General features: G+C 48.1%; 2 protein-coding genes and 2 long non-coding RNA genes across 4 annotated transcripts; all 4 read right to left on the minus strand.

Moving 5' to 3' along the window:
- Positions 1–12,629: 12,629 nt before the first annotated feature.
- On the minus strand, positions 12,630–16,395 carry LOC120639716 (wall-associated receptor kinase 2-like). The gene is made up of 4 exons (XM_039915599.1): positions 15,608–16,395; positions 14,832–15,109; positions 14,180–14,371; positions 12,630–13,904 (listed from the first exon to the last, which is right to left on the minus strand). The coding sequence occupies exons 1-4, from the start codon at positions 16,318–16,320 to the stop codon at positions 12,847–12,849; spliced, it is 2,241 nt and encodes a 746-aa protein (XP_039771533.1). The 5' UTR covers positions 16,321–16,395; the 3' UTR covers positions 12,630–12,846.
- Positions 16,396–27,937: 11,542 nt separating this feature from the next.
- LOC120642864 lies at positions 27,938–30,107 on the minus strand. Its single transcript, XR_005662759.1, has 2 exons — positions 29,974–30,107; positions 27,938–28,564 (listed from the first exon to the last, which is right to left on the minus strand). It is a non-coding gene; the product is annotated as an uncharacterized LOC120642864 (long non-coding RNA).
- A 2,700-nt stretch (positions 30,108–32,807) lies between these two features.
- LOC120639717 lies at positions 32,808–37,995 on the minus strand. Its single transcript, XR_005661626.1, has 2 exons — positions 34,844–37,995; positions 32,808–33,434 (listed from the first exon to the last, which is right to left on the minus strand). It is a non-coding gene; the product is annotated as an uncharacterized LOC120639717 (long non-coding RNA).
- A 14,267-nt stretch (positions 37,996–52,262) lies between these two features.
- Positions 52,263–53,387, minus strand: LOC120639887 (the record flags this gene model as incomplete). Its single annotated transcript, XM_039915812.1, has 1 exon — positions 52,263–53,387. A coding segment is annotated over one exon (1,125 nt), but the record flags the coding sequence as incomplete, so codon positions are not given.
- Positions 53,388–72,089: the final 18,702 nt, after the last annotated feature.

A 72,089-nucleotide genomic window follows, 5' to 3' on the forward strand; every position in this document is an offset into this window, starting at 1 on the left:
TTCCGTGCATGAAGATATTTCAGAAATGTTACGGGCACGAAGAGCTCTAGCTTTTATGTTCACACTTTATTTTTTCTAACAGCCCCACATCCTTCTTGATGACAGGTTGCTTATCTTTGACCTTTCCAACTATGAGATGAGGTAGACTTTTGACACTAGCCTCGGTAGGCATGTCAGCATAACATGAATCTTTGTTTTCTGGGTGATAACCACAATATATTGTACCATGCCTTACTTCTACCCCCTGGCTGACAAGGGTCTGACCATTGTGAGTAAAAGATTCAGGTTGGAAAATGCCAGAGGTGTCTGCAGACTTGCACGGACCATATGATGCCACTCCATTCCAATCAGGAGGGTGATCAGTAGGAGGATGCCAGTAATCAATACATGGAGGAGGCATACATATATCAGGAGCTTGTACAGCATGTAGTTGAGCCTGTTATGATTCCTTGGTGAAGTTTGAGGTAGTAACATGATAACCCACTGCCACAAAAATATAACATATCAGAATATCAGATCATATGTCCTTGACAAATGAAACATATCCCATCATATGGAAAAGAGAGTATTGACACTAATTTGTGCCCACACACTCGAATGCGCTAGAACGCGCAGCAAGATCGTCAAAACGATCAACACCAGCAGCCTCCCTGCGCCGACCGGCTAGACCGGTATAGCGGACCGGTCAGACCGGTACTCCAGGAAGACGGCGAAGACCTTGAACCAAGAGCTCGGGAGGGACCCCGTCGGAGCTCGTGGATCTAGGGTTGCTCTGAGGTCGGCAGGCCACTCAGAACACCATCGAATGCCGTGGAGACGAGCGAAGAACAGCAGATGGGGTTGAAAAAGTTAGGGTTTAGAGGTAAAAGGTAAAGGATAAATGTGTGAATCGATTGGGATTAATTCCCTCAATCGGCCTTAGCCTTTATATTTATAGGCCGGGGAAGACGTACCCCTTCACTAGTAGGATTACATGAGGACTCTTTACAAAAACCCAAATTCTACTCGGACTGTACAGACCAGACCGGTCTGACCAGTCGGCCCGACTGGTCAGACCGGTCAACCTCAGCAAGTGCCAAATTTGGCTGTCAACATATGCCCCCCCTGCTTTTTGGTGAGATTCACAAGCCAAAAAGCAAGAACTATCCTGATGTACATGTTTTACACAGAGCATACAAATCTAAAAATAAAACTAAGGGCGATATCCAATACCGGCCGTCTTCGTCTTCACGCACTTTGCCATACGCTAGGATAGAATTTCTTCAAGTGTCTCCCATTGATAGCTCTGGGTAGATGTTCACCTTGCACCGTCTCCACCATATACGAATTTCCGGAGATAACTTTGATAATCTTGTATGGACCCTCCCAACTTGGCGACCATTTGCCAAACTTATTGCTTTTCATCCCAAGAGGCAAAATTATCTTCCAAACCAGATCCCCAACCTGAAAAGATTTAAGTTTTACCTTTTTGTTGTAAGCTCTGGCCACCCAAAGCTTGTCTTTCTCAATCTCCTTCAAAGCCTTCAAACGCTTGTCGGTCACCTCATCAATATTAACCACCAGCGGAGAGGTCATTTTGCTTTGCCAACCTATATGCGTCTAGATTTACCTCAACGGGTAAAATGGCCTATTGACCATACACAAGCTCAAAAGGAGTAACCTTAGTAGCACCATGTCTAGATATACGATGAGCCCACAATGCTTCGGATAACCCTTCATGCCACCTCTTAAGATTTTCTTCTATCTTCTTCTTGACAAGTTTGATCAAAATCTTATTACTAGACTCGGCCTGCCCATTGGCCTGAGCATAATATGTAGACGAATTGAGCAACTTAATCTAATAAGATTCGGCAAAGGCACGCACCTCTTTTGATATAAATGAAGAACCTTGATCCATTGTCAAAGTTTGTGGAATGCCGAATCTATGAATAATATACTCAGTAATAAACTCAATTACCTCCCTATGTGTCATATTCTTCAAAGGAACTGTTTCGGTCCACTTAGTAAAATAATCTGTAGCAACTAACACGAAGCGATGCCCCTTTGAAGATGGAGGATTAATTTGTCCAATAAAATCCAACCCCAACCTCGGAACGGCCATGGTTTAATAATAGGATGCATCAACGCAGCAGCCACCAATTGCAAATCTCCAAATCGCTGACATTCTTCACACCCTTTATAGTATCTAAAACAATCGGATAGCATGGTGGGCCAATAGAAACCGGCTCTTCTAAGTAACCACTTCATCTTGGGAGCCGATTGATGAGTACCACAAATACCTTCATGAACCTCACCCATAGCAACCCGAGCCTGATCCGAGTCTAAACATTTGAGAAGCAAATCTTCGGCAGTTCGACGATAAAGCTCATCGTCAATTAAAACATACTTGAAAGGCAAAGGCCGAATATTTTTCTCCGCACCACGGCAAGGATCTCTCAAATATGACATAAGAAGGATCCTCCAATCCTGGGCTTCGGCCGATATAATTGAATCATCTTTTTTGGCCGAACCAAAATCATCAGTAGCATCACCGGACAGATCGGTCTCTGGACCGGTTTGACCGGTCTGGGCGGTCAGACCGGTTTCGCTGACCGGTTGGACCGGTGCGTCCAGAACCCGACACTCGGATTTCGTTTGCATCGGCTTGCGAATATTGAAATATTTTTCGTAACATTATAGCCAGATGCTTGTTGCGCCAGAGTATTTGCCTTTCCATTCTCCTCCCTCAGAATATGTTTGATAATAAATTCATCGAAAGAGGAAATAATATCGAGGCATTTATCAAGATATGCATTTAGAGAACCATTATAACACTGGCATACCTTAGATACTTGCTGCACCACCAGAAGAGAATCTCCAAAGGCTTCAACATGCTTCACGCCCATGGATTGCAAGAACTCCAAGCCAAATAGAAGAGCCTCATATTCAACTTGGTTATTTGTGCACTCTTCTTCCAATCGGTTTGAAAATTCAAAAACAGCACCATTCGGAGAAATAAGAACAGCACCAATCCCTTGACCATCATCACAAACCGATCCATCAAAGTACAACTTCCATGGTGTGCAAGTAATATAGCCGACTTCTTGTCTCTGCATCAATAAGTCGTCAGCTTATATAAGTGATGACATACTCCTTGTCTTCGGTTTCTTGAGTCAAACAGCCACAATGATCTTGTCTTCAGCAGCCACATAAAGCCTGAAAGGAACCCCTCTCCTAGGCGCCTTGAGCACAGGTGGAGAAGACAAATAAACCTTGATCTTTTCAAAGACCTCTTGCTATTCTGCCCCCCAAGTAAATTCGGTTTCATTCTTTAACCGAAGAATAGAAGTAAGAGCATCAATATGCCTTATTACAAATAGTTTGCTAATTTTTTAGCTCGAATTGAAAAACTTCTAATTCGGCTTTTATCTGCTGATGTTGCAATTTTCAACTAGCTCAAGACCTCAAATACATGATCAAAGTCTTGAGAGCCCCTTGCAAACTGATCTGTTGCATAAAAACTTCATGAGGTAAATTATCATTTGCCAATATTTTGCCCCCCGAGCACTTAAATGTTGTCGAGCTCCATATTGCTGCTCTCTTGGTGTAGCCTCATGATCCACTAGCTCCTCATTGCCTTGTACCGAGAATGTTAGCGGTGTTTCTCCATCGCAAGAAACCGAAATAGGCATTGCCAGTTCGGCTTTCTGTTCTGCTGCAACCTCAACCGGTCTGACCGGTTGCTCTGGGCGGTTAGACCGGTCGCTTGTACCGGTCAGACCGGTCTCCTGAGGCGGTTTGATCGGTCGTGCTAGCTGGTCAACTGCTTTTACCCTCCATACCTTGCCTTGAGGGACCATTGGTTTGTAGTGGCTGGATTGTTTGTCCTCAGCCTCTTGAACTCTTTTTCCTTCTTCTCCTGAGCACGTAGACGTTGCAGCTTCCTTCTTTGAGTACGAGTCAACCCTGAAGGACACCATCTTGGTTGAAAGTACTTTGATATCGAGTTACTGCTGCTGGCCTCATGATCATTGGCCATGATCGGCCTTTGGATAGAAGGATTGACCGATTTACCAAAAACCATCGGCCTTGTACCCGCATCATTGACAACCACTTTGATATTGCCGATTTGCACAACATCATCAGCTTTAGCTTTCTCTGGATCAATAGTGGGTTGTACCTCTTCTTTCTTCTCCTTGACACGGTAAACCTATCTCGGAGAATGAGCTTTGCCCGGCCTCTGATGAGACCGGTCTGACCGGTCAGTGGCGACCGATCTGATCGGTGCAGGCTGCCGCCTCTGACCTGATTGGTTGGATCTCAATCGGTCATGCACTGGTCGTGAAACATTGCTGAACATAGGCCTTCTGTGATCCTCCTCCCTGTGGTGAGATGGTGGGTATAGCATCGGATAACAATACATCCAAATTCCTTCATGCCCCCATGTAGGACAAGAAAAACCCGATGCCGGTGATGCCCATGACAAAGTAGCATACACCTTCTGAGGAGGAAACGCTGTAGTGTTATCATCCCTATGCTTGCTGGATTCTCCCCTAGGAGAAGAATGCTTGCCTTGACACGGAGGTGAACTTGGCTCATTTTTTAGTGGCCGATCTTTTGGAGCGGCCTTTTGTGTACTTGTTCAGTAACTGAGCGAAGGTGAGCTTCTGCTTTGTAAAACTCCCCTGCACCTTTGACTCATTAACCTTCTGAGTACCTCCTTCCGGCCGCTTAGGCTTGAAAGTTCTGGGCCGGCCTTTTGTCTGACCGGTCTGACCGGTTGAGGCGACCAGTCTGACCGGTCGTGCCTGAGTTGCAGGCCGACTCATCTTTTGAGAGGAACTTTCTTTCCCCCCGGGCCTTGAAGTTTTGATAGTGATCTTCAATGACTCCTTTCCATCAGGAGTTTTCTCCATCGTCACTTCCCTAGCCTGAATCTTGTCATTGATATTTTTCGGCCTTGGCTCACCAATGATAACATTTTTTTCCTTTTGCTCCTTCGGCTTGTTCCGGCCGAATGAGTACCTTGACATTATCCAAATCAATCGTATGGACAGGGAATGACGCCTTGTCATCTATTACCTCATGCATTACCAATCGTCCTTCATTAACGGCCGATTGGATTTTTCGACGAAAGATATTGCAATCATTAGTTGCATGAGAAAAAGTATTATGCCACTTGCAATATCCATGCCGCTTCAGCTCCTCAAGCGGCGGTATGACATGAGACAACTTGATGTTTCCGTTTCTAAGCAATTCATCAAATATACGATCACACTTAGAAACATCAAAAGTGAAACGAGCTTGTTCTTGCCGATTCTTTGGAATCGGCTTAAGCGATGAACAAGAACATGGCTTTGCATCTGATGGCCATATGAATTCAGCAACATAAGCTTCCTTTTTCTCATCGTCCGAATTAGATTTACAATCGACATGTATGGACCGATGAGTATTATGGGCATCTTTTGCGCTCTGGAGTCTAAATTCTAAACCCAAAACTTTCATGTGCAAATAATTAATAGTGTAGTACTCAAAGCCTTCGAGTTCTTTTTTCAAATAAGAACACAAACCATCAAAAGCCAAATCAGCCAATTCCTTTTCAGAAACTGTTAAATTGAAACATCAGTTCTTTATATCTTTAAACCTTCGGAAGTAATCCGAAGCAGGCTCATCTTGGCCTTGCCTAACCGATGCCAAATCCGACAGTTTAGCTTTATTGTGCCCATTATAAAAACGATCATGAAACTTACGTTCCAACTGATTCCAAGATTGAATAGAATTCGGGGCCAATGAAAAAAACCAAGAAAAAGCAGTTCCAGTCAAAGATAATGAAAATAAGCGAATGTGCAAAGCCTCATGAAAACCAGCTTTTCCCAGTTGTAAGATATATTGGTCAATGTGCTCCCAAGGTGCTTTATTACCATCACCACTAAATTTCACAAAATCAGGAACACACCAACCAGCAGGAAAAGAAACTAAATCAAATTCAGAAGGATATGGCTTTTGGTATAATGTAGAATTACCTATATCCACACCGAATTTAGTTTTCATCGCACTAGCCGGATCCTCTTTTAACCTAGCGGGATCGGCTTTGCATCTACCATTCGTGGATGCTCATGCTACAGAAGTAAGACGATGTTCTATAGGATTATCTTGTAGCATCGTCTGAACCGAACTTATCAGTGCATGCCCCGCAGAATTTTCATGTACATTAACAAAAATCGGTTCATGTGGAGAACCAGATTCTTGTGAAGGAGAAGGCTGCACACAATTTGTCATCTCATTAGTTTGACTAAGGATTGCCGAGCAAAGAGTAGACGTGTTCGATGTAGATGATACTGGGATGACCACCATCGAACCAGTCTGTTGGACCGGTCTAACTGGTCCAGCCGCATTCGGCTGTACCAGCTGCAATGGTGATGTTTGCCCTGCAGAATAGTTCGTCGGCATGCCATATAGTGGTTCTTGAACAGATGCTGGCGTAGCCGATGAATTAGTAGTTTGGAAAGCACAATTATCATCTACGGATTTGCCTTTATTCATGATATCTATTTGATCTTTTAAATCATTCATGGGCTTATATATATCAGCAATTTTCTTATCCATAATGGATGATAATTGGCTAAACAAGTCAGAAGATGAAGTGTTTACATCGCTTATTACCTCGACTTGCTTATTCTTGAGCGTGAAGGAGGGCATCACGAAGTCTTGAACCCTTGTGACCTGGCCTTGCTGATTTTTCTTGAATCCCTTCAAGAATTGTGCTTTGAAGTGCTCCCTGACCACCAAGTACTCTTGGCGCTCCTCCTCGCTGAGTTCCTCGATAGATGTGGAGATGTTGCATTCGTCGAGGTCGGTGATGACGCCCATCTTCTTTGAGAACTAGATTAGATCGGTTTAAAATACCAGATTAATCTGTCCCCAACGGAGTCGCCAAAAGGTATGTTGACACTAATTTGTGCCAACACACTCGAATGCGCTAGAACGCGCAGCAAGATCGTCAAAACGATCAACACCAGCAGCCTCCCTACGCCGACCGGTTAGACCGGTATAGCGGACCGGTCAGACCGGTACTCCAGGAAGACGGCGAAGACCTAGAACCAAGAACTCGGGAGGGACCCCATCAGAGCTCGTGGATCTAGGGTTGCTCTGAGGTCGGCAGGCCACTCAGAACGCCATCGAACGCCGTGGAGACGAGCGAAGAACAGCAGATGGGGTTGGAAAAGTTAGGGTTTAGAGGTAAAAGATAAAGGATAAATGTGTGAATCTATTGGGATTAATTCCCTCAATCGGCCTTAGCCTTTATATTTATAGGCCAGGGAAGACGTACCCCTTCACGAGTAGGATTACATGAGGACTCTTTACAAAAACCCTAATTCTACTCGGACTGTACAGACCAGACCGGTCTGACTGGTCGGCCCGACCGGTCAGACCGGTCGACCTCAGCAAGTGCCAAATTTGGCTGCCAACAGAGAGTAACATTTTTTGAAAAAAAAATGTCAAGTACCAAGTACGAAATAATGGGATAGAGAGCACTAGAGAATTAGGTGTATACCAGTTATTGGGATCTTTCTTTGTTCATCTCGTGCCGCCATAATAACAGAACTGAAATTTGGTCGCCCTTGAAAACTATGGCCTGCAAGTGAGAAAACACTTAGTGCAAAGAACATATGTTGTAGGTTTATTAAATAAATTGTATGGAATTGACAAAGGTTTTGGCACTACTAACATGACTTCAATTGAAAATACAGACTTATTGTAGTATTATCTATGTATCGTAGTTAGTACTTGTCATGCCGGGACAATCTCGACCCATCCATAGGATCGTACGGTGGGATCCTTTAGTCTTATCTAGGACCGGGTTAAAGGCGGAACCTTGGCCGCCAAGTTCGCTAGGGGTAACTTGGCTGCCAAGGTTGCACCATCCTATATATGTAACCGAACTTGCCCTTTGGGCCTTTGAAGAAAATCGAAAATTCACTTGGGCCAACAATTGGTATCAGAGCTAAGATTTCCTTCTAACCCCTACTCTCTCTCCTCTCTCACCTACTCAGCTCCCCACCCCTACTCTGCTTCACGGCAGCAGCGCAACCCGCGCCCCTCAAGGCCGGCGGCACCAGGCCCTCTCCACACGGATCTAGTGACCGGCGAGCAGCGGCCCTTCCCCAGCGCAGATCCGGCGAGGCGGCTCCACCCGCGGCGTCGCTCTTCCCGTCAGCGTAGATTCGGCAGACCATGAGCTCCCTCCCAGTGGTGCGAGCACCTGCTTGAGACGGCTCGACTCGTGCTCCACCACGTGGAGCGAGCTCTTCCCCGCAATGTGTACGTCTCATCTCTGGTGGTGCGGCTCCACCCGCGAGCTCCCACCCGGTGGCACGACTCCACCCATGAGGATGCTCTGACCCGGTGGTAGCAACCCGATGCAATGAGCAATGGCTCCTACCCGACAGGCAACGTTGGCTTCTACCAGGGTAACATTGGCTCCTTCCCCTCGTGCAGACCTCCTCCTCTCGTCGGCTTCTTCCACTACTACATTAATCTTTATAGAGTTGGGCAAAATTGATTTTCTGAGGCAGGCACAAGAAACGCCTTAGACCTAAGGTCACAGAAAATGAGCATTTTCTGAGGCAGTTTGGTGGACGCCTCAGTTAATCAAATAAAAACTTAAAAAAAAAATAAAAAACCGCAATAGGCCCGCCGAGCCCATCATGGGCCCGCTGAGCCCATCGCGGATTAGCGCGCCGCCCACCGCCGCCCTAGGCCTCCACGCACCCCTCCCCCCCCCCCCCCCCCGCCGGCCTGGCCCTCCAAGCGCCGCCCGCCGCCGGCCTGGGCCTCCGCACGCCGCCCGGTGCCGGCGTGGCCCTCCGCGCACCGCTGCCGGCCGCAGGCCTGGCCCTCCGCACGTCGCCGTCGCTCCGAGGCCTGGCCGGTCGTGGATCTGCCCGGGAGACGCGGTGATGGGCCGGATCCGCGCGCCGCTGGCGACATGGAGGGGCCTTCACCCCGCCGGCGCTCGGAGGCTCGGCCTCCGCGGCGCTCGACCGGTTCGGATCTGGCCTGTAGCCGCGGGGGAGGGGCGGATCTGGACTGTCCGTCGTGCAGGGAGGAGGTGCCGCCCCAGATCCACTCGGTCACCAGTGCATTGTAGTAGTGTTCCAAGACCAACGTCATGTTAGTGAGGTCACACGCCTCCTGCCACCGTTCGACTACGTCGAGTGCCCGACGGCCACCGAGTAGACGGCACACACCGTGGCACGCAAGTGGGTGGCGGTGGAGCGACGGATGGAGGCGGCGACGCAGGCCACCTGTCTTGCCCAGACGGAGGCCGTCTAGAAGGCGAAGGCGGCAGTGGCCACCTTGTTGCTAGAGGCGGGAGGAAGAGGAGGTGGAACGGTAGCCACAGCAGTAGGAGGACGAGGTGATGTTGGCCCGATGGGGGTCGGCCCATGAGAAGGATGAGGCGGCGGAGATTGCGTGCCGTCGCTGGCACGCTGCGGAGGTACGGCATCTGAGCCAGCAATGCCAAGACGTGGGTCGGAGGTGAACCAGCATTAGGACCATGACTGGTAGTTGCAGGTTGACCGTGACCGGAGCAGGGGTGACCAAACCCCTCCAAGGCATCGCTGTGCTTCACTTTCCCTGGAGTGACGCTATGGCCACCATGGCTGGCGTGGCTCTCCAGTCATACAAGCCGTCATCAGGGAGTCCGACAAAGGCACGCTATGGTCCATGCTCACGAAGACCAACTTTTTCGAGTGGAGCTTGGTGATGAAGGTGAAGCTACATGCGCAGCGGCTGTGGGACGCGGTGCGGTATGGCGACGCAGATCTCCATGAGAACCGGCGGGCACTGGAGGCTCTCCTCGTGGTGGCTCCGATGGAGATGGCGTCCACCATTGTGAACAAGGAGACCACCAAGGACACCTGGGATGCCATCGCCGTGGCACACGTCAGCAGCGACTGCGCCCGCAAGCACACCCTACAATGGCTACACCAAGAGTGGGAGCGCCTGGCTTTCAAGCGGGGCGAGGACGTCGATGACTTCGCTCTCCGTCTCTCCGGCCTAGTGCAGTAGATGGAGCGGTACGGTGCCGGCAACATCGATGAACAGAAGGTCACTACTACAATTCTTGATTTTGCGAGGCACTTAAAAAAGGCCTCTGAGGAGGGCATAAAAAATGACCACCTCTGTTAATGCCCAGCATTAACAGAGGCGGTCATTTTTCATTAACTGAGGCAGTTACGAAAACCGCCTCAGAAAATTGATTAACAGAGGCGGTCAAACATAACATGACTGCCTCAGTTAATGGACCGGCCCAATCGAAGCCTAATTGAGCCCGGTTGCTGAGAGAAGTATATAACAAACCCTAACTCCCTCTCTCTGGCAGCTGCACTCTCCCTCTCTCTCGCACGCATACGCTTCTCTCTCCCTTCTCCCCTCTCCCTCTCCCGACGCCACTCGCGCACAGATGCCGCGCTGCACCCGCCCCGACGCTGTCCCCTCCCCGCACCGCCCCCACCCCGATGTCGTCCACTCCCCATGCCGCCCCCGTCCTGATGTCGTCCCACCCCAATGCCGCCCTGCCCCAACGTGTCGTCCCTCTCTTGCTCAGCAGCGGCGGTGGCTCGGATCTGCCAAGCGGGGGCCGGATCCCATGAGCGGGGGTCGGATCCGGCCCTCCCCGGCGGAGGGCTACGCTCGGCGGCCACGAAGGGCGTGCGGCATCGAGCCCCCGTGGTGCGCGGAGGTGGCGGTCGCGGAAGGCGTGCTGCAGCAGGCGTCCTGCGGGGGCCCCCATGGGGCGCAGTGGAGGCAGCCGCGGATGGCATGCGACAGCGGGCCCTCGTGGCGGCACGGCGGCCGCGGCCGCGGATGGCGTGCTGCGGCGGGCCGCTGTGGCGGCGCGGACGCGCCGGCGGCGACCGCGGCACCCGATGGGCTCGGTGGGCCCAATGTTTTTTTTGTTTTTCCTAACCTATTAACAGAGGCGGGCGGAAAAATACCTCTGAAAATACGGCATTAACACTGAACCTAGTTCAGAGGCGTTTGGGTCTGCCCGCCTCTGAAAATAAAAAACAAACGCCTCTGAAAAGATTTCTGTAGTAGTGGGTTCACGAGAAGTACCTCCGCGTCGTCCCCAAGAAGTACAGGAAGGTGGCCTTGGCGATTGAGATACTGCCATCTAGGAGGTGACGGGGCACCTCAAGGCTGTCGACGACTACAACGAGCTTCCGCCTAGCCGGTCGGTCACCATCAGTGGCAGTCTCTACCTCACTGAGGAGCAGTGACTCGTTCGCCAGGAGGAGCGGAAGAAGGGGGTGGCCTCGGGTATGTTGATGACTGATCGTAAGCATCGACCGTGCAAGTAGCACAAGGCACCCAGGAGCGTGGAGGTGTCGATGGTGACATCGCTGATGAGCACAAGACCACCCGGGATGACATTTGCCTCAACTGTGACAAGATTGGCCATTGGGCCAAGGACTGCCGACAGCCAAGGCTTGGCAGCCATGCCCACATCGTGTAGACTGAGGAGGCAGATGAGCCAGCTCTGTTCCTGGCGCACGGGAACATTGAACAGGCCCATGTCGCGCAGGCTGAGGAGGAGGACGAGCCGACTATATTCCTAGCGCACAGGAGCATCGAGCTATGTCCAGTGGCACCGGCCGCCACGCTCTGCTCCACCTCGACAAGCCGCGCACCCACGTCTTCCTCGACAACAGTTCCAGCAATGACAAGATCGATGGCTGGTACCTCGACACCAGCGCCACGCACTACATGACTAGGTGGTGGGAGTTCTTCTCCGACCTAAACACCGATATGTGCGGCACTGTCAAGTTCGGGGACACCTCCACTGTGGAGATCAAGGGTGTTGGCTCCGTCGTCTTCACCACCAAGACCAGTGAGCACCGACTCCTCACCAGCATATACTACATCCCCGCACTGAGGAACTCCGTCATCAGCCTTAGCCAGCTAGATGACAACGGCTCGTGCGTGGAGATCGATCACGGGGTGCTTCGCATTTGGGATTGCCGTCACTACCTCCTCGCCAAGGTGGACAGAGGGAGAGATCGCCTCTACGTCCTCCATGTGAAGGTGGCGCAGCCCCCCTGTCTTGCAGCCCACCACCACCACGACAACGGCTCAACTTCGACAAACAACAACTTCACTGTCGACTACGTCTACTTCGAGGGAGCTGGGGGAGTTGGCAGCTTTTCTTCATCGAGCGTGCCTACCCTACTACCTGGGTCGCCACTGACACTGCCGGGCTCTCTATCAGTTCTGGTGGGGCGAGCTCGACAATGATGACGACGACAGCGGGAGCGGCGGCGGATCCAATAACAAGGCCAAGTTCTAGGAGCTTCGCACCAGAATCGGGACAGTCCTAAAGGCACCATACAAGATTTAGGGGGAATGATAGATTAAATCCTGTATGGTTGCCTATGTATCGTAGTTTGTACTTGTCACGCCGGGACAATCTTGACCCATACATGGGATCGTACGGTGGGTTCTTTTAGTCTTATCTAGAACCGGGTTAAAGGGGAACCTTGGCCGCCATGTTCGGTAAGGGTAACTTGGCTGCCAAGGTTGCACCACCCTATATATAACCCAACTTGCCTTTTGGGCCTTTGAAGGAAATCGAAAACTCATTTGTGCCAACACTAAGCCCATGTAATTCCAACAATTATATATGTTCCCATACAAACTGAAATACAGGAGAACACACACAACGTGCATTTCCCTCAAAAAAAAACACACACACACACACACAACGTGCATACGTAGTTCGTCATACAATCATCTTGACAATGATAATAAACAGACAACGTACGTGCTGATACTGGGTGCTAGTACCAAGTATCTAGCTTAGCTTGACGGCGTAGGTTTCACAACTTGCCTGACAACATATAGGCCTCCACAAGCGATTGACTTCACTTGATTGAGCTCCTCCACCACCTCTGCCATGGTGTGCCTCTCCTCCACATCATCCTTGAGACATCTGACCGCGATCTCCCCAACCATGTCAAGGCACTCCATGTAAACATCAGATCGACCATCGTCTTCACACAAGAAGATGTCTCTGTCATACATCCCTCGCCTCTTGGCTTGGTCCTTGCAGGCCATGACGAAGTCTATGGGGAGGCTCCGGCACCCGTCGTACTTGGCCGTCTTCCTGGTGATGAGCTCCAGCAGCACGACGCCGAAGCTGTATACATCGCTCTTCTCCGTGAACCGGCCCGTCTTGATGTACACCGGGTCGATGTAGTTCATGTCCCCGGCCACGGACCAGTTGCCGTTCATGGCGATGGACACGAGCTTGGAGGACCCGAAGTCGGACACCTTGGGCGCGAGGTCCTCGTCCAGGAGGATGTTGCCGGACTTGACGTCGCCGTGGACGTGGTTGTGGCCACCGTGCGAGTGCATGTAGGCAAGAGCCTCCGCGGAGCCGATGGCGATGTCCAGGCGCACCGGCAGCGGCAGGCGGCCGCACGGTTTGCCGTCGCCGGCGCCGTGGAGCACGTTGTGGAGGCTGCCGTTGGGGACGAACTCGAAGACCAGCATGGGGATGTCCGTCTCCAGGCAGCAGCCGACGAGGCGGACCAGGTTGGCGTGGCTGATCCGGAATTGCACGGTGATCTCGTTCACGAAGTCCTCCTGCCGCAGCGCCTCGCCTCTCGCGCAGGAGCGCTTGACGGCGACACGGTTAGCGGCGTCGATGACACCCAGGAAGACCTTGCCGAAGGCGCCCTCGCCGATGGGCGTGCTGTAGCGGTTTGTGATCTTCTTCAGCTGGCTCTCCGTGAAGATGTTGATGCCCATGCCCTGCAGTATTTTGCCACCGTTCTTGTCGAAAAACTTCTTCTGCCTCCGTCTCTTGATCTCCAAAATCACCAAAAATGCAAGGACACAAGCAGCAAATGTTCCTGCAAGCCTCACGAGATGGAAACTAGCTATCAAGTGCTTGCATTGGGAAAGATGAGCCCTATCGGATTTGTACAAGTTATTATCATATCGTGTAAGAATAACACAAATAAATAAACGCAAAAAAATAAAGAAACAAGCATTAAGTCGGCATGCATGCATGTGAGATCGATATTTCTACGACAATAACACAACTAAAATATCTTTATAGGAGAGCTAAACGGGATACCAGCTGAGGAGAACTTGGGAGATGACCGTTAATTGTTGAATTACTCACCAACTATCGCGATTGCATATTCTGGTACTATGAGCTGACATCCTTTGTTAACTTTACCATCTCCTCTGAAACCGAATTTGCACTTGCACATGTAATCACCCTCTGTGTCATGGCATATGCTACCGCTGTAACAAGGATATAGTTTTTCGTATTTCGCCGGATTTGATTTTCGAAGCTCACACTCGTTAATATCTGTGCAACAGATGTAGACATTCAAACGGTTAATTAGTTAGATTAAAGGTCCATCAAAAATCCTAAATTAAATATCGTGTGACATATATATGAAATGAATTTATTAAAGATCATGTGACATATATATGAAATGAATTTAGGGAGAACGTACGGTACGTTTTTTGTGTGTGCTTGCTCCCCTAGGCTGTATTATTCATGTACTGTAACAAAAGCAATTATGCTTGCATACTTCTACGTGGTTTCTGATTCAGAGATTTGTTATTCTTCCTAAGCTTAAATGGTACAGTATATATCTTGTGCAATCTATCACGCCACCGTCTCCTTGTTATAACGAAACACTGATCTGACTGTAGCTTCAATCACAAGAATATTTCCTCTCTCCAACTGAACACTTAAATGATGTAAAAATGACATGCATTTCAAAGAGAATATAAGCCACAAAATGGGTTAAGTCACTTACTTGTGCATCCACCAGTGACATAAGGGTTGCCCCTGTATCCTTTGGAGCACTGGCATAGGTATCCAGAACCCTGAGTGGCGTTGACACAGTAGCTGTGAGCACTCACACAGGCAGAAGCTACCGGTTTTGCTGACTCTCCACTGTCTTCCGGTTGGATACTGCAAGAACCATTGTTCCTGATGGCCCAGTCAAGCACGACAGGAATGGTTCTGTCTCCAACACGGTCAGTAAAGCTCTTGTTTGCGATGCGAGCGAGGTCTCTCCGTCTGAAATGGTACCTGAAATAATACATATATATATATACATATATATATACATATATATATATACATATATATATATATATTCCAAAGAGAAGTTTTCATTATATATCTTTAGGGGTTGTTTGATCAGTAGGATTGGGATATGATATATATCCCACGCAGAAATAAATTTTAGCTCTAAGGCCAAAGATTGGACTGCAAGAATTCATCTCAAAACCCCATCATCGAAACAAGCCCTAAGGAAAAGAATTGATATTTACTTGTTGTGGTAAAAACAATCAGCAGCTTTGCCAATTTCAGTCATGACGACCTGAATTTCTTTATAATACGCAATTACCTAAGAATACAATACCTAGCTAAAATTTTTATTATTATGTCAATTCTGGGACATCAATCCAAGACATCGATCCAAGGGTTCAAAGGTGAATGAAAAGTAACGAACCTAGCTACTTCCCAAAATGTGACTGTTAGTCTATACTAGCTGAAGCATGTGGGTCTCGGTTTGTTACATACCAGCCTTTCTCGGCGACAAAGGCATAGCTACAGGGGCTGTATCTCCATGCAGGATTGAAGCGGGTATACGTTTCGTTGTGCCCCCAAGAGACCTGAATCGTGCTGAGGTTGGTCGGGATGGGCATCTGGCAGCAGCCAAGACCCGTGCACTCCTCGCCATCTTGAGCCGCCTCATGCAAGCTCTTGCATGAGGTGATGCAGCCGGTGAAGTAGCTCCCTCCCTCTCCACCATCAAGAAAAGCCAGTGTGTTGCATCCAATGGCCGTAAAGGTGTTGCGCATCTGTGAGATCAAAAATGGTGGCACAGCAAAATCGAACCTCCAGCTGATGGACTCAAAATGGTTGGACGAGTTGTAGCAGATCTGCGAGGCGCCGGGGGAGAAGACGCGCAACTCGCAAGCCTCCAATGTTATGCTGATGATCTCGAAAGAGCCCTGGTAAGGTCTTGGAGGGCTAAAGCTATTGTTGCAAGTCACCGTAAAGCCGTTCTCCTCTGTACCTGGCCAAGAACAGTTGATGCCAATGCCGAATGGATAGGGAATGTGCACACCACCACACATGCTAGGGCATTCTGGTCGCGGAGCAGGCATGGGTGACAACATCATATCAGAGGAGGCAGCTGCCACCGTTGGTGGAGACAACGGCCCTAAATGGGAAAATGCTAGGGCTGCAGGGCTAAGGAGGAACCACAACACTCGTTGCATAGCTGACATGTCTTTCAAGCAGGGTTGTGAAAGAGCAGCTAGTAGTTAGCTGCACTCTAATGTGACCTGGCGGCATAAACATATATAGGACTCGTAGTGCATTTGTAAGATTTATTTATGGACTCTACCTCGCTCTGGTCCACAAATAGAGGAGAGAGATTTTCATTGAATGACTCACTACCGGAGCCGAGTGCTTTGCCGAGTGTTAGAAACACTCGGCAAAAGCCATTTTCCACTCGGCAAAGACTTTGCCGAGTGTAATACTCGGCAAAGGTAGTGACGGCGAAGACGACTTTGCTGAGTGCCTTTTTTCGGACACTGGCAAACTTTTCGAAACCGGATCTGAAAAACAGCATTTAAAAATACCAAAAAAATTATTTTTATCTGGTAATCACACCAGTCATCCACCATGATCAAGTTGGTTGCAAGTCGCGGTGTTATTTCGCATTAAATCGCCACTTCGCGGTTGCATGCTTCGAACTCGTGATCTTTTGCTTCGCGCGTAGCCTCCTCTACCACTCCACCCGTGCATCACATGTGTCTAAATACCATTTTGATTTCTCACATATTATACTAACCCGAGATTAAATTGCTTGTTTGAGGCTCTAAACGAATTCAAATAAAAAAATTTTGAATTACAAAATTTCATAACTTTTCGAGATCTACAACTTTGATGTTGTAAGTTTTTTGATCCGAGGTCATTTGCAAAATTTGAATTTCAAATTTGAGAAATTCAAACACATATTCGAGATCTTAAATGAATTCAAATAAAAAAATTGTGAACTACAAAATTTCTTTACTTTTCTAGATCTACAACTTTGATGTTGTGAGTTTCTTCATCCGAGGTCATTTGAAATACTCCAAAAATTCTAATTCAAAATTCGTCCTAGAGGCTTTGCCGAGTGTATTTTTATGGCACTCGGCAAAGAGAGGCTTTGCCGAGTGCCAATAAAATACACTCGGCAAAGAAATTAAGCAAAAAAAAATTAAAAATACCAAAATGGACCTGAAAAATCACAAAAATTTTACGTTAAGCAACCTATGTTGTCTATTGTTTATACAAAAAGTTTTGAACTCAAACAACAATTCGATCATCAATTTGACTCCAAATCTTATCGGATCCTATCAGACCCGGGGCAGCGGGACTGCTTATAGGCATAGAATGTTCTAGAGTAAGGCATAACTCATGGATGTACCTTACCTCTCTTGTAACTACCCGGATAGGCATAGAACTAGCCGCAGAACTAAGGAAACTACCCGATCGTGTTGAGGTAGGACTCCAACTGTACTCGGCTAGGACTCTCCATGTAAACCTGCTCCCCCCCCTGAATATATAAGGGCATGCAGGTACCCCCTCAAAATATATCAACACCTAAGGCAATACAAACCACCACACATGACGTATGGTATTACACAACTCGCGGTCTGAACCTGTCTAAATCTTTGTGTTCCTTGCACCATCGAGTTCCAGAGCAATCGATCCCTACCTATAAACTTTACTGCTAAGGGTATCTCTGAGCAGACTTGGCGGTAAACACCGACAGATCCTTCTCAACTCTTTGATTTTTCTTCCAAGATGTATCGATTTGTAAGCACGTACGTGACAAAGTGCACAAAATCTCCTCAATTTTTTCCCACAACTTACACATATGATATTATGACATCTTGCCAAATCTCATAATTTTTAGACCTTGTTTGCTATTTTTAAAATTTTAAAAAAATTCAAAAATGGGTTGTTTGCTGAGTGCCCACCTTTTGACACTCGGCAAACAACTCTTTGACGAGTGCCAACCCCTAGGCACTCGGCAAATAACCTTATTTGCCGAGTGCCCGTGGTTTGGCACTCGGCAAAGCGTCGAGCACTCGGCAAAGAGCCGGTTTTTGGTAGTGACTCCCACCTCTAGAATTGTGAAATGGACATGATCATATGTGCCACAAACATGCTACATGTGCTACCAGACATGGCTGTTGCTGATATAATTGCGATGAAGCTAGGAATTAGTGATGACCCACCCTCCAATATATATTGTATGGGAATATGGGATATAACCCATGAGGTTGGTGCTGGTGAGGTTAAGGACACACAGAAATAAGATATTACCGATTTGAGCAGTGAGCAATATAATACATATATGGAGGGGCACACTGAGCAGCTCCATGTAAGTAGGGCGCCAGAAACGTGAGACACCAATAATCCAGTGGTAAAAAGATGTGGCAATGGTTCAGTGGCCAATAAACTTGACAGGAAGAGGCACCAGTGCAACAAGATCATTATCGCCACAATTGCCCTAGTTCTGACCTGAAGACACAAACACAATGGAAGAGGCTGTCAACAACATGATTGGTATATGCATGAAAAAACAAGTGCCATGTCTGCGCAGCAATGCATTAGCAAGAATGGAGCATTACTTTATGAAAACGATTTGTGGACATAGGTCTTCATTATGCATTATCAAGAAAAGAGTGTTTGCCACTTCTATCCAGTGCATTCCAGACCCGGATTGCCCCTATAGTGTTCCAACTTGCCACACATGCTTTTCAACACTGAAGGTCATCCTGTGTTCAATGAACCTAGTGATAATCACAATCGTGCAGCAGTCAACATACAAGATCAGCCAAAGGATGCTAGCCCAGTTGGTTAGTCACTCCGGCGGCACCCCTCAGGTCCTGAGTTCGACTCCCTGTGGGAGCGAATTTCAGACTGAGGGAAAAAAATCCCCTCGCTGGCCCCGTGTGCCAAAGCACTGGTGTGAGACGGCCCAGGTCAGCCTGAGGGCCCTTACATGGCCCAGGCACAGTTCTTAGGGGTTACGTCTCCTAGTGTCAGGGCAGGGCCAGGGTTCGGGGATTTTCTCGGTCGGGGAAGCCGAGGCTTCTTCTTAAATTAATACCGGTGGGGCGGTCTTTCCCCACCCGGCCGAGTTTTTTTTTAACATACAAGATCAATCATGATGAAATAGTAATAGTAGTAAAATTTTGGGTATAAGCTACTAAACTAGGGAGTCAAGTCTGGTAAAAAATCATTATAGTATATATTGCAGCATTATCCACTACATGTTCTGGAAAAATGAAAGTTATTCTTAGGATCATTATGCACATCAATGTTAGGAAGTGGTGGTTACCTTTTAGAACCAACCAAAAAGGTACTTTAAGAAATTTATTAGACCCTTCCCCTACAAATCACACACAAATACTGATTAAAGGTGCAGCAAGCACACATGCACTAGGGCATTACTCTCTCCAGTCACAAAGAAAAATGTCTTTTCGGGGTTGTCCTAAGTCATAACCATTCAAAACTTTGGTTTAAAATTACTTTTTTATATGGGTTCACATTTGGATATGTAAAAATGATTAGTAGATTGCCTTGAAATATTGTTGGAATATAGTTTCATAAAAGTGCTAGCCAAAGTAATAATGTATTCTGTCAGTGCTGATACTTGGGACTGGAGGTAGGATATTGGAAACTCTAAACTGTGATGTGAAATTATTTTCAGGCATGAGTCGACCAGGATTCATTGGTTGAATGCCAGTGGACAAGTGACTGGCAGTACATAATATAATGCGCTTGTTTGATTATTACAATGTATAGTTTCTTGTGTGTGAACGAAATCTGGAAAGTAATTATTCCTCACAAAGTGGAGAGACAACTCTCTAGATATCTCATCTTTGCTTTCTCTTGTAGGTATCTTCTTGAAATGCACTAGATCTGGTTCTGGGGGCTACTACAAAAAGAGGAAGACAGACCCCGAATAAAAGCGTGGTGTCGTGTGCGCTTGAGCCGACTGTGATGGAGCTTTTTGCTAGTCATGGCTGGTGTTTCAGTGGGAGACTAACATCCGTTTGATTTTTTTTTGGCAGTGTCGGATTTGTTACTTAGTTCCTGTTCTGTATATATGGATGTTAAAGTCGGACGTAATGTTGAACATCTATATGTATTGATTGATACAGAGGCTGGAATATTAATATATATTTCCATTTCTAAAAAAATCTTCTTGAAATGGACCATTTTAATGTAGACATTATGAACGTAGCCCATGTCCGCCATCACGCACCAGTTGGCATGCCTGTGATGGAAACATGCTTGGATGACCCATGGCCTGAGACCCTGGGGCTAAAGTTGTCACAGGAGGATGAAGCCGGACTTGACCTCATGCGAGTGCATGTAGGCTGAGGACACGATGTGAGTGTATGTAGGCAAGAGCCTTCATCGAGCCTATATGTGACAATAATGTCCAAGCATGCATACAGCAGGAGAGCATGGGTTTTGTTAGACGAACGACGGTGGAGGTTGACTGGCTGCAAACGTTGTAAAGGCTCCCATTGGAGGTTCATGTGCATCCAGTGCACCAAAGAGGAGGAGGAAGAGAAGGACGTTTGCAAGGCATGCTAGCATGGAGCTCGCATGGTTCAGTTGGGCAAGCAAAAGAGGGTGGCTGCTATGACATAGGACCAACGCGAGCTTGCTGGTGTTCTCACCAGCAAGCCCTTGCCACCATCAGATTGAAACAATATAATCCCTCCATATTTAAATGTATGACACCGTTGACTTTTATCTTAACATTTGACCAATCACATCTTATTCAAAAAAATTATGTAATTATCATTTATTTTGATGTAACTTGCTTTATCATTGAATATGTTTTAAGTATATTTTTGCATAGTTGCACTAATTTTTTTGAATAAGATGAGCGGCCAAACATGGTATGAAAAGTCAACAGCATCATACATTTAAATACGGAGGTAGTATATCCTAGTGCTAGGGATCTAAAAAAGGGTTAGATCGAAGCACTCCAGTAGGGTCCTTGACACATGTGAGTGGCTGGACTAGCTGCAAATGGTGGTCGAAGGTGAGGGAGGAAGACAGGCACAAGAGATGTTCGCCGTGCGCGGTTCTGGAAACCATTTCTGCCCGCGGGGAGGTAGACCACGTCCTACAGATCACATTTTCGGGCTTGTCCCGACCAGTGGCATGCTGACAATTGCTAGAGATGGTGCATAGTAGCGGTAGCGAAAGGGTGGCAACGACAATAAGGCTCCGTGTAGAAGTAAGAAAGCTGGAGTTGGTGTGGGAGAGTTTGTATGGGCCTGGTGATTCTCATCTTACCTTGCATGCAGATAGGGAGGATAGGGCTCCAATGCAGCTCGGGACTGGCCATGGCAATGGGCAAATAGAGAGGAACGTACGGATACAGAAGGGGAGCAGAGAAGTAAGGAGGAAGGGAGTTGGGTGCCAGAGTGGGAAAATGGAAAGAGGAGGTTAACGAATCCTTTGGTAGGGCGGGCCTCAAAGGTGTATGGGGAGATCTGGATGAGCTCGAGCAAGGGTAGCGTGGCAGCGAGGGGATGAGCTCTGGCTTGGCCTTAGCTTGCTTGCACACAGATTAGGGTTTAAAATTAGTGATGTGGCTGTCATGCACTTACCGCGTGAAATCACAATTAGGTCTTGTTCGTTTCTCCCGGAATCTATCCAGGAATCGTTCCAGCTGATGAAAGGTTATATAAATTAGGCAAGCAATCCGGCAAGGAATCGTTCCAGGGAAACCGGACGGGCCCATGGTGCGCGTGTGCGATCTGAGGTGGCGGAAGCAGTGGCAGGGGATGTGGCCGTGGCAATGAAGACATAGGAGAGGCAGTTGCAGTAGGAAGAAGACAGTGTGCCTCTACGCTGGGCCAGATGGCGAAGGAAGAAGAGATCTGAAAGAAAGGAGTGGGCCAGCCCAAGTGGGGAAAAGAAGGTAAAATAGAGAGACAGACAGACAGACACACACACACAGAGAGAGAGAGAGAGGTCCATTGTGCTGCGCTAGGAAATAACAGAGAAAGTTGCCCAAGACCGAGTATTTAATTCAAGAATTCATTTGGATATTTTCTGGATATTTGATCAATCTAGGGTTTAGAACAAACACACATGCACAAGCATGTGATATTTTCCATAAGAGTTTTAGATTCAAAAGAGAGTGAAGTGCATTGCCAGTCCCTAAACTTGTCCATGAGTGTGATCTAGGACCCTAAACTATTAATTTAGAATTTTGGATCCCTAAAGTTACTAATTGGTTCACCAGAGGTTCAAAGCTTCTTAATCAATGTACAACAACTAACATGGCCATGCATACTATGTTGGATCTGTCGATTAGTGGATGATGTCTTTTCATTTTGATTCATCTATTCCTCCATCATTTCTCTGTAGTGATTCACTGATTCTTCACAAGAATTTTTCATATGCTTACTAACAATTTTGTAAAAGCGGATAGTGTAAGAATGATGAATTAGCAAAATTACAATGGCATGGAGGCTATGGAGCATCATGCGGGCATATTAGCATTAATTAGAATCATTTGGACCCTGGTGATCCAACTTAGTCAATTTAGGGTGTGAAACTGCAAATTAATAGTTTGGGGACCTAGATGACACCCTAAAATAAGTTTATTAAGTACCATGGTGCATTTTACTCATTCAACATATATTTGAATCACACAACTTCTATCGTTTTATTTTATTTTTTTCTAAATTCAAAAAGTTCATTTTTAGTGAATTTTGGAAAAAGCATAGTTAAAAACCGGGAAGTGACAGTAAGTTGTAACAGAGTAGAAGGAAGAAAATAGCTTGTCGTTGTGCTCACCTAAATCTGGTCCTCTTCAATATAAATTGTATTTGCACTTGTATCCACCATCACCATCACTGTTGGAGAAAGGCACATTAGTGCCGGTCACAGAACGGCTTAGTGCCGGTCCCTGTGGCCGGCACTAAATGGCCGGCACTAACATGACAGACGTTAGTGCCGGCTACTCTGACCGGCACTAACGTGCGTATGTTAGTGCCAGTCCATAATACCAGCCGGCACTAACGTGCTCGACCCCGCCCGAGTCCTGACAGCAATGTTAGTGCCGGCTGGTATAACTAGCCGGCACTAAATGTTTTTTCTTCTTTATGTTTCTTTTCTTTTGTTTTTATACATATGGCTATGCGTATTTCTAACATATGTGACTACATAGTCGTACTATTTGCATTGCACAATATTATTAGAACAGCATATTACACTAATATTATATATATATATATATTTGTCATGTATGGAACACTTAGGAGTTCAAAAGTACATGAGATATTACAAATTATTAAGCACATCAACTATAGTAACGTATCAGCTTCCTCGTCGTCGGATCTTCTTGGGCGACGCTTATACGTCGATAGCCATGAAATTCGCCCTTAGGATTTATGACTTCATCGAGTAGAAATCCGCATATAGCTTCTTGAATTGCCCTAATCCGAGCGATTTCAATGAGTTCTTCTTTCATCCGCCAACGCTGTCACATTTTTCGATAAAAACATGAGAATAAAAAATAATGAATTAAAATAATGAGCAGATGTGATTGTGCTCATGTACATTGAATGCCTCCACTGTCATTTGCCCTTTTTCACTTGCAAAAGAGTTGATCCACTCGCATATGTAGTATCCACATAAGTTGTTTCCTTGTCCCTGTCTCCAACACTATGAACAAATGTGGGTTACAATATAGAATTTTTCTGATGTTTATTGCGAATGACATTAGTAGCGAGAGTATATTCATACCGGAAAATCAGTCACCCAATGAAGAGGCTCGATTTCACCTATGGACAAGCCTATGTGTTTGTGGAGGTAGCGACTCCATGCAGTATTTACCACCTCGATGATATCTTGGTACTTTGATTTATCTTGCCTTAACGAGTCGTACACCAAGACCTTGTGCTCCTCAATCCGAATACAAAGCAATATCCAATGAAAGCTGTGCATATACATACGCATAACCAATTAATGTTGATTATAATAGTTATTAAACAGTATTATTAATACGAAGGGATTGAAAAAAAGGCTAACAAAGAACGACTCACTGATGGTTGTATGGCAAGAGAATGAAGGGACACATGCTATTCTTACGCAACCCCCTGTATATAACATTGACTATGTCTCCAGGATTTAGCGCTACCGATTTCTCGTGTATAATATCGGGGTCGAAGAACCCGACGTTATGGAAGTTCTTCTTTCGGCAAATTTGAATTTTTGACCTACGGGACACAAGGCTAAAATAATGAAACGAGAGACAATACTTACATGCACCATACACTAACGAGGGACTTGTGAAGGGCATCTTGATGGTATAAATCGTAGAGTGATGCAAATTCGATATATACATCATCTGCCCCCCGCCAGAAATGCTCATCTTTAATCCGACCTGGGAACATCTCTAATTTACTAGCTTTAGATTGCACGGCATACAATTTGTGTAACTCGGCCATTCTCGTTGGTAGGAATGGTAGCAACTCTGGCCATATCAAAGGTTCACCAAGTACAAACTTTTTCCTGCCGCGGGCATTTTGTAGGGCCTCCCCAAGCAATTGAGCCCTTATTAGATCAGTTTGCAATATCATCCCAGCCATGGTCAACGGATCTCTTGATTCATCGAGACAGTCTTCATGCGGCACTATCAACGGAGGGATCGATTGTTTGGACTGCTCTCCGAGCTGGGGAACAGTCTTTGCATTAATCAGGCGATTCTTGGGGTTGCTGTAGCACTTTATGATCTGCCGATCATAATCCGACTCTCTTTCTTTCTCCTTGATGGGATCTTTAATGAAGTGTTTAACAAAGTGTGCCTTTGCAACCGGATCTATTTCTGGCTTCTTGTTCGCTGCCTCCCTCAGTAGCTTGCGCTTCAGCAAGAAGGTTTGAAATGATTCTTCTGCCTCTTCCTCTTCTGGAGCCTTCTTTTTCTTCTTTCTTTGCTGCTTTTGAGATGGCTGGACCGAAGGTACCGTGTATGCCTTCTGTCGCTGACTCTGATTCTGTTGTGCGGCTGGTGATGATGCCGGAATTGGCTCACTTTGTGCGGCTGGTGATGGCGGATCCATGCTGGGGTCCCGTGCAGGCGGTGGAGAAGGTGGGCCAACACTAGGATTCCTGTCAGCTGGCGTTGGTGATCTTTGCCTTGAGCACCGAGCGGAATCTGTGTCTGCTTGCACCAATCTTATGTCGCGCTTTGGCCACGCAATCCATGTGTGTACGGCATGTTGTAGTTCTGTTTCTTCAGGACTTATAGGGATCGGGAGGTCCATGTCTTCCCAGCGTTCTTCAGTAATTCGGTCAACAAAGACTCTGGCGAATCCTTCAGGAATCGGCTGGCAATGTATTGTCCCGCCCTCTTCTTGGACTTCCGCATAACCCTCAGCACAAACTTTGAGCTTTTTCCCATAAAGAACCAGAAGCTCACATTGGGTCCTAACGGTGATGTCGTCAATGGGGTCCCTCGGCCTGTCGGCACCCAAATTAGGGTGCTCCATGGAAGCAACACTGCTACGACGCTGAGAAGGGGGGCTGATCTCCACATTGGCAGCTGGTTGGTCCGAGCAGTGCATCAATGCATTTTCTACCACTTGGACAATATATGTTACATGCTGCTCATCCATATATGTATAATTGGTGAACAAAACATACAAATTCTCAGTACAGTACTATAATACCCTTATTGTGTAATTATTGTGATTATTATGTTTGCGCCAAATACTATTATACTAAAAGGGGTTACGGATCAGTGAGATAAAAAAAAATGGAACAACGAAATTGAACCTTCAACTGATGGACTAAAAAAAAGTTAGATTAGTTGTATCATATATCTGCCACACAGAGAGGACACGCAACTCACCAGGCTCCAATGTGATGCGGATGATGTCGAAGTCGCCCTAGCTAGTAAGGTCTTGAAGGGTTAAACCTATTGTTGCTTGTAAGTCGCAGTGAAGCTGTTCTCCTCCGTAGCATGCCAGGAATATTTAACTGCTTTGTAATGCAAGTCACATGTGGAACCATGCATAACACTCGTGCCATAGCTGACTTGTCTTTCAAAATCTGTTGCGAAAGAGCAGCTTGCTGGTGTTACTTGCTTTCTAATATGTCCGGTCACATGTAGGAGTCATATATATAGTGTATTTCTAAGATGGACCCTACCTTGCTCGGTCCACACAATAGATGAGATATAATTTTTGGAATGACCATCACCTCCAGAATTGCGAAATGGACATCATCACATGCTCCACAAACATGCTATGTGTGCTACCAAACATGGCCATTGCAGATGATTCGAATCAAGGAATTAATGATGACCTGTGTCCTCCAATATATATCGTTTGGGATTGAACCCGTGAGGTTGCTGCTGATGAGGTTAATGACATACATAAATCAGATGTTACCAATTTGAGCAGTCAGCAATCCATGGATGGTCATGCCGACTTGCCGAGCAGCTCCAAGTAGCGCGCTGGCAGCGTGAGACACCAATCCAGTGGAAGCAATTAAAGTTGTAGCAGTGGTTCAGTGGCCATTAAGGATTACGGAAAGAGGCACCAGTGCAGTAGATCACTATCTCCACCATTGCCGTAGCCCTGACCTGAAGAAGCAAACACAATGGAAGAGGCTGTCAACAACATGATGATAGTTATATCCATGAAAAATCAAGTGCCATATCTGCGCAGAAACTCATCATTATCAGGAATGGAGCATTAGTTTATCAGGCAAGATCTACAAATTAGTTTATCAGGCAAGATCTACAACTTTGTAGTTGACAAGATTTTCAGTTGAGGTCGTTTTGGTACTGAAATATGTGTTACAAGTATTAGATCTATTTGAACAAACGAATTTTAAAATTTTCAAATGGCCTCGGATGGAGTAGTAGTCTATATGTAATTTGTAGATTGACGAGACCTACATATAGTTGACAAGATTTTCATTTGAAATCGTTATGGTCACCAAATAGGTAATACAAGATATTTTAAAGTAATGTTAAAAGAAAAATATCTCATCTCTAGTCACATGTGATGGTGTAGTCGGGATGGTAGAGAGGGTTCACACAAAGCTGGAGGTTGGGGGTTTGAATCCCCGAAACGCCGCACATAAGCATATTCGCGCGAAAAATAACGTGACTTGTGACTTGCGAAACATTATCTTAGGCAGTGAAAAACATTTTTAAAAGTTATCAACTAGCAGCGAATGGTGCACCATCACTGAGGGTTGGTAACACCAACCAGCATGGATGGCCCCTCCATTGTCGGTCGGGACTATTGGTATTTGTTAACGTTCACAAAATGATCCACAAGCGTACGGAGATACCGTTGTAGCACTTCACCCGTGAGTATTCAGGGTATCGTATTTCCATGGGGAACGGAGGTACTAACCTTCTAACAGGTTCGTCCAAGGACAAACAAGAGGTAGGTAGGCGAGGATAGAGAGGATTCCTATGGATTAGAGTTCTAGTAACGATAGGTTCTACCTCTACTTGCTCACTTCGGGCACCGGCTTACTCTTGGTCTGCCAAGAGTATCCGGCTATTAGCTCTACACCCAATCCGAACGTGGGGGACTACGAAGAACGGACAGGGCTATCACAACCTGCCGCCTACCTCGACAGACCATGGGGAAGGGATGCAAACAAATGTAACCTCAAGCCTAGTCACCACGTCTACGCTATCGATTACTATTCTAGCCCTAGCCAGACTCCGTCTCAAGACATGTGTCCTTAGGCTAGAACACCCGTCACTAGAATGGGCGATGATCCCGCAAGCAAATAAAGAATAAAACTTACTTTACTAAAACACTAACTACCATAGAAGATCACGAACACTTACTTAAGAAAGAAGCATCCGTCGAGGTACAAGTTGGAGAAGAGCGCCGACAGGCCGGCGCCCCTCCGAACTACCCCTCACTCTCTTCCCATTTCTAAGCACTACGACTTCGCCTTGGAGTGGACCTCTTTGCTTCTCTTGTTGTGTGTTGAATGGGGGGGCTCTCCTCCTCCTCCTTACATAGCCCTCCAAGGGTCGATCCTTGAGTGAACTTCCGAGGTGGAACCATGGGGGGCTGGCATAGGTAGTGTGGTGGGAGTCTGCATGCAAAAGATGGGCCTATTTGGGCTTAGTAAGGGGTCCGACTACCCAATGGGTCGGCCGGCCCCAAATGGCGCCCCCTCGGGCCCTCCTTCCTCTGGACAACTGATAGGTGGGCCCTGGTGTTGCTCCTTTGTGTTCCCTTGAAGTTTTGTTTGGTTTGGTATGTCATTTGGCCCTTGGATCCTTGTATCTGCCTCTGATTTGTCAGAAGTGTCTTTTTACTTGGACTTGGAGGTTGAATTGATTTGTGGCGTGGCCCTCCAATTCTTGTGCTCTCAGACAATTCTTTGAAGTGTACCTTTATCTTTGTTTGAGCACGATTTTCCTCCGTATGCAGACATGGTCTCCTGAAAACAGTGATTCACCAAAACTTGTGAAAATGATTAGTATTAAAATCCTATCTCTAGTTTGGTGTTTACTTGGTCACTGTTCTCTGCAAGAGTTAACAGTAAGATATGGCACTTAAGGACCGTCAACAACACCCCCACACTTAGCCCTTTGCTCGTCCTCGAGTAAAGGTTGACGGACCAAGGTGGATGCATCTCCCTTGATATAACCTGCATACAAGTCATTCCAAGCTTCTTCCAATTCTTGTGAAACTTTTTGAGTGGCTACTATACTTTCTTGGGTAATTGAAGAATGGAACAATAAGGATATCAACTTCCTAGCTCTTCCTGCTTAGAAACTTGGGGTTTTACATTTTGAAAAGGAAGAATAGTCTTGCTCCTCAAATTATTCTCTCGAATCACTCTTTTTGTTTCAGATCCTCACCAAGGCAAAGCTGCTACCTTCTTTTCTCCTATCATCTAATCAAGCTTATGTGGAGCTCAGGGTAGGAGTAAAGAGGCATGTTTGCTTTGCTTATATTGTTAAGTCAAAAACAAGATCCAAGCATAAACAAGTCATACAATCTGATCAAGATGTGCAAGTGTGTGGGTATTTTTGGTGGAGGGTGAATGAACTCCTTTTGCATGATCGGTCTCTCTTCTTTATTTTCCATGAATGTGGACTATCTTTCTCTTTCTTTTTCTCTATGTTTTTTTTTACATGCCTTGTGGGCATGTGGCATACCTTCTTTTGTGTATGCATCTTTTCTTCATCTTTTTTTTTGATATGCCTTTTGAGCATGTGGCATACCTTATTTAGGTATGCATCTTTTATTTCTTTTTGCATAGCCCACATACTTGATGGTCACTTTAGAGAGAACGAGTCATGGTATGTCGCGGAGTTTTATTATGTAGGTGGATGAAAAATGTTTGCTATCTTCTAGTGTAGAAGTATAGCATGTGAGTGGATGTGTATGTGATCTTGATCATGAGAGTATGACAAGTCTCTAACAAGGGTCAAAGAATTTGACAAAACTGAAAGCAAAGTCAAATTGTATATGAAGGTTTGTGCATTAAAAACTAACTTTGGCTTTGGTAGGAATTTTCATTAATTTGAGGAGACAAGATACTGATATTTTTTTTCTTTTTGAAAAGAAATCTCAAGTACTTTGCAAGGAAGAGCATGGTTCCGTTCATCCAATCATATCTCATTAGTCAATTACTTAGATAGCATGGGGTCCCTATGAAGATATATGTCCACAAGAACTAGAAAGAATGCAAGGAATAAAGAGTATGCAAGTTTATTCATCAAAACGCATGGAGTGCACAAGTGGATTGGCAAGGTTCATTGAGTTTAATTTTAGTGATCAACAAAGAAATTCATTAAACTCAAGAACTTAGGGAGTTTGTGAGGAATGTGTTGCACATACCATCGTTGAAGAAGGAAGAAGAGGGAACCGCATGAAGTCACAGGTGGTTTAGTCGAGCCAAAAGCTCGACCATCCCTCCTTGGATTCCTTCTGTCCTATTCTTTAGCATGCTGAACCGTCGATGATGTGCAACACTAGGATTCCTGTCAGCTGGCGTTGGTGATCTTTGCCTTGAGCACCGAGCGGAATCTGTGTCTGCTTGCACCAATCTTATGTCGCGCTTTGGCCACGCAATCCATGTGTGTACGGCATGTTGTAGTTCTGTTTCTTCAGGACTTATAGGGATCGGGAGGTCCATGTCTTCCCAGCGTTCTTCAGTAATTCGGTCAACAAAGACTCTGGCGAATCCTTCAGGAATCGGCTGGCAATGTATTGTCCCGCCCTCTTCTTGGACTTCCGCATAACCCTCAGCACAAACTTTGAGCTTTTTCCCATAAAGAACCAGAAGCTCACATTGGGTCCTAACGGTGATGTCGTCAATGGGGTCCCTCGGCCTGTCGGCACCCAAATTAGGGTGCTCCATGGAAGCAACACTGCTACGACGCTGAGAAGGGGGGCTGATCTCCACATTGGCAGCTGGTTGGTCCGAGCAGTGCATCAATGCATTTTCTACCACTTGGACAATATATGTTACATGCTGCTCATCCATATATGTATAATTGGTGAACAAAACATACAAATTCTCAGTACAGTACTATAATACCCTTATTGTGTAATTATTGTGATTATTATGTTTGCGCCAAATACTATTATACTAAAAGGGGTTACGGATCAGTGAGATAAAAAAAAATGGAACAACGAAATTGAACCTTCAACTGATGGACTAAAAAAAAGTTAGATTAGTTGTATCATATATCTGCCACACAGAGAGGACACGCAACTCACCAGGCTCCAATGTGATGCGGATGATGTCGAAGTCGCCCTAGCTAGTAAGGTCTTGAAGGGTTAAACCTATTGTTGCTTGTAAGTCGCAGTGAAGCTGTTCTCCTCCGTAGCATGCCAGGAATATTTAACTGCTTTGTAATGCAAGTCACATGTGGAACCATGCATAACACTCGTGCCATAGCTGACTTGTCTTTCAAAATCTGTTGCGAAAGAGCAGCTTGCTGGTGTTACTTGCTTTCTAATATGTCCGGTCACATGTAGGAGTCATATATATAGTGTATTTCTAAGATGGACCCTACCTTGCTCGGTCCACACAATAGATGAGATATAATTTTTGGAATGACCATCACCTCCAGAATTGCGAAATGGACATCATCACATGCTCCACAAACATGCTATGTGTGCTACCAAACATGGCCATTGCAGATGATTCGAATCAAGGAATTAATGATGACCTGTGTCCTCCAATATATATCGTTTGGGATTGAACCCGTGAGGTTGCTGCTGATGAGGTTAATGACATACATAAATCAGATGTTACCAATTTGAGCAGTCAGCAATCCATGGATGGTCATGCCGACTTGCCGAGCAGCTCCAAGTAGCGCGCTGGCAGCGTGAGACACCAATCCAGTGGAAGCAATTAAAGTTGTAGCAGTGGTTCAGTGGCCATTAAGGATTACGGAAAGAGGCACCAGTGCAGTAGATCACTATCTCCACCATTGCCGTAGCCCTGACCTGAAGAAGCAAACACAATGGAAGAGGCTGTCAACAACATGATGATAGTTATATCCATGAAAAATCAAGTGCCATATCTGCGCAGAAACTCATCATTATCAGGAATGGAGCATTAGTTTATCAGGCAAGATCTACAAATTAGTTTATCAGGCAAGATCTACAACTTTGTAGTTGACAAGATTTTCAGTTGAGGTCGTTTTGGTACTGAAATATGTGTTACAAGTATTAGATCTATTTGAACAAACGAATTTTAAAATTTTCAAATGGCCTCGGATGGAGTAGTAGTCTATATGTAATTTGTAGATTGACGAGACCTACATATAGTTGACAAGATTTTCATTTGAAATCGTTATGGTCACCAAATAGGTAATACAAGATATTTTAAAGTAATGTTAAAAGAAAAATATCTCATCTCTAGTCACATGTGATGGTGTAGTCGGGATGGTAGAGAGGGTTCACACAAAGCTGGAGGTTGGGGGTTTGAATCCCCGAAACGCCGCACATAAGCATATTCGCGCGAAAAATAACGTGACTTGTGACTTGCGAAACATTATCTTAGGCAGTGAAAAACATTTTTAAAAGTTATCAACTAGCAGCGAATGGTGCACCATCACTGAGGGTTGGTAACACCAACCAGCATGGATGGCCCCTCCATTGTCGGTCGGGACTATTGGTATTTGTTAACGTTCACAAAATGATCCACAAGCGTACGGAGATACCGTTGTAGCACTTCACCCGTGAGTATTCAGGGTATCGTATTTCCATGGGGAACGGAGGTACTAACCTTCTAACAGGTTCGTCCAAGGACAAACAAGAGGTAGGTAGGCGAGGATAGAGAGGATTCCTATGGATTAGAGTTCTAGTAACGATAGGTTCTACCTCTACTTGCTCACTTCGGGCACCGGCTTACTCTTGGTCTGCCAAGAGTATCCGGCTATTAGCTCTACACCCAATCCGAACGTGGGGGACTACGAAGAACGGACAGGGCTATCACAACCTGCCGCCTACCTCGACAGACCATGGGGAAGGGATGCAAACAAATGTAACCTCAAGCCTAGTCACCACGTCTACGCTATCGATTACTATTCTAGCCCTAGCCAGACTCCGTCTCAAGACATGTGTCCTTAGGCTAGAACACCCGTCACTAGAATGGGCGATGATCCCGCAAGCAAATAAAGAATAAAACTTACTTTACTAAAACACTAACTACCATAGAAGATCACGAACACTTACTTAAGAAAGAAGCATCCGTCGAGGTACAAGTTGGAGAAGAGCGCCGACAGGCCGGCGCCCCTCCGAACTACCCCTCACTCTCTTCCCATTTCTAAGCACTACGACTTCGCCTTGGAGTGGACCTCTTTGCTTCTCTTGTTGTGTGTTGAATGGGGGGGCTCTCCTCCTCCTCCTTACATAGCCCTCCAAGGGTCGATCCTTGAGTGAACTTCCGAGGTGGAACCATGGGGGGCTGGCATAGGTAGTGTGGTGGGAGTCTGCATGCAAAAGATGGGCCTATTTGGGCTTAGTAAGGGGTCCGACTACCCAATGGGTCGGCCGGCCCCAAATGGCGCCCCCTCGGGCCCTCCTTCCTCTGGACAACTGATAGGTGGGCCCTGGTGTTGCTCCTTTGTGTTCCCTTGAAGTTTTGTTTGGTTTGGTATGTCATTTGGCCCTTGGATCCTTGTATCTGCCTCTGATTTGTCAGAAGTGTCTTTTTACTTGGACTTGGAGGTTGAATTGATTTGTGGCGTGGCCCTCCAATTCTTGTGCTCTCAGACAATTCTTTGAAGTGTACCTTTATCTTTGTTTGAGCACGATTTTCCTCCGTATGCAGACATGGTCTCCTGAAAACAGTGATTCACCAAAACTTGTGAAAATGATTAGTATTAAAATCCTATCTCTAGTTTGGTGTTTACTTGGTCACTGTTCTCTGCAAGAGTTAACAGTAAGATATGGCACTTAAGGACCGTCAACAACACCCCCACACTTAGCCCTTTGCTCGTCCTCGAGTAAAGGTTGACGGACCAAGGTGGATGCATCTCCCTTGATATAACCTGCATACAAGTCATTCCAAGCTTCTTCCAATTCTTGTGAAACTTTTTGAGTGGCTACTATACTTTCTTGGGTAATTGAAGAATGGAACAATAAGGATATCAACTTCCTAGCTCTTCCTGCTTAGAAACTTGGGGTTTTACATTTTGAAAAGGAAGAATAGTCTTGCTCCTCAAATTATTCTCTCGAATCACTCTTTTTGTTTCAGATCCTCACCAAGGCAAAGCTGCTACCTTCTTTTCTCCTATCATCTAATCAAGCTTATGTGGAGCTCAGGGTAGGAGTAAAGAGGCATGTTTGCTTTGCTTATATTGTTAAGTCAAAAACAAGATCCAAGCATAAACAAGTCATACAATCTGATCAAGATGTGCAAGTGTGTGGGTATTTTTGGTGGAGGGTGAATGAACTCCTTTTGCATGATCGGTCTCTCTTCTTTATTTTCCATGAATGTGGACTATCTTTCTCTTTCTTTTTCTCTATGTTTTTTTTTACATGCCTTGTGGGCATGTGGCATACCTTCTTTTGTGTATGCATCTTTTCTTCATCTTTTTTTTTGATATGCCTTTTGAGCATGTGGCATACCTTATTTAGGTATGCATCTTTTATTTCTTTTTGCATAGCCCACATACTTGATGGTCACTTTAGAGAGAACGAGTCATGGTATGTCGCGGAGTTTTATTATGTAGGTGGATGAAAAATGTTTGCTATCTTCTAGTGTAGAAGTATAGCATGTGAGTGGATGTGTATGTGATCTTGATCATGAGAGTATGACAAGTCTCTAACAAGGGTCAAAGAATTTGACAAAACTGAAAGCAAAGTCAAATTGTATATGAAGGTTTGTGCATTAAAAACTAACTTTGGCTTTGGTAGGAATTTTCATTAATTTGAGGAGACAAGATACTGATATTTTTTTTCTTTTTGAAAAGAAATCTCAAGTACTTTGCAAGGAAGAGCATGGTTCCGTTCATCCAATCATATCTCATTAGTCAATTACTTAGATAGCATGGGGTCCCTATGAAGATATATGTCCACAAGAACTAGAAAGAATGCAAGGAATAAAGAGTATGCAAGTTTATTCATCAAAACGCATGGAGTGCACAAGTGGATTGGCAAGGTTCATTGAGTTTAATTTTAGTGATCAACAAAGAAATTCATTAAACTCAAGAACTTAGGGAGTTTGTGAGGAATGTGTTGCACATACCATCGTTGAAGAAGGAAGAAGAGGGAACCGCATGAAGTCACAGGTGGTTTAGTCGAGCCAAAAGCTCGACCATCCCTCCTTGGATTCCTTCTGTCCTATTCTTTAGCATGCTGAACCGTCGATGATGTGCAACATGTTTGGTTCATATACATGAAGCAAAGCTTTGCATTTGTTCGGTTTGGTTCCTCGTGCATCTATCTTCTCATGTGACCAAGGAGCGTTGTGTTGATGATGGAGTTATTGTATGCTGCTCCTTGGTTGTTTATTTTCTTCCCTACAAAATGTTAGTGGACAACAAATACTCTAGGAATGCTTAAAGAATTTAGAAATGTTTTTTTTAGATTTGTTGTTCACATCCATGCTTTAAGGAAAATCAGGTTCAAAGTTATAAAGAGCACGGATCCCAGAATGCTTGCCAAAAATTTTTTTCTTTGAGAGAGAGATTCACTTTTTTTAGCAAAGAGGTTTTTTTATTTATTTAAAGTTCACCAAATTTTTTTTATCCTTTCAGCAAAACTCAAACAAGGCTGAGATAAAACTACACAGACATATGCCTTTTTTTATGTTGTGCAAATTTTATTATTTGAAGCGCAAGAAAAGGGCCTTGTTATCTCAAGCATGAACTTGGTGACTTTACCCAACAAATTTGAAAACTTTCTTGCAGGGGTTTTGCCAAAAAGACATGCATCCAAAGTTTATGGTAGTATTACCCCAAAGTTCATTAATCAAAATTCAACACCATGTCAAACTTAATTAAAGAAGGCTATTTAACCTAAGCACCACACTTAATTTAAAAAGCCTATGGATGTACCATCCAAATACATCCAAACCAGAGCATACGAACATAAACAAAGGAAGCAAGAGTTTTGCATGATCAAGTTCTATGGAGATAAGGATGAGTAAAGGATTGGTGAACCTTACCTTTGCTTACCCGAGTTTACATACCGTCAGCATATAGGATGGATATCTTGGAGTTGCTACGGTGATGGTGTGTTGAATGGAGCAGCAAAGGCCTGGAAAGGAAGCGGAGTATTTTCTTAATTGTGTGCGTGCGTGAGCTGCTTGAGTCTGTGGAGCCAGGACCAGATGGAGTTTTATGTGAAGGTTGCCGGCTCTCTCCCACACCTTCCTTCTTCCTTTATCTCTCATTATTTGTTTCTTTTTTTTCTTCTTTTTTTATCTCTCTCTTTTTTTTCTCTCTCTCTCTCTTTTTCTTTTCAAGCAAGGCAAGGCTGACACCTTGAAACAAGGATACTCCTTTGGTTGGCTAGAACTTGCAGCGAGACGCTCAGTGATTTCCCCCGCACTTGGACTTTTATGTGGAAGTCAAGTGTGCAATTTCATGATCTCCTTTCGAGTGTGTTCCAACTCCAAAGAGCATCAAAGTGTTCAGCTAATGCTGTCTCATGTTCTTGGGCATCGTATGTCCCCTGTTCTTCTTAATCATCACCTGAAATGGTTAGGACCAAGAATACCCGAAGGTGCGTACTATGCTTAAAAACATGTTCTTACTTTTTTTTGTTTAGGAGAAAGATTATTTTTTATGTTGCTCTGGGCTATCTCCCGGCAATGCTTTGTTTATGGTCGCAAGCTCGACCATGGGGATTCCTCCTACAGCTATCAATGGTGATGTAATTCCCAGCTTTACCACCATTTGTTGATTTATCGTTGTTCAAGCTGCAAGGTTAGTGCACAAATACAACAACGAGCCCTGCATAGATATTATGATAAGAAGAACCACAAACAACCATCCTAAAGGGCATCTATGGTAGGAAACCCTAAGATGATCATAAGACTCGCAACAACTTGGCACAAAAGAAGAAAGGTCTTGGAGATATCAAAGGATGAGCATGGCTTGATCTCCGGATAGAGCAACTCAATAATGTTCATGGTCCCATAGTGAAAGAGGATGTGTAACTCTGTGGGCCAACTGAACAATTCCGACTTCGGGTCACGAGGGAAATGAATTTCTTTCAACTCATCCCCTCCTTAGGTAGAAAGCCTTGCATTTCATCAAAGATGAACGTGGTGGCAAAACAATCCATCCTAAGCTTCCAATAGAAGTTCATTTGATAGGAAGGGTGAACATAACTTCTATTGGGAATCAATCAAAATAAAGGATTAATAAATGAACTTTGATTCACTTGATTTGATTGGCATCGATCGATAAGACGTGAGGGTGAATCTCGTAGCCGGATAAGGAACTAAGTCCAGAGAGGATGGCTCTAAAGACTCACCCCACAGGGATGGAAGGTGTGTACGAGGATAACCTTCCAAGGGTAGCGGGGGTAGAGGTAGAAATAAGAAAAGCAAAAAGATACGAGATTTAAATGGGTAGCAGGGGTGAAGGTAGAGCTAAAGAAAAAAGAAAACAGATTTTTTTTTGTTTTGTTTTGAAAATATACGAGGACGAACTAGATTCGACGGCAATACAGCAACCGTTCCCCGGCAACGGCGCCAGAAATGCTCATTGGTATTTCTTAATGTTCACAGAATGATCCACAAGCGTACGGAGATACCGTTGTAGCACTTCACCCGTGAGTATTCAGGGTATCGTATTTCCACAAGGAACGGAGGTACTAACCTTCTAACAGGTTCGTCCAAGGACAAACAAGAGGTAGGTAGGTGAGGATAGAGAGGATTCCTATGGATTAGAGTGCTAGTAATAATAGGTTCCACCTCTACTTGCTCACTTCGGGCACCGGCTTACTCTTGGTCTGCCAAGAGTATCCGGCTATTACCTCTACACCCAACCCGAACATAGGGGACTACGAAGGACGGACAGGGCTATCACCACCTGCCGCCTACCCAGACAGACTGTGGGGAAGGGATGCAAACAAAGGTAACCTCAAGCCTAGACATCATGCTATTGATTACTATTCTAGCCCCGGCCAGTCTCTGTCTCAAGACTCGAGTCCATAGGATAGAACACCCGTCACTAGAACGGGCGATGATCCCGCAAGCAAATAAAGAATAAAACTTACTTTACTAAAACACTAACTACCATAGAAGATCACGAACACTTACTTAAGAAAGAATCATCCGTCGAGGTACAAGTTGGAGAAGAGCGCCGACAGGCCGGCGCCCCTCCGAACTACCCCTCACTCTTTCCCCATTTCTAAGCACTACGGCTTCACCTTGGAGTGGAGCTCTTTGCTTCTCTTGTTGTGTGTTGAATGGGGAGCTCTCTTCCTCCTTATATAGCCCTCCAAGGGTGGATCCTTGAGTGAATTTCCAAGGTGGAACCATGGGGGGCTGGCGTAGGCAGTGCGGTGGGAGTCTGCAGGCAAAAGATGGGCCTGTTTGGGCTTAGTAAGGGGTCGGGCGACCCAGTGGGTCGGCTGGCACCAAATGGTGCCCCCTCAGGCCCTCCTTCCTCTAGACAACTGATAGGTGGGCCCTGGTATTGCTCCTTTGTGTTCCCCTGAAGTTTTGTTTGGTTTGGTATGTCATTTGGCCCTTGGATCCTTGTATCTGCCTCTAATTTGTCAGAAGTGTCTTTTTACTTGGACTTGGGGGTTGAATTGATTTGTGGCGTGGCCCTCCAATTCTTGTGCTCTCAGACAATTCTTTGAAGTGTACCTTTATCTTTGTTTGAGCACGATTTTCCTCCGTATGCAGACATGGTCTCCTGAAAACAGTGATTCACCAAAAGTTGTGGAAATGATTAGTATTAAAATCCTATCTCTAGTTTGGTGTTTGCTTTGTCACTGTTCTCTGCAAGAGTTGACGGTAAGATATGGCACTTAAGGACCGTCAACAGTGACCCGACAGTGATAGGCATGCCTATCACTGCTTTCGACCCTGTGCTGGGTCAAAATCCGGCAATGATTTCGGTTTTGGACCTGGCATAGAACCCCCTATTCCGGGATAGCGTGGTTCCAACTTGTAACATGTTCTTTTCAACACTGAATCGAAGGTCTTGCTTTCTAGCAATGACTGCTGCACTTGTGACTGGAGGTTGTATACTGTAAAATCTGCTGTGATGTGAAGTTATTTTTGGAGGTCTTTTACAGTGCCCCATACAAGAGGGGGTGGTATAGAGTCACTACTACAGAAATGGTCTTTGATCCTTTACATTTGTCCCGACCAGTATTGGACCCGGGACTAATATGGACATTAGTCCCGGTTCCAACGGCTAGGGGACGAAAGGGGCTTTTAGTCCCGGTTGGAGCCACCAACCGGGACTAAAAGTCTATGTTTAGTCTCGGTTGGTGGTACCAACCCAAATCAAAGGGCTCTCTACGGGTTAGTATAAAAAGGGAGGCATCCTATGTAGAGTCATATGTGTTGCATAGGTGGAATGGTAAGGATCCTGTGCATGAGACAAGAGGTCTTGGGTTTAACTCCCGCAGGGCACAAAATTTTTCTTCACGTCACAGACCCTTTGGTCCTGGTTGCTACAACCAGGACTAAAGGGGGTTGGCAACCGGGACAAATTGAGGTTTTGTAGTAGTGAGTGCACCCAATCTACACCGTTAGATTATTTACATCTAAAGGCTTAAATTAGTTCATACTAGTCATCTCGTGCTCCACTAGTATGGGTAGTATACCGAGGTGGTATGAAAAATCAAGGGTAATTTGGGGAAGTTGAATGGGCATTCTGGCAATTAATCGTTTGGGTGGGCTAGACAGTGATGTCGGCCGGGCAGCCTACGTGGTGGCGGCGGTGGGAATAGGTGCCTGCAAGGTGGGCCGTGGCGATTGTGTGAATGAAGATTGCAAAGTAGTTTTTTTTAAAGAGATTACTAAATGTAAGAACCAAGACCAACTGTCATTGTTCTCACTCTCCACCAAAGAAAAAGCAAGCAGTATCAAACGTTCCTCCCTGTCCATACCGGTTGCGATCAACAAAGCTCCACTATACTTCCCAGTCAAAAAGGTCCCATCAACACTGATCACTGGCTTGCAATGCTTGAATGCCTCTGCACACTGGGGAAAGCACCAATATGCACGGTCCATTACTTCCATCATTACGCCTTTGTACAACTAATGTTGACCTGCTGCATGTGTGCACCACTTCATCCCCGGATTATAATGAAAAATTGCATGCAGAAGACGTGGTGCCCTTCCATAAACATTCTTCCAATCACCCCACAACATGTCCATAGCATGCTGCTTCGCCCTCCATGCCTTACCATACTTCACTCGATAATTGGTGAATCCCACGATAGCCTCAACGAGAGCGGACACAGAAATGTTGGGGTCCGCATGCACCATTGCAGCAATCCAGCCTCCAATATAACGAGCCGTACACTGGGAGTGAAACTCTGATGGTCGTGACGTACCACAGGTATGGGGCTGCTTAACTTTTGTGATTCTCCATCTCTCTCGTACATTGATAATTGGTTGGGCCCAAACCTTCCAACCACAACCAAGCTGGCAACTCACTGTGTACCACAAATTGGCGCTAGAGTGCACCACATCATAGGGTCGATGGTGCCGCACCGAGTAGTCCCTAAGAAAGAATTTCAGATCTTCCATGCTATCAAATGTCATCCCTTTCTCTATCAACTCTTGATCACTATCGGGCTCGAGAGCATTAAGGCGGAATCCGGAATCACAATACGCTTTCTTTGGTGGTGCATGGAACAGAGGGATCGATGGCACGCTCACATGGACATCCCTAAGTTGCAGCAACTCCTTCGGACTTAGTGGGGACAAGGAAACACCAGAAAGTGTAATCATCCGAGGTGGCGGCTCAACAACACTAGATGTTTGAACAAACGAGCGCTGATGAACAACATAACTAGGCTCAACATCCACTGCCTCTCACTCCCTGTGGTGCGAGTTATCTTCCTAGGTAATAACTTCCCTCATTTCTTCTTCATCTTCCTCTGATCCCTCAAAAATGGCGTCGTCATCTTGCTTGGCCTTGTCAAAGTCATTGTTTACAAGACAATTGCCATATTCATTCACATCATTTCCTTCACCCTCAGAACTAGGCTCATTGGACATGTCAACATCATATTCTTCTTCTTCTTCATGGACCTCTATATTACTATCTTTAGATGTCACACTATCACAAACTTCAATTATCACCTTCGCACAACCAACTTGAGAGCCTTTGACCAACTCCTTGTAAAATATCCAATCATTATCCGATTCAATTGGCATTACCGCATAGTGAGCTCTTTTATCACCGGCATCGAATCTACCACAAAGGCATAGTTCACTATGTTGTTCTCCAACTTTGAATATTGAGCTAACCCGAACACAAAGATCATCAAATGAAGGAGGAATATCAAATATTGCAATTTGTTCCCTCATCCTTTCAAACTCTCCATTTTATTTAATCAATCCATCAGAGAACAAACATACTAAATGATCCATCTACACACATCATGGATATGAAATAAAAATTATTAAAGTTCCACATAACTAATCCACATTTGCCTCTGTTGACGTTTTGGAGCGTCATGAATAGAATCCACAAGCGCACGGATATCGTTGGAGCTTTCACCTAGGAGTATACCAGGGTATCGTATCCACTGAGGAATGTGAGTATATTATCTAAAGGCTTTGATTCATCCAAGGACACCACACTACCGAAGAGGTAAGGTGCAGAGAGGATTTCTAAGGCTCCGAATCAAAGGTAAGATAGAGCTAACTAGTTGTTTACTTCGGGCTATCAGCTTCGCCTGGGTAAACCAGAAGTTCCGATAATAAGGCTACTGTCATATACCCGAACGTGGAGGGTTACGATGGCACAAAACAGGACTGTCACCACCTGCAGGCTACCTCTACAAACCATGGGGTCATACAACAATCAACAGGTAGAGTCTAGTCTAGACATCATGTCGACACCGTCTTCTACTAACTCTAGAGTCGTACAGAATTATCCCTCTTTATCAGGAGTCCTACTCTAGAGGCATCCACTAAACTAGTGAACTATTGATCCCATAAAAAACTAGGGTACTAGCACTACTTAACTAAGAAACTAAAGCACAAAGAAGATCATGAACACTTACTTTGATTGATAAGCATCCGTCGAGATACAAGCTGGAGAAGAACACCGGGGGCTGACAACCACGACACCTCCCCGACTCCCCCTCACTCTCGTAGAGGTACAAATTGGAGAATAGCGCTAGCAGACCGGCGCACCTCCTGAGTACCTCTACCCCTAATTTTTAAGCTCTATCTAAGCAGAACTAAGCCTCCATGGAGAGCTTCAAACCTCCGAAAGGGAGTGAAGAGATGATGTGTTGTGTATTGGTGTGTCTGTATTTCCAACCCCCCCCCTCATATTTATTGAAGGGAACCAGGGGTGTCTCGACCGAGGATTGGAGCTCTGGCACCTGGAACCGACTTTAGCATCCACTTAGAAGACGACACATGGAAGGGGAAGGTCGGTGGCGCCGACCTTTGGTCGGCTGACCATGGGCCAGGCCCAATCAGCCTCCCCTTTGGCGGTTGAGTCGTCGCAAGGTCCCACGTGTCAAACACAGGTGAGTGGCCTTGTCTTAAGTTGGTTTAGGTGCTCTGGTGGGCCCATGGATCCTTGTACTCAGGCCTGATTGGTCGAGAAGAGATTGCCTTGGATTGATGACATGTCACTTGTGTTGGCATTTCTTAACGTCGCTACTAGGAGGGGTTAATTCCCAGCAACGCCGCCAGAAATGCCGGCGGACATTCCATAGCACCGTCACTATGAACGGGTTAGGTTCATAGCAACAATGCCATGAAATACCGTGCGGTATGTCTTAATGATTACAGAAGGATCTGCAAGCGCACGGATATACTGTTGTAGCATTTCACCCGGAAGTATTCAGGGTATCGTTATTTATATTTTCCCAAGGGATGGCTATGGTGTGTAAAGATGTTTACTAGATACATAACCATAACATTATGAGATAAGGTGCAGACTGCTGATTATGCAGGGGTAAGTGATAATAAATGATAATCAAAGGTAATGTGACACACATAGATCAGCTAACACTCATGAATAAAGAATAAACAAATACACCTAAGGTTAGTGGGAGCATAGGCAAACAAGATCCTAGTATACTATTCATGTTAGCAGAGAAGTTATGTTAGCCACATGCTTAGAACTGCAGGTGCCGGAAAATTAGGGACATCGGGGAGAATGACCCGCACTGGAGAACATCCAATCCCATTTCATCTTTGTATGAACTCCTACACGATACCCGAACGTCGGGGAGTATGCTAACCGAGAAGCAGCTTCTCGGCGGACCGACAGGGCTGTCACCACCTACGGTCTACCCCAGTCAAACCGTGGAGCACCGTCATATCTGAGGGATCCCACATACCCGGGCACCATGCCCGCATATGAGGTCACTACCTTAGCACCCCCGGGTCCCCCACCCTTCGGATGGACAGGTAAGATGCTAAGGCAAGCCCGAAAGCACAACGAACCGATATCCTTACCTAGATCATCTCGTCTAAGTAGGCAACTAATACAACTTAATGAATAACAGATCATGGCTAGGCAAGCTAGGAACATAGCAAGATAACCATGAACGAACTCTTTATGAATAGCATAACGAATGTCGGAATACAAAGCCATACCAGATGCTGAGGATTGCTCGCCGACCCCGAGGACGACTGGATTCCCCAAGAAGATGAAGTACTAGCCTAGCTCCACTATCTTAAGGAGTACAAGTCACAAGAGAGAGTGTGAGAGAGGCTTCTCCAAGTGGTGCATGTGGTGTGGTGTGTGGTATGAGAGGCTCCTTTTATAGCCTGTGGAGGTCGGTTCCCGCCATCTTCATACATGGAAACATGCCAAACCACCTTCAGGAGGATAGGATCGAGCTTCCCGCCAAAATGCACCTGGATGGGAGCAAGGGTGGGTTCAGCCGAACCCCTGGTTCGGCAGGCCCCACCTTGCCGCCACTGGCCCCCGTCCTTCTCTAGTAGACTGCAGGGTGGGCCCTGATATCAGATGGTCAGTGCCGGGGCTTGGTTGGTCGGTTTGGTCTACCTGGTGGGCCTCTTTTGCTTGTGTTACGCAGGACGCGATATTATGTGACTTCGTCTACGTATTCTTCGTGTTTTCTTCTTATTCCAGACTTGTGCTCCTGAAAATATAATTTCTCCAAAACAACTATAGAGTTAGGTTAGTGATACAAATATGTGAGTAAGAGGCATGGTTTTCCTTCTTTTATGAGTATAGTTGACGGTCATATTTTGCACTTAATGACCATCAACAACTTGCTCATGGCTGCGTTCTCTTCTCATGTGAGGCTGTCAAGTGGGCCCTTTGATTCATGTGCTTGCTTGTGATTGGCTTGAAATTCATGCCTTGGATCATACTTGTTTGTTTCATGCATTTTTGGCCCAAATTCACCTGTACATATTTTCAGACCAGCATCTATGGAATTCGTTAATAAATCATACTATGCTAGCATTTATTCCTTTTGATGCCTCAATTTTGTGTGGTATTTGACCATCAAAATGGGTCAAAATAAGAATTCCACTCTTTAAAATGAAAAAAAAGGAGTAATCAACTGTGACACGAAAAAAACCAAACCTTTTGTAGCTCATCATTTATCGGCAAAAATCAAAAAGGTTAATACGAAGGAGGAGAAAGAAATATTAGTAACGTGGTCCCGGGCATCTAGCAATCTACCCACAATCGTTTATAGAAAATGTCATAAATAGGACGCGTTTGTGACGATTTATGGATTTTCATCACAGATTTGCAAATAACCCGTATGGGCTCCAATCTGGGTACAGTTTCTGTGACGAACCTCTGATAATCGTCATAGAGTGAAAATAGAAATATATATTATAGTTGGCCTACCCCATCAACCTAAGATAGTGAGTTCACACATGCATCTAAACTGCTACATTATATTTTATTTACATGAGAATGTTATTATCTTAATTCTTTTGAATTTGTGCGTGTTAAATTCAGTTTTTTCCTAGTCTTTGGGATTTTTTTATTAAGCTCCAATTATATATATTCTCGGAAAAACACCATTTTGGTTCACTTCAACATTTTTCGGCACTTAGCCCGCTTCCTCACCAAGCGTGTGCCAACGATTCCAAAAAAAAAATAAAGAAGCCTACTATACGTATGCCTACAATTGAAAAAACGATCAGAAAAAATAGGAAAGGTAGTCCTACGGATTTTGTTTCATGTCCAAATATAGAGCGGCCGTACGGCCGGCCGTACATTAGCCACGTCCTTTTTCAGAGTGTGGGAATTTTCATCCACCTCTAGAAAAAAAAGAGATATTTCTTAAAAAAATATTTATGTAGTTGTGCAATCCGACATGTGCGTGTTTGACCTTTATAGTAAGACCGTTTCGCCACGCGCGGCAACACCATCTCATTCCTTGCCAATTGCCATAGCTGAAGCTACACGTTTGGCTCCTCATTCCTAAGCATGTCGCGGCCTCCATTTCTCCATTACTACTATGTTTGGGAGTTCAGTGAGAACCATTCATTTTTGTGCCGATCGTTTAATTTCTGTCCCTGGCGGCAGCACTGGTCTTCACCAACATTAGCCGTTGGTGCGGCCACGACCATTGTTGCATGAGTATATACAAGCGTGTTTGGGTGTCTCATCAAATCAGAACCGCTCAAAATAACACTACTAGCGATTAACAACTCTGGAACCAATAAATTCAAGAGGTTGATAAATTTGACAGGTCCAAATAATAGTTGGCGAGTCCTGGAACGCCAATCCCATGTGGAAGATAACAGGTAACACTAACAGCACACAAAAGTAATGAAACCACACCACAGTGGTTTTTTCAATCTTCATCTTCATCTTGGGCTATGGGCAGTGGCGGATGCAGGATGAGAGCCAAGGGGGGCTGAAACAATAGAGATGTTGATTTGTGTGAAGATTTAATGGTGATTTGATGCTTTTGCTACAGTGTTTTACGTGTAATTAGGAGAACTTAGGGAGGGCTGGAGCCACCCTAGCCCCCCTCCTGGATCCGCTGCTGGCTATGGGCACCTCCAGCCTCTGCGAATCTGTGAAGAAAACAGCATCAACGGTCAGCTTGCACCCAACAGTAGGAAGATAATATCTAACATCTATTGATTTCTGATTTTTCATTTTTCAGCAATTCAGTAGTAAAATAGAGCCATGATTTGCTGGGAAGTGTAAGCCATAACTATTTTTGTTTTCAAAAACCACCCCTAGTTTTTTCCCCCTGGACCATCACCCCTATTTCTGAAAAAGGAATAATAAACACGTGAAATTTGGTTCATTTGCTTCAGCTCCACAACAAAAAACCGATGTGAATAACAAATGTACAAAGTTGTAGAAACTGATGCGGATTGTTTGAATCAAGTGTCCATGTAAGCATCGGCAGACTATGTACAATGAAGGAAAAGCACTACATCCACCCTTTAATATTTGATGTTGGTTGGTGCAAAATTGAAGTAAACTAACATCAAATATTAGAGAATGGAGGGTGGACATGGTGTTGTAAAGAGTGAAAGCAGCAATCTATTGTTATGAATTGGCTAGATCAGGAGGAGGAACAAGACTGGAACGCCTGGCCGGGCAGGAAACCCGGCCAGATCGCTGAAGAATTGGCTGCCCAAGGCTGATTCTATTCTTCTTCGATTACTCTAACCCTAGGACTTAGGCCGGCTTTATAGACTAGGTGCCCTTGCTAAACCCTAATCACCCTGCGAGCTACAGTATGCGTGAACAGTACCACAGCCTCCCTATGGGCTCTACTCAGCCCATAACAGGCCTAGCCTAGGCCCAGCCCCACTACCATGACATTACTCACCCCATTTTTAAGCAGCTCGCCCTCGAGCTGCAAAGAGGAAGACGACTTGACTCGACACAAATCTATCACCTAGAAACAAGCCTTTTACATCTCGGCTTTTTATTGTGGTGACTAAAAGAAATAGCAAATTATCTTGATCTCCTCCGCCATGATCACCGGGTATTTGCCTCCTTCCACATGAATAACTTGAAAGGCTGAACCAGCAGTGTGCGCATCCCTCCTAGATCCCACGTAAATAGCCGTATACGTGTCTGCACAAGGGCCTCAGCCCACAAGAATCAGCAACAACTCAGCAGCCCACACAGCAAAAGAGCACAGCAAAACAGCCCAGCTGTTGGCTCCTTATGGGCTGATGCGCCCAATAGGATATAGCCCACGAGCCCAAAAGGCCTATCACGGCTCGGGCGGAAGCTAGCCTGACGGGAGGCGAAGCCGCAGAACTGGAGCGCGAGGCCGGAGATGACGCCGTGGACGAGCGGCGGGTCGAGGGTGGGTGAGAGCCAGCTGATGGAGTAGCTCGAGCGCGGCCAGCGGGCTGTCAGATGCAGCAGGCGAAGGCAAGTGATGCCCCCCTCGAATAGATGTTTTGGGCATGGCCGAGCGGCGGCGCGGCGAGGACCGACAGGGCGCCGAGGTCGAAGGCCCTAGCTTCCCCGAGGTCACCGCCGCTGGCGGCCTTGACGCCAGTAGCGGGCACCTCGTTCTTGCTGTGGATCCCGCCGGCTAGCTTGGTGTCGCGGGTGAGGACCTTGCTGTTGGCATGGCCGGCGGCGTCGATGTTGCCCTCCAGGGTCTTCACGGAGATGATGGGGCGGCTGAAGGCAACCGAGGCAGCGGCGGATATTGTTACTGCCCCTACTTCCTGCGACGCTGAAGGTGCAGGAGGTGGGATCAGCAAAATTGTAGCCGACGCCGTCTTTGTCGGTGATGGCACCGCCGATGCAGTAAATGGTGCAGCAGTGTGGAACAGCGCTGGCACAGTTGCGGCTACCGGCGACGTTGTTGAGGACGGTAGTGCAGCAGATGGGACGCCGTCGATGATGTAGCCGCTGGCCAGTGTCGCCCGCCTGAGCAGCGAACCCACTTTCTTCGCTTGCTGGAATTTCTCCAGGCGCGCAAGGCGCTCCTCGTGGGAATCCAGCTGCTCGTTGATGATGGAGAGTTGCATGAGGGCGTAGTCGATCTTGGCGGATATGGTGGAGAGGGTCGCAGGATCGATGCTAGGGCCAGTCATGGTGGATGATGATGCCCCTGCACTGGATCTCTGATACCAATTTGTTATGGATTAGCTAGATCAGGAGGAGGAACAAGACTGGAACGCCTGGCCGGGCAGGAAACCCGGCCAGATCGCCGAAGAACAGGCCGCCTAAGGCTGGTTCTATTCTTCTTCGATGACTCTAATCCTAGGACTTAGGCCGTCTTTATAGATTAGACGCCCTTGCTAAACCCTAATCACCCACGGGTACTGTTCGCGAGCTTCAGTACGCGTGAACAGTACCACGGCCTCCCTATGGGCTCTACTCAGCCCATAACAGGCCTAGCTTGACATCTATGAACAGGAACACACATATGTGCAAGAAGTGAAAGGGCAGGGATGGGAGTAGACTGACTAGCCCAAGGCACACACAACAGGGAGGGCCATGTAGAAGGCAATGGAAGGATGGTGGAAAACTGGCAGCAAATAAAGCAGGAAAGTTAGATCCAGGAAAAACAAATCAGCCAAGGATGGGAAGCAGAAGGCAGCATGCGAACACAAGAAAGGTAGGGGGCATATATAACCAAAAAAAACATTAGCAAATAAATATTGGCTTCACCATGAAAATATGATACTTGAAAAGAATGCAGATGGGGAAAGCATGAGCCAGCATATAAAGATATAAAAAAGGGAAAGTCCGGTTTACACCCTCTAACTATCACAAAAGTCCGATTTTCAAACTTTAACTACGAAACTAGATAACATAGGCCATCCAACTGTTGAAACCCGGCAAATTTAGCCCCTTAGGTGGTTTTGAATGTGGTTTTCCATTTTGTGAGAATTAAAAATATTTCATTTTAAACTAAAAAAATTCATAAGTAATTCATTTTAAGTTAAAAAATTACGAAATGGGTACCAAAAGTTTTCTAAAAATGTAGCCTATCTATTGGCACAATACTTGCCAATTATTCACACCTAATTTTTTTGTGTTCATAATATTTGTTTGCTTATAGTTATGCATATTATTTTTGAATAACTAAGATTCAAATAGAGCAATAATAGATAGGTTGCATTTTAGAAAAATTTTGGTACTAGTTTCATATTTTTCTGATTTAAAATGAATTAGTTTTGATTTTTATATCTAGTGAGATTTTTTTATTTTTTTTAAAAAAATACAAACCACCTTCAAAACCACCCCAAGGGCCAAATTTGCCCGATTTCGATAGTTGGATGGCTTATGTTGTCCGGTTTTGTAGTTGAAGGTTGAAAATCAAATTTTTGCAATAGTTCAAGGGTATAAATCGAAGTTTTCCCTATAAAAAACAAGTTGATGATGGCAGTATGTCTGCTGAAATGTTTAATTGAAAACTCAGTGCATGGCCCCTTAGGTGTCTGTCTTCTGCACAGATGGTAGTGGAAGCTTCTTGAAAAATAATTGTATATGTCAGCTAAAACTTAAAAAAAGTGACTCATTAGTATTGGATGACATGCTCCAAATCTGTAGCTATACACATGAGAATGAAGTTGAAGAGATGGTGTTTCTCCTATTTTTGATCTATTTTAACACACTTCGTAAAATATATTTTAGCCAAAACTAATTTCTGAAGTGACCCCTCAGCTATGGTATAGTATCTCATTCTCAGCACCAGCTTGGTAATGACATTGGTGCTAACCATATCCCATGCTGATGTTGCTCAGCCTCACATAGGAGCTGAGCTGGGACAGCCAAATCTTCTATATACCATTATACCTACCCTGAATCAGCCCTGCCTCCAGCATTTAGATATTGTACCTTAGCAGTTAGCACCTTTGTTCCTGACTACCTAGTAGTGAATTGAGGGGTCAGCAATCATGAAAGTAGTTTCAGGGTTGGGCAGGATCCTTTGCTTTAAATAAATAGGTAAAATATGCACACTCAGGAGGGGTACTGATTTCTGCCATGAGTGCTAGATTGATTAAAACAATATGTGATTACAAAATGATACAAATGGAGGGCAATTAGATTTTAGAGGATGGCATGATGAACAAAACAGAAAATGAGAATGTCAGAATGGTTCATGATATAGATGCTAAGGACTACGGTAGCTTTGAATAAGTCAACTTATACTCCCAAATGAAATGTGTGAAGTTGTAATGTGAGTTCAGAATCGTTTAAATTTCTGGAACCTTTAAACTATATTATTTTATCTAAAACTATTTAAAATTCTTGTGTTCTTGAGGCTAATAGATATAGTCTCATCACTTGGTGTACTAGTTAGCTCAATTTTTCTATAAGATTAGTAGGTGTAAAATGTTTCACTCGTGGAAACAGAGCAATCAAAGGATAGACAGGACCAAAGCTATGAGATATACAGCACGGAGGAGATATGGATAACACAGAAAGGCTATGGAGACATAGATCTAGCATGAAACTATGTGGTGAAACAGCGCACACTGTTTATCCACAAGCTCTGCTCAAAGACAGCAGGCAGAGCTCTGTCACAACTGCTACGGTGGAGGAAGCGTAAAGTTCTTCTGGAGCCATCGATGTATGAGTTTAGTGCTAGTCAGGCGTTTGTGGGCCCGCATGGTCTGTGTCTTTGTTGGCGCTTATAAGCCAAGCATCCTGTAACTGAACAGGACATGTTTATTATCTCTGAAATGAGAATTCGTTCTGGGGTTCAGGGTTCATCGCCCGGCCTCCCACCTATATCTGTATGCTATCTGTTATATTCTCACGCCTCGGCGACTCAGCTGGCGGCCACAGGTTGTTACAAGGTCCATCCTTACTGGCTGATTTTTTTGATCCACAGGAATCATCATTACAGAGAATAGGCTGCAAATCATTTGCAGCTGCAGAAGAAAAGCAGCAAGAGCCTTCCTAATCACATCAATTGAATATGGTAGCTTCGATCCATATGCTTTCCCCTATTTCTTGACTCCATTGGGGGGGGAGGGGGGGTGGGGGGGTAAGCTTTTTTCCCTCGTAAGCAGGTGTCATGGTTTCTTGAGTGCTTGCTCTTGATACCCAACAGAACCAAATATTTGGTTCAGGCAAGCAGGGATGGAGTGGGGATGACAATGAAACAAATAGAAGATTAAGATCTAAGGTACATCTTTCATGGTAGTTGATACATAATACAACCCCGCCTAGCTAAGAGCTGCATTGACAGTCCTACATCACTGGTCACTGATTGTTGGCCTTCTAATAACGTCAGATGATCCATTCAACAAATTTGATGACTCAAATGAACAATATGAGTTCGGTGACCTACTTGAACCAATCTTACACGTTCGGTCACCCATGGTGTGGTTTACTCAAATAATATAGTCAAGATGTTGGCATTTAAAATGGTATTTGTCATACAAATAACAGAAGGTAAATTGGCGTACCTGTTATACTAACAGAACAAGTTACCAGATCGAAGGACAGCCAGCTCATGTATTGTTTGAAGTTTCAGCTCCAGCATACTCCCTGCCAATGCCCCTGCCTACCATAGAAATAAGCCCAAGTGACATGGAAACTTACCAAAATGAAAATCACAACTCAAACTGAGAAAATGTTCACCAAATGTTTAGATGATCAAGAAAAAAGAAGGTATTTAGAACTATTTTCCTGAAGTGACATTGTTACAACTTATTCTAAATAGCCTAAACCAAATATGCTCAAACAAAGTTGAGAAACAAAAATCAGCATGAATGCTTAGAGCAAACTAAATGTTGTCCTTGTAGAAAATAAAGCAAGGGTTTCATTTATTTCTCATCCGGCATTAAAGCTCTTCACATGCAGGAGAATGCATGTAAAGGAACAGTGCCCTACATTTTGTATGGTACGATAGATGAAATGCAACTCACTACTAAAAATGTACTAGTTGGTGCACGAACCCACACTACTTATGTTATAAAGGAATGATGTTCACCAAACAAAGAAACATGCTGAAAAGTGGAAATAGCATCTCAATGTTCTCAAAATGTTTAAAGTACATGCCATATTTAGGGGTGAGGATTGTAGCCATCCAATCCGATGAATGGATGACCAGGGCATTGTGGGTTCATGCCAAAATTCAACTTAAATTTTGACATGTGCTTCTTATACACGTGCAGATGATTAACATAAAAATAAAACACCATCATGAAAGAAAATACCAAATGAACAAAGACGATAACAATCTTCAAACCTCAGTACGTGCCAATTTACATTTTAATTTCACATTCCAGAGAGTTCAAGTTCAGATTTTATCTTTCTGTCATGTTCCAACAAATACGTACCTTTTACTGAGAAAGGTCAGTACTAAAGGTTCAGGCAAAAACACTGAATGAAAAATTTAGGCATACATTTTGTGTTGTCTTTCATTCAGTTTGATAACAATACAGAACATAAAAATAAACTTTTGTGTTGTCTTTCATTCAGTTTGATAACAATGCAGAACATAAAAATTAGCATAAGTTCATCAGTGCTTATTGCTAGTCAGGCTCTAGCACATGAAGGATAGTGCAGCAACAAGATATGAAAAGAAAAATGCTACTCCTGAATGAAAAGCAACGATGATCTATTACCTGTAGCATAGAAACTTGTGAAGGGATGATAGGCGGTGATGAGCTTGCTTTCAAAAAGATTCCTGAACTGCATTGACTTGAGTTGGACCATAGAGACTTGATGAGCACGAGATGATATAAAGATGGCATGGCCATCTTCATCATACCCCACTATCACATGCCATGTCTCCATCGGTGATCTCAGTGAAAGCAGCTTGCCCAGGTCGATGATTTTGTGTAGCATCCATCTGGCTACACAGCCAGAATCAGCCTTCCTCTCCCACAACTGGATGTTGGCACCTGACAAACTGGCTAAGCCAAGTCCACTGGCCTCCATTCGCAAGATCTGAAGACTTGGGCATACTGCAACGTGTGCACCTACCGGGTGTTCAATCACAGCTAGACTTTTCCTGTCCAGATTAAACTCAAGGATGCCACCATCCACATAACCCAGAAGCAACCAGTAGAGTGAATTCCCAACCAGGATGCTGGGCTGGTCCGAAAGTGGAGCCCTGATCGATGTCGAGGTGAGGCTGCTCCACACACTGGTTTCAGATTCATAGAGGGAGGCGAACACCTGAGCATCCACATGATGCCGCCGGCAACCATCAGCCAGCAAAACCACCTTGAAGGCTTCGAGTGGCACCCGCCCGTCCTCGCAGAGTACCGCGCCATGGCGGACAAACTCGGCGCCTTCGCTGTTTAACATCTCCGGCGGGGCGGCTACGTAGAGCTGGTCTCCGGTGATGGGATCCCACACGGTGACCTCGAGGCGCGTACGGTTGAGGAGTAGGGCGAGGCCGTGGCGGCAGCCGAGGAAATTCCAGCTCTCGCGGCCGGGCAGCGGCGCGTGGGAGAAACGCGCGGAGGGGATGCGGTCGGGTGGGTCCAGCGTCGGGATGAAGCGGGGGACATCGTCGAGATCTTCGAAGAAGAGGCCGAGGAGCTGGGGGCTCCGGCAGTGGAATGCACGGAAGCGGCGGAGGAAACGGGGGTCGGAGAGGATGCGGAGCCAGCGCTTGCAGACGAGGGAGTCCCGCGGGAGCGAGGAGGGCCGCGGCGGGAGACGGAGGAGGACCTCCTCGAGTATGTCGTCGTCGTCCGGCAGGGCAGCCAGCGCCGCCACTGGCGGCGGCGCCGGCGAGCTGGAGCGGCTCCGCATCAAGGGTGCGTTTGGTTGCTACCCGTCAGATGCCCTGCCAAACGGCCGGCCAAATTTTGGCGAGCAAATCGGCCGCCCCGGAATCGGCCGCGCAGAGGCCCCAAAGATAAACTGAGCTTGACCGCGTGACCTTGGGCAACCTAAAACTTGGCCTCGATCTAAACGCCACCCCTCCCAATTCCCAAACGTCAAAATTTGACCTCGATCTAAACGCCACCTCTGCCAAACACCAAAATTTAGGCCAAAAAATAAACTCAGCTTGACCACGCAACCTTGGGCAATCCAAAATTTGATCTCGATCCAAACGTCAAATTTTGGCGGGCAAATAACTAATCAGCCGTCCCCGAATCGGCCGCGCATCGGCTTTTTCGAAGCGGTTAGAAACGATTTACCGAGGCGGACAACACAATCACCTCTGAGCAATGGACACGGTAAATGTGACCTTTTCCGAGGCGCAGTTGCTATTGCCCGCCTTGGTAAATCGTATAAAAAAACAAAAAAAAAGGAAAAACCATGGATAAGCTCGGCGAGCCCATCCATGGGCCCGCCAAACCCATCCACGCGTCGCCGTGGCCGCAGCTCACCGGATCCACGCGCCTCGCAGGTGCTTGCCGGATCTAGGCACCTGCTCGTGGGATCCGAGTACCCATCGCTAGATCCAGGCACCTGCTCGTGGGATCTGTCGGGTACCATCATTAGGGGCACCCTAATCAGGAGACTAAAATCGCCCTAAAAACACAAACACATGTTAGGCAACTGGGCCCACAAAGGCCTACAGCCTCCTTCCAATCTGGAAGAAAGGAAAGGACTCAAAGAAGCCCAATACGCGGCCCAGATACACAGCGCGGCCCATCCAAGCCCCCTCGAACCCGTGGGGCGATCTCCGCCTCGCTCGAGGGCTCCCCGTCGAGGGCCTCGACCGTGCCCTGCGTCTCCTCCTTGCTCGAGGGTAGCGAGCCTACCCTCGGGGGAGCGAATCGTATCCGCCTCGCTCGAGGCCACCCCTCGACGGAAAGGACAAACGGCCCTTCCGCTCACCGCCCGTCGTACGGAGGCATTAAATGCCAACCACTCCTCCACAGCGCCCGGGTCAGACGGCGTCAGGCCGTCATTCCCCACAGTGGCTGTGACCAGAGTCCCGTCCGCCAACTCCGGTCACTATTCTGCCATTCCGGATGCTGTGGCGACACTGTGGGAACCTGCGACACAGTGCGAGACGTGCTCGGCACTGCCCCAGCCACTATGCTACCAACTCCCCATACCTCCTTCATACTTTTCCCTCCGCGGAGCCTTCGAATGGCATGGGCACGACCCTCGGAAGCGGCTCCGACTTTGACCAGGACAAGACCCTGGCCTGCAGGACCCTCGGAATGTCGCCACGCCACGCCTGGAGGACGGTACCCCCTACAGCAACGACCACGCCACCCGCTGGAGCTACAAGGACACCGGCGCGATCTCCGCAAGTCCAAGGACGACGCCCAGGACGACTGCCATGCTAGACGCCATACCCCACAATGCACTTTCTACAATGCTCGACCACTGCACCCCCGCGATTCGTGGAGAAGACGATGACTTCCACGATCTCCCGTGCGTGTACATCACCCCTCCTTGCGTCTATAAAAGGGGGAGGCGGGCTCTATCTTAACGGGAGAGATCGGCCCGGTAGGACGCAGCACTCAACAGAGCACATACGCTCTTCCGAACCTCGATATTGGCACTCGCCTCAATCAAGTTCCTCCTCTAGCAGAGACCTGGGTGCTTCCCTCCCTCTCTCACCTCGCTTGTACCCCCTACTACACCCGCTAGCATGTCAGTCTCCTTGACGGAGTGCATACCTCGCTGGCGTGGTTGGAGGCGATCATCACTCCAACCTTGGTTGGAAACCATCTTCTCGATCAATGATGTAGCTCTTTCAGTGGTCAGCGAGAAGAAAGCTCCACCCGCAGCGGCATCTACATGATCACGGGATGGCTGTGTCAACCCGTTGTAGAAGTTCTGTAGAACGAGCCAATTGTCCATTCCATGGTGCGGACACGCCAGAATGTACTCCTGAAGCCTCTCCCAAGCTTCCGGAATTGACTCATTTGATGCCTGCTGGAAGTTCGAAATCCGACCACGAAGAGCATTGGTTTTGCCCTTCGGGAAGAACTTCGAGAGGAACACCTTGGCACAATTGTCCCAAGTATCCACAGCAGCCTTGTTAGCATAAAACCATTGCTTCGCTCTCCCCAAGAGAGAAAACAGAAACAGACGGAGCCAGATTGCATCTTGTGATACACCCTTGATAACAAAAGTACTACAGAGTTCCAGGAACTGCTGGAGATGAGCGCTGGCATCATCATTGGCCTTGCCACAGAATGGACTGGCCTGCACCATCGTAATGAGACCCGTCTTGATCTCAAAATTTTCTCCTTCGGTGTTAACCTCGGGTCCGGTTGGGACCTGGCTAGCAGACGGAGCAGAGTAATCAGAGAGTGTCTTTTGGGCCATAGCTCTAGGAGCTGACGACGATGCGATGACTGGTTCGGCTACCGAGAGTGAGATCTGAGGAGGTACGATACGAGGTCGAACTCTCCTCAAAAATAACTCTGGATTGGAATGAAAGTTTTCCGGCAAGTCGAAACCGGTCATACACTACCCTGTTTTCATATCAATAAAGACAAAAAAACAAAGCCAAGTTAGCATGTTTAGCATGCGAATACCAATCTCGATTTTGTTCACAACTTTGTCTATATATTCCACTCTGTGCCTTCTCTGGCAACGGCGCCAAAAATGCTTGTTGGCGCCTACCAACATCACCTGGCGATGACGCCCGCAGACGCCAAGTTTGGAGTGGCAGTATTTCATGAACCATGAATAAATCTGCAAGCGCACGGAATACCGCTGTAACATTTTACCCGGGAGTATACCGGAGTGTCATTTATATTTCCGCAGGGGATGCGATGAGTGGGAGAGTATATAGATTAGTTCGTGAGCTCTATCTAGATTGGATATTTTCATGCAAAAACAAGGGTAAGATAATAACATGGTAGCAGGTAGTGTGACACACACAAACTACCCTCTTGGATAAATAAAAGATAAATATTGCTTTAGGCCGGGAGCAAGGTAAAAGTCAGAGCTCGAGTCAGCTGTGCTAGGCTAGCTATATCTACACTTTATCATCAATTAGCTTGTCAGAGATTAAACTACACAACAGGGAGATCGCTATCGAAGTAACGGGAGGAGCCCGTACACCCCGGCGATTTTATGTACCTCCTACCCCCCATACCGAACGTGGAGGATTACTAAAAGGCTCGGACAGGGCTGTCACCACCTGCCGGCTACCTCTACAAACCGTGGGTATAGTTGACATCCAGCAACTCTGAGCTAATCTAGACACCATGTCTACACTAGTAAGGGATACTCTAGTGTCCCGCGCGGAGCCCCCACCCTCCGGATGGACAGACATCACACTAGAGCAATCATATGAATACTGGAACAGTTGATAGAGTTCTAGGAACAAAAGACTAACTATCTCCAGCATAGGGCAATTATGCAATGAGATCATTGAATAATAATGCAACCATGACAAGAAGCATATACTCGATAACTCAGAATATACTTCAAGCAGATATCGGTAACCATAGTCTAATTCTATTACAAATGACCAAATATTACAAGAGAGAGCTAGAGATGAACCCATACCAGACTCTCGAGCAACTCCGGCGACTCGATGACTCCTAGACTTCTCCTAAACACCACTAAGCCTAAAGACTATGCAAGAAGGAACTTGAGAGGTGAGTGAAGTGAGGAGTGTGTGTGTGTGTGTGTCCTATTCTCTACCCCCCCCCCCTTGTATTTATAGAAGGGAACCACCGGCCGCAGCACCCTAAACTGACCTAAAGGAGCAACAGGGAGGCTCCACGTGGCAAAGTTGAGGCGGTGGGGCCCATGGGCCTGGTCGGCCGACCTATAGGTTGGCTGGCCTGCCCTGGCCGCCAACCGCCCCCAACTGCTTGGGGTTGGGCTTGTCTGGGCCTCCTTGTCTGATCCACGCTGGGGTTGGCCTGTCTTGACTTGTTTTGCTTCGGTTCTTGGGCTACACTTGGTCCATTTGAGCCTGAATCGGTACTCTGATTTTTTCTATAATTTTCTGCTGGGCCAAAGTGTGCTTGCAACCTGCATATTAGCTCAAAAACACAACTTGCATATTCTAGAAGATAAAGTGTTGTTTAGGGAATTTATTGAATATAAGTACGTGTAAGAAATGCAAACTCTCATGATTTTCTGATCAAGTTGACGCCTGGAAATGGTCGTTAGTGAGCGTCAACAGCAGGGCGGCACGCCTCAGCTCCCCCACGTGGGTTGAGGTTGACATGTTGCAGCTCAGCGTCGCGGCCGACGGAGCCACCACTTTGTCATCGCGTGCTCCGGCGCTATCTGCGCCGGCAGCATCATCGATTGCAGCCCCAGCGCCTCCCAGGGAGGGCGCGACTGTGCCGTCGACCTTTCCCTTCGGGATGCGCAATGCTTCCACCTATGCCTCTTCATCCAGCACCAACTTCACCAACTTCATCACCTCCTCTCGATCCGCAACCTCATCGCATCATCTCCTGACAACTCCTACCCCGAGAAGGCGGGCTTGATCGCCGATGACATCAGCTTCTTCATGGACAACTTCACGGCTGAGGAGGCCGAGGACTACTCCGGGGTCTGAGACCTCGATGCTTTCCGCTCATTCCAGCTCGCGGCGGCTTACTGCCTCACCGGCTCCGAGGACTCCAGCGAGGGGGATTACGATCCTACTCGGGAGTGCTTCATGGTCCAGCTCGCGGACGGGCAAATCGGCGATGCTCCGGGCAATGATGGGAACGGCGGGGCAGACGCGCAGGCAAACCAACCAGTGGTGCCTATCGCGACCTCTTCTTCGTCAGGCTCGGCGGCGCGGCAGGCACGGCTGGCGCAACTCAAGGAGCTTCAAGCCAGGCTCGACGAGCAGCGCCGGCAGACGCAGGAGCTGCGCACTGCGCTCGAACAGCAGTGCACCGCGCATGGCGCGCAGGCCCGGGCGGCGGGGCGCGTCGCCCGGGAACAGATCCTAGCCGACAACGTCGACAGACCACCGGAACTGAAGACGGCTAGCGAGAAACTCGTCGCTGCGGCCTACCTACTCCAAGCAATGCCCGAGCCATCTACGACTTCGGGTCGCAACCTGCGCTATGAGGCACAGGTGCTCATCGAGCAGGCTGCTGTGAAGCAGGCCAAGAGCTCTGCGTCTCGCATGCGTTCAACAGTCCTGAAGGCCGGAGGTACAGCACACCAGGGCCGCAAGGCCTCGGTGCACTCTCCCCCTGGAGGAACGGGCAAAGCAGCCACAGCAGATGGTGCGAAGGCACCCTCGGTGCACGACCGCATCGGAAGGACTCCCGCAAGGGAGCGACTCCACGACACGCGCAGACACACCGGTGACGGCGACGCCCGCAATGTCATCAATGGCAGGAAGTACACCCCTCGACGGGGTGGTGGCTTTGACCCTGAGCACGACAGAGGCGAGTCACCGGAGTCTCCGGGCACCCGGCGGATGAGGTCGAGCCCATGGACACTGACTTCGAGACCTCCTCCATGGACGAGGCCGAAGCAATGGAGATCGACGAGGCTGCACTTCTGCGAGACTGGCGCACCCAATACCTCGACTGGATGATTCGAGGGATTCTACCCTCGGACCGCGCTCAGGCGCGGCGCCACGCTAGGCAGGCCAAGTCCTTCGTCCTGATCGACGATGAGTTGAACAAGCGCCGTCCCTCGGACATCTTGCAATGCTGCACCCTGATCCCCGAGGGCAAGGAACTGATCCGAGACATCCACTCTAGCATCTGCGGACACCACGCCGCGCCGCGCACCCTCGTGGGTAACACGTTTCGGCAAGGCTTTTACTGGCCCACCGCGGTCGCCGACGCCACTGACGTCATGCGGACCTGCGAGGGTTGCCAGTTCTACGCTCGAAAGATGCACCTCCCGGCCCACGCTCTATAGACCATCCCCATCACGTGGCCATTTGCAGTGTGGGGATTGGTCCTCGTTGGCTCGCTGCAGAAGGCGCCCGGGGGCTTCACCCACTTGTTGGTGGCAATCGATAAGTTCTCCAAGTGGATCGAGGCTCGACCCATCGGCAAGATAAGATCCGAGCAAGCTGTTCTATTCTTTACTGATATTGTCTTCAGGTTCGGGGTCCCGAATTCAATCATCATCGACAACAGCATGCAGTTCACGGGCAAGAAGTTCTTGACGTTCTGCGACAACTTCACATACGCGTGGACTGGTTGGCTGTGGCGCACTCACAAACGAATGGGCAAGTGGAGCGTGCCAATGGCATGATCCTCCAAGGCCTCAAACCAAAGATCTTCAACAAGCTGAACAAGTTTGGCCGGAGGTGGCTCATAGAGCTGCCCTCGGTTATCTGGAGCCTGAGGATGACCCCAAGCAGAGCCACGGGCTTTACCCCGTTCTTCCTCATCTATGACGCCGAGGCCATGCTCCCCACGGACTTGGAGTACGGGTCACCAAGGCTCAAGGCATATCAAGAGCAGCATAACTAGCAAGCCGCGAGGACTCGCTGGATCAAGTGGACGAGGCTCGAGACGTGGCGCTCCTACACTCTGTATGTTATCAGAGTTATCCGCAGTCCCTGCGAAGGTACTAAGCGCAGAGAGTTCGACGCCGAGACCTCAACAAGGACGACCTAGTGCTGAGGCGTCGACAGGACAACAGGGGCCACCACAAGCTCTCACCACCGTGGGAAGGCCCATATATCATCGCCGTGGTGCTCAAGCCCGGCACGTACAAGCTGGCGAACGAAAACGGCGAAGTCTTCACCAATACTTGGAACATCCAGCAGCTACGTTGCTTCTATCCTTAGAATTCCAAGCTATTTGTACATTGTTTGTACTCGTATTTAAGATTTCCCGAAACAATAAAGGAGTATGCTTTACTTATTTATTTTTTGGGAACTTTCCGGACCCTCGGGGGCTCGGATACGCACGAACACTGAGGTACGCCTGGCTTTCCCCTCGATAAAGCCAAGCCTCCCTCGGGGGCTACTACGGGGGGAACCCCCGAACGTCCCCAAAAATCGCCAGCATTTTTTGAAAAAAATTATGTATCTAAGTTTCTCGTATACTTAGAAAGGCAGACGCAAGGCGCAAATGACTAAGGAACGGGATAAGCCGAGCCGCGGGACCGCCTATGCCTCCGGGATACGGCATCCCCACTCACCTCCCTACACCTAAGTCATTTGTGAACGCAAACTACCTCGCCGAAAGCTATCTAAGACGCATACGAGAACACGGAAATAAAGTAGAGAAACAAAGGCTCGAACGCACAAGGCCTCGATGGGCCACACTGTCGATTTACAATAATGGATTTCATAATCCAAAAGTATGATTACGATAAAGTACTAACTTATTTACATAGGCTCTGAGGCCTAGACTTCCTACAGGTTATCACCCCCCCTTGCGGGTCTTCAACGGCATCAAATTCGGCTATGGGGGGATATCAGCTTCAAACTTCGCGGCCAGGACAGTGGCGAACTCCTCGGCAGCAGCGTCGGCATCATCCATGATGGCCGACGCAGTATCCGCGTCGGCGTCGGTTGGGACCACATACCCTACCGACACCCTCTGGAGGTCCATAATGTAGTGCGTCGAGGCCACGGCGAGAGCTCGCAGGACACCGAGGCGGAAAGTGCTCTTGGCGTGTTCGGCGATCCAGCCACCTAGCGCTCGCAGGTGGCTGATCACCGAGCTACCAGACACAGCGCCGTCCCCCTTGAGCTCCTGGCACATGCTCACAACGGTCCGCTCTAGTTCAGTGTGCTCAGCCTGGGCCGCCATGAGCGCGGTGTTGATCGCCTCCTTCGCCGCAGTCTCGTCCGCCACTTTCTGCCTCAGTCCTGATCAAAGGAACCAAGATAAGTTGCGATAAACTCAGATCAAATGACAATGATATTTTGAACACTCACCCGCTATATTTTTCTATGCCTCTTCCTGCTGGACCCGGGCAGCCTCCTCAAGCGAGGACAAGGAGTCCTCCTCCTTGAGGGCGGCCTCCATTTTTCGGACGGCCACCTCCTTTTCCTCAAGGGCTCTACTCTTCTCCTCGAGGGCCCCGGTCAGCGTGGCAACGGTCGTCTTCTCGTGCTGGAGCTCGGCCTCCTTGCACTGGAGCTCGGCCTCCTTCTGCTCGAGCGCCGTCCTTACACGCTGCAGCTCGGCAGTCTGCGCCTCGGCCTCCTAAGCCTTCTGCTCCGCCGCGGCCTTCTGGGCGTCTGTAAGGAACATGGCACCATTTATGCCATTTCAAGTGATTTTGGTGATCGAATGACAACACAACACTTGGACTAATATAATTGTTAAGATGACCATTCTCAGGCTTTTAAGGTTCAAGTGATGACAAAGAGAAAGAAAAGATTGGTGTAGCAAGGCCCGAAGGCCACCCCTACGGGGGTCGAGGGGGAGCCGCCCCTCGCGGGTCTCAGGGAAGCGCCCTGAAAGCTCTTCAGTCAGTAGCACCAGAAGAACCGACGGCAAGGGCATCGGTGCATCCGATGGTAGTCGGAAGAACCGACGCTATGGAATTCTGGTGCAGAAGGGAATCGAAGCCAAGTCAGCCTATAGGCACCGGTTGAACCAACGGTCCAAGAAAGGGCATCGGTGCATTAGGCGTCCTATGTACCAGAGATGATGTCAAGAGCCCAGGAGAAGATTCTTTAGCACCAGTTCAACCGACGGTGCATCCGAGTATTGCGTCGGTGCAATGACGTCAGCGCCCAGGAGAAGATTCTTAAGCACCGGATGAACCGGTGATGCATCGGTACAAAGCATCGGTTCAACCGGTGATCACTGCGTCAGCTGTCAGGAGCTCAACGGCTACTTCGCGTTATGAGTGAACGGAAGAAACGACGCTACATCAGCCAGAGGCATCGGTTCATCCGATGGTACGCAGATTTTCTGCTGACCGTTGGAGCAACAGCTATAAGACTTGGTGGCCTATATATACGCCTCACCCCGGCCATTTGAAGAGTGCTGGAGTTGCTGGACATCCCACACACACCCAAGAACATCTCCAACCACCATAGAGCTTCATTGTACATTATATAGGCTTAAGCACACTTGTGAGAGTGCTTAGTGCTTGTAATAGAGATTAGTTCTTGCGAGAGCTCCATTGAGAGAAGTCTTGCTATGGCAAGCAACTTGTGATCCGTCGTGTGACCCTCCGTCTTGGTGTGGAGTGGCAATGACACTTTGCGCGGGGGAAGAGGAGGCCCCCTCCTTGGTGGAGAAGCTCCGTAGTGGATTACGGCCGGGTGACCGAGAGAGACGGTGGCGGTGCACAAGACTCGGTGTCTTAGGGGCACTTGCCTTTGCTTGACGGCATCGCCTTGGTGGCGTAGTGCAAAACGGTTATCAGAAGAGCCTCAGTGTCCCGTGGACGTAGGCGTTTGTGCCGAACCACGTTACATGACCGTGTCTACTCGGGAGTTTGCATCCCTCTTGCACTTACCTCTTTACTTACCGCATTATGTTTCCGCATTTACTCTATCTTGCGTACCTTTACTTTCCTAGTTAGTTTGATTAGGATTGGCTAGGTTGCAAGTCTTTTAGGGGTAAGTAGAGAGTAGCATAGATAAACCTTAGTCATAACTAGCTTGTATAGGACGTGTTAGGTTTATCTTATGCAAGTAGTTTGAGCCCTAGGTTAAAAAACGATTAGCGACCCTATTCACCCCCTCCCCCTCTAGTTCCCCCTCTAGCACGCGCTAGTTCCCCCTCTAGCACGCGCTGGCGCGCTCCCAGACTGGTCAACTGGGTGTTGGCGTCGATATTCCGGAGCACCAAATCGGCGTTGTACTGCCCAAGCCAGCGCATTTGGGAGTACAGCCGGGTCAGCTCGGCGCTCTTTTTGCGCGAAATGTCCCTCAGCCACTGCAAGTGGAAGAGCGTGAGTAAAGCACACGAAAACAAAACCGAACACCAGCAATTCCCAAGGGAAAGGCGCTTACGTTGCTGGTCTAAAAATTCGTCGTTCTATGGAGATCCAAGGCGCGGTTGAGGTGGTCCTGAATCTGAGAGCCGACCTCAAACTGTGCCTTCCAAACGGCTTCCTCCTCCTGCTTGCTGTGGAGAAATTCCAAGGGGACCCTGGACTGGATGATCGCCCCATGACGGGGCCCCTCGGACGTCTCCGCGCTAAGAACCCCCTCGAAGGCCAACGCGAACTCGGCAACCCGGTCGGCGGCGCTAGCCGCAGCAGCAGGATCGATGTCCCTCGAATCCCCGAACTCGTCGCTGCTCTCTGGCAGCTGCAACACTGGCATCACGTTCTCTGGCGCCTTGCGCGCCGTCGCCGCTGTGGCAGCGGCACCCTCGTCCCCGGCAGTTGCAGGCTCCGGGACGCAGGTTTCCTCCACTGCCGGCGCCCTTGGCGCCGACTCCTCCTCCGCGACACCCTCAACCCCAGCCCTCGGGAGCTTGAGGATGGGGGTCTCCTCCTATCTTCGGCTAGCGAGGCGCTCTGGTGCGTCCCCACAAGTTTCTTCTCCTGCAACCGGCTGGGCGGTGCTCTCTGCGTCGCCCCGACCGGCCTCGATCTCGACGTCCAGCCGGGCGGCGTCATCCGCGCCGCTCCGACCGACCTCCTCCTTGGCGTCGGCTCCAGCGGCCATTACAACGCGTCGGCTCCAGCGGCCATTACAACGCCGCTCTGGCCGGCGTCGCCCCCACTCTGAGTCCCTCGAGCCATTTCCTCTTGAAGCTTTGCGGCCTCCGCCACTATGTCCACTACGGGCAGGGGCTGCGGCGCTGTGTGCGGCGTTGCGCGCGCCCCGGTCTTGATGGCCCCGGTGCTGGGTAATCGGGGAAGAGATGCTGAAGTCAGTAGGATTTGAGGGTCGAGTAAATGAATGCGAAGGATAAAATCAAGATCACTTACCTTGACCGGGCGCTCATACTGCGTTTGCCCGTGCCGCTCCTCCGGGCCCGCAGCATACTGACGCCTCTCGATGTCTGGCTCGAGGGCGCCACCCTCGGGTCAGCCTGGTGCCTTGAGGCCGTCTGCGCGGGCGTCTCCGCACACGCCACGGACTCTCCGCCGCCCATCGACACCGCGGGCGCGGGTGTCCTCCTACCCGTCGCCGGCGGGAGCGACCTCTGCCCCATCACGAGCGTGGACGATGTCCGTCCCACCGCCGGTGTAGGCGATCTCCGCTCTGTCCTCGCAGGGGGTGGCTCTACCAATGACCCCGGTGTGAGTCTCGCCTCACCCACCATCACCGTCGCATCCTCGCCGCCAGCCTCTCGATAGACCGGTGGGGAACCCGCGCCTGTTACCGCCTCGTCGTTGTCCGAGAAGTTGAGCTCGGCGTTTGAGGAGTCCTCCTCGGTGGACTCGGGCGTGGCGGGGTGCGGCTTTCCCTCCGCGAGTGCGATCTTGCATGCCTTCTCGTGCTTTTCCTTCCTCTTCCTCTTCCTGGAGGCGGCCTCCTCCGCCGCATCCTTCTTCTTCTTCATCGCCTCTCCGTGCAGGCGGTTGACTTCGCGTTCCTCCGGGACCGGGAGCTTTGAGGTGTAGCCCCTGCGGCTCACCTCCTACGGACACAACCAAGTCAGGATCAAGGAGTGGGGAGAGGAGTAGCACAAATCGACAACGAATTGAAACTTGAACTCACCACAGAAATGTACCCCGCCTCGGGGCGCATCTTGATCTTCCAGAGATCATCTGGGTTGTCGGCGAACTCCGCCACCGTATTCTTCGCCCTCCGAGCAGCGACGTCACGGGGGAGCAGCACATACGATGTCCTCGAGCCACGCTCGAGGCCTCGGGGGTGAGGTCGAAAATTGGCAGACTCCTCTCCGCGAGAGGGATCACCCTCTGCCGGTGAAAGTTTGCGATGACGGCCGCCGCTGTCAACCCCTTCCTTGCCAGATGTTGCAACACGCTGGTGAGCACCTCAAGCCTGGCCTGATGCGGTGGGGGCGATACCCCCCAGTTCCACTTCTCCGGCCTCTCCCGGAGCACCTTGTTGGTGAACACCGGGAGCCGGTTGCCGAAGTTGCGCAGGTAAAACCACCCTCGGGTCCACCCGGTGTTGTTCGTCGTCATCCTATTGGGGATGTACAAATTCGGCCGAGTTGGGCGCAAGTGGAGCATCAGACCGCCAGCGCAGGCGAACCTCTTCGGCTGGCCCCGCACGTTCTCGACATCGAGCTCGCCGCAAAACAAATGGATCCATAGATCCCAGTGCACCTCAATCCCTAGGTAACCCTTGCATAGGGTGACGAAGACCGCCGCCTGTGAGATGGAGTTGGGGCTGAAGTTGTGCAACTCCACTCCATAGTAGTTGCAAATCTTCCTCATGAATCTGCCGACGGGGATGCCGAACCCCCGATCGTGGAGCCGCACGAGGCTCACGACGTAGCCTTCGGGGGGATTCGGCTCGGTCTCCTCCGGGCACAGGGGAATCCACACCAGGCGCTCTGAGTTGATGTTCACCGGCAGCAGCCTGTTGGCGACCAGCTGTTCCAAAACCGCCGCGGTGGTGGTGGACCTCCCCCACGGCAATGGCTCCTGGACATTCAACATCACTTCGAACTGCCGGGGAACGTCAGGAAGCAAGCTCTACGATGCTTAAGGTGTGCTTTCACTCCCTCCTTCTTCTTCCTCCTCTAGCTCTCGGCTTTGGGCTCTAGGTGCAGGGGAGGCGGAGAAGGCTGGGGAGACGAAGGCAAATGACCAGGTGAGCCCAAGACAAGCCCCCCTTCCCTGCTTTTATCCATCAAGACAGGCGGATTTGCCGCCGTAGCCCGAATCCACCGCATTGAATGCGGTAGATTTTGCTGTCACCAATAGCTGGGCCCCACGACCGCGGAGTCCCCCACGCGCACACTTGGAAATAATTACGATGCGGTAACCGACGGGCACGGTGCGACTATAGCACTGTTCCATCCGTCAGCCGCCGCCCACGCCTCTTCACCTACCCGAGGCAGTCGCCTGAAAAGGCGCGCCCCGCACCGCGCTACGCGTATTGGGCCACGTAGCCCACGACTAGTGGGAGACTGGCGCACACGACTGGCGACTCCGCGCCATTTAGCGAACCGTTATGGAATAGTCCCCTCGGGGATTCCTTACCGTCGAAGAAAATCAATTTCGAGGCCTTACTAATCAGGGGTTCGAAGCCTGGCCCGTCGAGGGTTCGACAGGCACCCCAGATCACCAGAGTCAGGGACAGCATGGATGTGCCATACAAGCTACCCTCGAATGCGGAGTTCGAGACATCCTACGCAGTGTTCAAGGCCAGTCGAGAGTGCCTAGTAGGGGGATCCCATAGAGGGAGAGCATCGAGCCCTCGGACCCTATCGAATGGGTCCGAGCCCCGCCTAGAGAACCTTTGCAAGCACTTTATGTGACGTGTCCACGGACCACAAGCCGACCCTTATTGAACGGGGCACGGACGTCCACTTGAACCGCCCAATAACAGCTCATTGAAGCAGCCATAGGTCGCGGCCCGGGCATAGGTAGCATGGTCGCTTCACCCCTCCTCCCTGTGGAAGGGCGACGAGGGTCGTAATAAAAGCCAAGGGTCCCCTGAACGCCTTCACACAGGCCAGGGCTCGGGGCTCCTCACACACCACGGCTCAGGCCGCACCCTCGAGTAGATCGACAAACGTCGATTGTGAAGTTCCACGTGTTTAGCCAAAACCCCCACTCTTAATGCGTGCCCGCCAGATGGTTCAATAGGATCCTGAGTCGCTGTGCCAGCACAAAAAATGCCGAGGCCGGCTGAAAGGAACGTCGATGCCAGCTGAAAAGGAAGCTGAGCAGTCTCCCCTGTAAAGCAACCAAGCAGGGCGACGTCTATAGCCCATGGACGAATGCAAACACTCCTCCAAGGCCTCGGGGGCTACACCCGCGGGTGCGCTGACGCACCCCCACGGAGGAAACTTCACACATTCGAGGACCAAAACCCTCTGCGACAACACGACGGTGACATGCCTAGCGGCGGCACCGTGGTGCTCGAGGCGACTATGATCTGCATAGGTGACTCAGAGTGGCCGCCTCACTGCTTCTTCAGCGACGAACCCCAATCCCGGATCAGACTCCTCCAACAATGCTCCCCGGAGCACTGTTGCGCCCCCGCCGGGCAAACCAAGACCATCGCGGTCAATACCCGAGTCACATCCTTGAAGGGTTAAGCCTCTACAGGGCTGATGCTCACCCCTCAAGGTCAACAACCTCGGACATCCTTTCCGCGAAGAAGTAGGAGATTTCATTGCTCCTTGCAAACAAAGATTGCAAAGGGTTACCGGCTCGAAGCCATCAAAAAGTACAAACGCATCGCCACCTACGTGGAAATTTTCCCTGTCTTGAGGAGGAGCGAGCGCCAATGAAGAGCATCAAGTCCTTGGCCGACATTGCGACCAGGCTGCTCGGGATTGCGAGGAGCAGCCCCTAGACCGCACGGGTCCGAGGGGATGCCCTTCTTGCAAGCTTTCTTCTAGCCTCTCCTCCATCGAAGACCTTGCGGGGGGCCAAGCTGGCGGACAGCACCCTCTACGCCACCTCCCCAAGAGCGACACTGTCACCAAGAAGGACGATACGAAGAACGGCCGTCAAACCTGGCGCCGATGCCATGGTCAGGCGTCTCAATGCCCCTTCAGGCTAAGGGACATCGCAGAAGCAGGGCCTCACGGGCCCAATGTTCTTCTGCTAATTCCACTGAAGCCGAGGGACGGTGAGCACGCCCTCTCCAGCTTTCCCCCGCCGCTCGCAAGCATTCTTCTAGCATCAAAGCCTAAAGAAGCTAGGCCACCCTGTCCGGGGGTCGGCCGTGAAAGGCAAAGGAACACATTACGAGACATAGGCGAAGCTAGAAGTAAGAGCAGGGAAGTTGGAGAGGGATAGGAGTCCCATGACCCCTATTTATAGCTGTGTCAGGCGCCAAGCTTTAAACCTGTCGCAGGGGGAAGGCTTGGACCGCCCGTGATGGCGCGGCACCCCATGAGTGAACGATGCCCTCGGTTACCGTGCCGAGACTTGACCGGACAAGGCAAAGCCGAGCCCTTGGATGCTGAGCAACGCAGCATCGGCGCTGGCCGACCGTCCTCGAACAGCACGTCGCAAGGCAACCAGGGAAAGCAGGGCTAAGACCCTGCATGTAGGACAGCGCGGCATTAGCACCAGCTGCAGAGCAGCAAGCGCCATCATGGCCCTATCCTGCTCAGCACGCCGACGCGTCTCGTCACCAAAACAAAACAAGAAGGGGCGCGTGCCTCGGAGTACTTTTTCTGCAGGCGCACTACCCCGACCGACGAGTTGTAACGTCCACCAGGCAAGCGTCCAGACGCGCCCGGCGGGAACGCAACGCCGATCGATCATGTCAAGGGGTAAAATCGCCAAATACCCTTTGGCCGAATCCCCTGACTCGACCAAAGGCTCGGGGGCTACTGTCAGGTACCATGATTAGGGGCACCCTAATTTGGGGACTAAAACCGCCCTAAAAACACAATCACATGTGAGGCAACCGGGCCCACAAAGGCCTACAACCTCCTTCCAATCTGGAAGAAAGGAAAGGACTCAAAGAAGCCCAATACGCGGCCCACATACACAGTGCGGCCCATCCAAGCCCCCTCGAACCCGCGGGGTGATCTCTGCCTCTCTCGAGGGCTCCCCGTCGAGGGCCTCGACTGTGCCCTGCGTCACTGCCTCGCTCGAGGGTAGCGAGCCTACCCTCGGGGGAGCGAATCGTCTCCGCCTCGCTCGAGGCCACCCCTCGACGGAAGGGACAAACGGCCCTTCCGCTCACCCACCCGCCGTACGGAGGCATTAAATGCCAACCACTCCTCCATAGCGCCCGGGTCAGACGGCGTCAGGCCGCCATTCCCCACAGTGGCTATGACCAGAGTCCCGTCCACCAACTCCGGTCACTGCTCTGCCATTCCGGACGTTGTGGCGACACTGTGGGAACCTGCGACACAGTGCGAGATATGCTCGGCACTGCCCCAGCCACTATGCTGCCAACTCCCCATACCTCCTTCATACTTTCCCCTCCGCGGAGTCTTCGAATGGCATGGGCACGACCCTCGGAAGCGGCTCCGGTTTTGACCAGGACAAGACCCTGGCCTGCAGGACCCTCGGAATGTCGCCACGCCACGCCTGGAGGACGGTACCCCCTACAGCAACGACCACGCCGCCCGTTGGAGCTACAAGGACACCGGCGCGATCTCCGCAAGCCCAAGGACGACGCCCAGGACAACTGCCATGCCAGACGCCATACCCCACAGTGCACTTTCTACAGTGCTCGACCACTGCACCCCCGCGATTCTGGGAGAAGACGACGACTTGCACGATCTCCTGTGCGTGTACACCGCCCCTCCTTGCGTCTATAAAAAGGGGAGGCGGGCTCTATCTTAACGGGAGAGATCGGCCCGGTAGGACGCAACACTCAGCACTACTCACAGAGCACATACGCTCTTCCGAACCTCGATATTGGCACTCGCCTCAATCAAGTTCCTCCTCTAGCAGAGACCTAGGTGCTTCCCTCCCTCTCTCGCCTCGCTTGTACCCCCTACTACAGGCACCCCCGGTGCAAGACTTTATAGTGCTATCGCACACCCCTTTGCTGGACGTACGGCCCCGCGGCCGAAACCAGGATAAACCCGTGCGTTACTGTGTTGCCTCTTGCATCAACCATCTGGGACGAGGAACACGCGGCATCATCACTAGTTGGGTCCGGACCGCCGGTTTAGGACACCGACAGGATCCGATGCCGCCGATGCCATGCGCCGCCGCGGCCCTGCTCCGCCGTTGCCGCCGCGTTCCCGCGCCGCCGATGCCTTGCGCCGCCGTGGCCCCGCTACGCCATTGCCGATGCAGTAACCACGCCGCCGATGCCGTGCGCCGCCGCGGCCCCGCTCCGCCATTGCTGCCGCGTCCCCGCGGCGCGATGGAGGAGGGAGAGGGAGGGAGGGCCGGCGCTTGGGGAGGGAGAGGGACGGAGGGCCGGTGCGCTTGGGGAGGAAGGGAGAGGAGCGGCGCGATGGAGGAGGGAGGGGGAGGGAGGGCCGGCGCTTGGGGAGGGAGAAGTGAGGTGAAATCCTAGTTGCCGTATATATATTCAGTGGATGATACCGGGCCGAGATGGGCTGCCAGATGGGCCAATATTATCCGAGGCGGATATTTTAAGGAGACCGCCTCCGTAAATTGATTAACCGAGGCGTTTGTGTTAGAACAACCACCTCGGTTAATCAATATTTCGAGGCGGGTATTTTAAAAATGATCGCCTCGGTTAATAAATTTTGCGAGGCGGTTTTCTATAACTGTCTCGGTTAATAAAAAAGTGACCGCATCGGTTAATGCAAGCTATTAACCGAGGCGGTTATTTTTCCTGCCTGTCTCCAAGGCCGTTTGGTAACGCCTCGGTTAATGCAGTTTTGTAGTAGTGCCTGACCGTGCGACCTTGGGAACGCCGCAAGCCAAAAATTCATTTGGCTTTTACTTTTTCAAACTCAATAACTTAAAAGTTATTCGAGATTTATATTCCCAATATTTGACCCAAATCTTCAAAATAACATTCCTTTCCTATACGGAGGGAGTATTTTCTTTCTCCATTACCAAATACTTTTTACGTTTTTTGGTAGCTAGTGCTGCAGCAGATTATAGCTAGTGCTGTAGTAGATTATTCAAAGGATAGGGTGGAGGGAGAAATTAATCCCCTATATTTGAGCAAGACCCTGGTGTGTTTTGGCGATCACCAAAAATATTTTAGTATTGGCGATAAAACTGGTAGTCTCCTGGAGCACCTCCTATTGTCAAAAGGATAGATTTTTGGTATTCGAAAGAGGGATGACTAATCTGCTCGAAATGCTCTCACGAGTGAAATGCTTGTTGGTGTCTTTGGGTTTCCTCTCGTTCTTTCGTTTTTGTTTCCAATTTTCTTTATTTAGAAAATGTTTTCTAATTTGGGAAAAGACACGTGGAGGAAAAGAGATCTTATTTTTTTTCTTGTTAATAAGCAACCAAACATCTAGCGTGAGTAATTTGTTCTCATTCATAAGATTAGAAAAGCAAAGGCATTGCAACCCAATTTTGTTTTAGGGGAATTGACCTATATATAGGACACTAATAAAATGTGATTGTATCTATAGAACACTGTCAAAAGAATTGTCAGTACACAAAAAAAGGTGTGTTCTCCGGACAAATATTTACACAGCCAATCACATAAAATAGGTGTCCTAAAGACAAAAGTCGTTTTTCCAAAGAAAATGTACTCCGCATTTAACTTATACGGAATAAGCAAATAATTAAATATAAGCTGCATATATTAGGGTAAATCGCATATCCAGTCCAAGTAATTGTTCTTGGTTGGAAAAACAGCTACAAGTTTCATATTCCCTTCGCTTTGCAAGATCGAAGTTTATGGCGAGAAGACAAACAAGAGAAATCAGAGAAAGGTTCATGTGCGTCGATATGAAATCAATAATTGTCAATCAACATAGCTCGCACAACCTCGGAAATGCTTTAAGCAGTTTAACTTAAGCAAACAGCCTTAGTTGACAGCATAATACTAAGAAAGATAAAGTCCGTAGGACCCCTTCACTAGACGAATGTTGGAATGCTATA

This window comes from Panicum virgatum, chromosome 7K (genome assembly GCF_016808335.1).
Source record: "Panicum virgatum strain AP13 chromosome 7K, P.virgatum_v5, whole genome shotgun sequence".
Taxonomy (NCBI): Eukaryota; Viridiplantae; Streptophyta; class Magnoliopsida; order Poales; family Poaceae; genus Panicum; species Panicum virgatum.

Excerpts from the sequence above, each read along its gene's own strand:
- LOC120639716 (XM_039915599.1), bottom strand. The coding sequence starts at position 16,320 with ATGTCAGCTATGCAACGAGTGTTGTGGTTCCTCCTTAGCCCTGCAGCC. Across the intron at positions 15,110-15,607 it reads TTTGTCGCCGAGAAAGGCTG|GTACCATTTCAGACGGAGAG; the intron begins GTATGTAACAAA and ends GTATTATTTCAG. Across the intron at positions 13,905-14,179 it reads ATATGCAATCGCGATAGTTG|GAACATTTGCTGCTTGTGTC; the intron begins GTGAGTAATTCA and ends TGAGGCTTGCAG.